This window comes from Suricata suricatta, chromosome 11 (genome assembly GCF_006229205.1).
Source record: "Suricata suricatta isolate VVHF042 chromosome 11, meerkat_22Aug2017_6uvM2_HiC, whole genome shotgun sequence".
In the NCBI taxonomy this organism is placed as follows: domain Eukaryota; kingdom Metazoa; phylum Chordata; class Mammalia; order Carnivora; family Herpestidae; genus Suricata; species Suricata suricatta.
This window is the reverse complement of record NC_043710.1, coordinates 72877333-72947316: the sequence shown is the minus strand read 5'-3', so window position 1 is coordinate 72947316 and position 69984 is coordinate 72877333. Positions and strand designations below refer to the sequence as shown.

Genomic DNA, 69984 nt, shown 5'->3' with positions numbered 1-69984 from the left:
ATTCTTTGTAACTTTCTGTGCCTGGAGACATGGCCTCTTCCTATCACCTTTAGGATCTTTCCACTCAGTAGGCAGGGTGAATTTCCTGACAAGTTTGGGGAAGATTTAGAGGTGTCTGGCTGGTCAATCAGCCAGAATCCTGGGGCTCAGCAAGGTAACCTGAATATCTGCTGCACCTTGGTTTTGATCCAAGTGAGGGTAATCTTACCTTATTACTGTGTGGTTAGGGGAGGAATAGAGGCAGACTGGAGAAGAACAAGATGGGCGAGCCAAAGGGGCTGCGGATTGGATTATTAGAGAAAAAATGCAAGCTGGGTTTTAGGTAATAATGTATCAATATTGGCTCTCATCACTTGTAACAAATGAACACAAGATGTTACTAATAGGAGACGCTGAGTAGGGAGTGAGGGAGACTATACTTTGTGCTCAATTGTTTTTAAACTTAAGACTGCTAAAAAATAAGATAAAGTCTACTAATTTAAAAACAAGAGAAGGGCGCTGCAGAGTCTTCCCAGGGCAGGACTGGGATGGAGGTAGGACAGACAAGGGTTGGATTCATTCATAAATGGATGAGGTCCAAGCAAGCAGAACTGTAAGCACTTAGAAGGCAGGGGCTGTTTTATTGACCTCTATATGTGTACATCATGTTTGTTGTATGAATGAATGAATCACTCTATGAATGAGAGAAACTGACTCGTTTCAGGCAGTTATCCATGGTTAAATGATTGAGAAACACCCAATTGGTAAATTGAGAAACTTTCCCAAAAGATACAAGCCCATTTGTCCTTCTGTCCAGCCCATAGGTTTGGAATACACACTTACATGTGTGCATAGCCCCTCTCTGCAACACACCCCTCACCCCCAACCCATCCCTGGCTTGAAAGCTATAGTGTTTGGGGGTCTCCTCACCCTTCATGCACAGAGCTATGGGATAAATGAATTATTGCCCTGTGCGGCCTGGTGGAGATCCAGACTAAGAAAGAACCCATCCTTGCCAAATTAATTTTACATGTAACAAAATTAATGTGGGCAACATGGCTTCCCAGAAGCCTACCCAGGAAGTTCTCTGCTTCTCTCCTTACTGCTTCTCTCTATCTGGACTTATTAAGCCTTCCCCAAAGCACTTATTGGACTTCATTAAGGACTTGAGGAGGCCTCTGTTTAAACACTCTGACCCATTCTTAATTCTCTCCCACAGCATCTAAGCATGACCCATTTATCTGGTGAGCTAGTTGGCACCTTACTCCTTGGGCAGAGCAGGGAGGGTATGAGGCTAGCCTGAGTTTTCAGAGGGTGCAGAGAGACTGCATAGCTTCATGCCCTGGAAGGTCAGTCTAGAAGGGTACTGAAGGCCTCGGGGAAGCTTTAGATTCAGGGCATCACGAAAGAGCTGGCACTTATGTTCAGTTTTAGGAATAAATAGTAATTTCCATGCAGCAGAGAAGGCAAGAAGGAATTAAAATCAGAGTTTGACTGTTTCAGAGACTGTTAAGAGTTGACCCATCACCCACTGCCCAAATCTGACAGCAAGAGAGAGGTAGTTTTAAGTTGCTGATACAAAGGATCCTGGGCCCACATTAGCTTTAGAGGAAGGGCTGTTCTCAGAACTGCGCGATCCAGTAAGAGTCACCCCTGGACAGTCTGGGGATTTCTGGCTTAGAGCCCACTCTGCCTTGGTAAACGTGGCCCTTCTTTCTCCCTCCTTACCTCCGTCCCTCCTCCTCCTCTTCTTCCTCGTCCTCCTCCTCCTCCTCCTGCTTCTCTCTCTCCTTTCCTTTTTTCCTTTTTCTTCATTTCTTTCTTTCATTCGTTCTTTCTTTCTCTTTTTTTCCTTCCTTCCTTTCCTTCTTTCTTCCTTCTTTCTTTTCTTGTCTTCTTTCTTTACTTCTCTCTTTCTCTTTCTGTTGTTGTTAGAAGTACCAGGAACATGTTCCAGGTATCCAATTTCTCAGCCTGTCTGAGAGGATGAGCAGGATGCGCTCACTCCATGGGAACTCAGAAAGATTTCTCCAAGCCAGGAAACAGCACGTTGTGTCTCATGATCAGAAACCCCGCATAGAAGCCTGCCATACCAGTTGTGCACAGTATTAACGTTATAAATTACACTGGTGCTTCCCAAATTTTAATGTGCATACAGATCACCCGGGGATCTTGTTAAATTGAAGGTTCTGATTCAGAAAAGCCAGGCTGGAGCCTGAGATTCTGCATTTCTAACCAGCTCCCAGAGGTTGCTGATGAGTCTGAGTGGTGGGACCCACTTGTTGAGCAGCAAAGGGAACATCACACCAATGTATAAGGTGGCAAATTCTTAGCCTCATTTATGGAGTCTCTGAAAGAAATGTTCAGTTACCACCTGTCTGCCCATGGCTACTTCTGGGTACCAATTTCTGGGACCTGAAGGCCATGTGTGGTCTGACCAGCTGGTTCAGAACATATACGTACGCCTTCCTCCCTATGCCCAGAGAGTAGGCATCACCTTGTACTAGGTGTCAAGAAGGGTCTTTCAACTGAACTATGCGTGAACAGGCAAGATGAGAAGAGCGAATCCAAATTCATTTTTTTCATGTGAAAGAAAAAGGCATTAACATTCACTAAAATGTAAGCTCCAAGAGGATACGGGTTTTGTCTTTTGGTTATCACTTTGTTCACCGAATCTACCCTAGAACAGACTTTGCCATATGATAGGCACTAAATGTGTGTGTAAATGAGTGAATAATAATAGTTACCATACCCTGCGTGTAGAGTACACATCAGACTCTCCACAGATTAGCTCATCGCTTTCCTCCAAGCAGACAGGAGTGTTTACTTGTTTTTATCCTCCTGGTAGATTGACTGCTTAAATAATTTGCTGAGCTAATACTTAGTGGTAAAGCTTGGGCAAAAGCTTCCTTTATACCTTTTGTGGCCAATTGTCATTCTAAATTTTTTTTTATGTTTTTGTTTTTTATTTATTTTTGAGAGACAGCACGAGCAGGGGAGGGTCAGAGAGAGAGAGAGGGAGATATGGAATCCAAAGCAGGCTCCAGGCTCTGAGCTAGCTGTCAGCACAGAGCCCGACATGGGGCTCGAACTCCTGAACCGTGAGATCATGACCTGATCCAAAGTCGGATGCCCAGCCGACTGAGCCACCCAGGCACCGCCAGAATGACCAGTTGTCATTCTAGCCTGTACTCTGGAGACTTTACAGTGTGCAGGCATTCCAAAAGCTTGTCTCTTTTGGCACAGGAGGTTAACTGGATGAGGGCAGGCAAGGGTACATTGAGGAAATAGTCAAGCAAAGGTTGAACAAGCTTTGTGGCACCACTGAGCCCAGGGATACTCCTCGGGACCATTTTTAAGCATCAACATTCAGTAAGAATGCTCATGCAGCTAGCCAGCTCCTTCTCTGCATTTCACAGGCTCCTTTGTCTACTGGCTTCTGGGTGGTGAGGCCAGGTGGATGCGCTGGCAGAGGAGAGCAGAAACCAAGATAATTCTGTCTTTTCCAGTCTACATTGGGTGGCACTTCTGGCAGTGGTCATCTGCTCTGAGCCCCAGCTTCTGTGACTTCTCACCCTGTGGTCCAACCCCTGACTGGCTTCTGATTCCAGACCCAGAGTTCCAGCACTGCACTCTAACATGGCTACCTTGTTCTGTTGTCCAGCTGGGCTTAGGAATGAAGCTAAACATCATAGGGTTGTCTCTTCTTCTCATGTTTGTCTCCTAAGCTCTGTCATCTTTTCTATAACCAATTCCTTATATTAAATTCCCCTATTGAAAGACTTAAAGCATATCCAAATAATCCAATTTAAAAATGGACAGAAGACATGAACAGACATTTCTCCAAAGAAGACATCCAGATGGCCAACAGACACGTGAGAAGATTCTCAACACCACTCCTTATCAGGGAAATTCAAATCAAAACCATACTGAGATACCACCTCACACCTGCCAGAATGGCAAAAATCAATAACATGAGAAACAACAGGTGTTAGTGAGGATGTGAAGAAAAAAATGAACGCTCCTGAACTGTTGGCGGGAACATAAACTGGTGCAGCCACTCTGGAAAACAGCATGGAATTTCCTCAAAAAGTTAAAAATAGTAGAACTACTATGACCTACTAATTGTACTATGGAATAATTACCCAAAAAATTTCAAAACACGAAATGAAAGGGATACATGCACCCTGATGTTTACAATAGCATTATTTACAACAGACCATATATGGAAGCAGTGCAGTGTCCATCACTAGATGAATGGATGAAGAAAACATGCACGTAGACAATGAAATAATACTCTCCATAAAAAGAATGAAATCTCACCATTGGCCACGGCATGGATGGAGCTAGAGAGTAGAATGCTAAGTGAAATAAGTCAGCCAAAGAAAGACAAATACCACATGTTTCACTCATATGTGGATTTTAAGAAACAAAACAAATAAGCAAAAGGAAAAAAGGAGACACACACACACACACACACACACACACACACACACACACAAAGAAACACTCTTTTTTTAAAAATTTTTTTAAGTTTATTTTTGAGAGAGAGAGAGAACATAAGTAGGGGAAGGGCAGAGAGAGAGAGGAAGACACAGAATCTGAAGCAAGTTCCAAGCTATGAAATGTCAGCACAGAGCCCCACACAGGGCTTGAACCCATGAAACATGAGGTCATGACCTGAGCCAAAGTTGGAAGCTTAACCAACTGAGCCACCCAGGCGCCCCATCAGTCCTTTTTTCCAATGTTTATTTTACTATGAGGTGGGGGGGGGTGCAAGTAGGGGAAGTGCAGAGAGAGAGAGAGAGAGAGAGAGAGAGAGAGAGAGAGAGAGAGAATCCCAAGCTGTCTCCCCACTGTCAGCGCAGAGCCCTCCCTGGAGCTCAAACTCAGGAGCCGAGCCATGAGATCATGGTCTGAGCCAAAATCAAGAGCCAGACTCTCAACCAGCTGAGGCACCCAGGTGCTCTGAAGGACTCTTAACAATAGAGAACAAACTGATGGTTACCAGAGGGGAGGGGACTGGGGGATGGGGGAAATAAGTGAAGGGGATTAAAGAGTCACGTATCATGATGAAAAAAAATAAAATAATATTTTTAAATGAATAGATTTTTTTAAGTAGGTAATTTTAGCTCTGAAACATATAATTTCTACTGAGAGGCACAGTTTCACTCAAATAAAGCATAACAACCAACATTTATAATTGTCTAACATCAGACATAAATTAGTCCATGAGTTTCCTATCACTGGCACAGACCACATCAATGTCAATGACACTCGTGAAGGTGGCTGTAGCAAGGATTCTTTCATCAGATAAGAGGATTGCATCACATGGCCTCAAAAATCCCCCCTATATTTATGATAAATATAAGGTAGACTAAGAGCTCTTTAAGGTGTCTTGCCCACCATAATATTCCCAACACCTAGCACAGTACTTGGTATTTAACAGGTACCTAGTAAACATTTGTTAAATAAATGATTGGTGGTTCTTTGATTTGTGGGCCTATGATTCTGTTATTGGTGTCTGAAGCTTATTATAGCACTTACCGCGGTGTGTTGTAGTTATTTTATCTGTTATCTGAACTCATTTCTGACCTCCCTAAGGACAAGGGCTCCTTTTTAAAAAAAATTTTTATGTTAATTTTTTTGAGAGAGAGACACACACAAAATGTGAGTTGGAGGGGCAGAGAGAGAAGGAGACACAAATCTGAAGCAGGCTCTAAGCTCTGAGCTGTCAGAACAGAGCCCAATGTGGGGCTTGAACTCACGAACTGTGAGATCATGACCCGAGCCAAAGTAACCCGCTTAACTGACTGAGCCACTCAGGTGCCCCTAGGGGCTCCTTTTTTGATCTTTAGTAACCAGGACTGCACAAAACAGAAAGCAAATACTAAGTGGATGCTTGTTGGCAGGAGGAAGGACAATATATGAGCAAATGAATAAATTCTTTAATCCACAATTTTATGACTTATGAACATAACTGTACTCCTTTTGTCAGAGATTCACTTTTCAAAAAGAATCAAGACATCAGTGATAAAGACCCATAACAAAATGGCAGAAGGGATTCTAGGGAGAAAATGGACTATGGGAATAATTGCTAACATTCCAGAGGAAACATTTTGTACCTTAAATCAGTCAGTTTAGAGTAGAAACCTACTAGGTTCACATCCCCTTGCTAAGTGCTAAAGGTGATGATTCAAAGTTTCTAGAACTTATTGTCTAGATTAGTGGTCAGCAGCCATTTTCCGTAAAGGACCAGATAGTAAATATTTTTGGCTTTGCAGGCCAGATGCCCCCAACATAACTACTCTACTCTGCTGTAGAGTAAATGCGGCCAAAGATCATATGTACGCAGATGGGTGTGACCGCTTCCCAATAAAACTTTATTTACGAACATTGCAATTTGAGTTTCACACAATTTAATAGGTAGTGAAATATTATTGTCTTCTGGATTTCTTAAATAAGTGAAGCACAGGGAACTTTTAAGGCAGTGCGACTATTCTGTACCGTACTGTAACCGTGGCTACATGTCATTGCATATTCGTCAAAGCCCACAGTGTGTCCAACACCAAGCGAACCCTAATGTGAACCATGGACTTTAGTGAAGAAAAATGTATTCATATTGGTTTATTAATTTTAACAAATTTGCCACACGAACGCAAGATGTGAACAGGGGAAACTATGTGCCGGACGGGGCGTGGTGGGGTGAGGGAAGTGGATACATGGAACTCTGTGTACTATCTGTTCAGTTATTCTGTGTAAATCCAAAACTGTACTTTATTGTGTGTGGGTATGTTTATGTTCATTTATTTTTGAGAGAGAGACAGACAGACAGAGTGTGAGCAAGGGAGAGACAGAATCCCAAGCAGGTTCCAGGCTCAGAGCTGTCAGCACAGAGCCCAACACAGGGCTCAAATTCACAAACTGTGAGATTGTGATCTGAGCCAAAGTCAGACACTTAAACAAATGAGCCACCCAGGCACCCCCAAAACTTTACTTTAAAAAAGATCTTTTAAAAGGTGTAAAAAAAAATGTATCTCACCCATGAAGCCTGTTTGGAAACCAGTTAGTGAGGCCCCCACTGGCACAGTGGTTTAATTGGGCCCAACAGTGATGGGAACGGCCTTGCAGGTGGTGTGGGGGCCACCACTCTTGTCTTCACCGAGATGAGAGTCAGGGGCACCTTCCGTAGGGTCTTGATCTGACCATTGTCCTCTCACAGACCAGTGACCGAGGCTCTCCCCAGAAATCACAGCACAAGGTCAGAAGTCTTGAGTTCTATAATACTGTGGGACACCTTTCTGCGTTTATTTTAGAGATTAATCCTTAGATAAGGGAAGAAAAAACAGGGGTAGGAAGGGAAAAAGAACTAGAAAAGAGGAAAAAGGGAGAGAGTTATCAGATCAAATTCTGTCGAGCTCACTTTTCTGAATCTTTGTTCAACGTTCTCTATTTCAGAGTCCCAGAGAGGCAGGCAGGCACATGCCTCTGTGTCCTCTCTCTGTGATCAGGCCTCTGATCTGTCTACCTCAGCTGCCCAGTAAAGTAGCCACAAGCCACACAAGGCTACTGAGCACATAAAATACGGCTGGTACAGGGGTTCCTGGCTGGCTCAGTAGGCTAAGCATCTGACTCTTGATTTCCACTCAGGTCATAGTCTCATGGTTCATGGGTTCCACTGGCCATCGGCTCTGTGCTGGCAGTGCAGAGCCTGCCTGGGGTTCTCTCTCTCTCTCTGCCCCTCTCCCACTCATTCTTTCTTTCTCTCTCAAAATAAATCTTAAAAGATCATGGCTGGTACAGTGGGTGAAATGAAATTTTTTCCTTTTATTTACTTTTAATTAATTTTAATTTCATAACTGATCTTTTTTTATTTTTTTTAATGTTTTTTATTTATTTTTGATACAGAGAGACAGAGCATGAGAGGGGGAGGGGCAGAGAGAGAAGGAGACACAGAACCAGAAGCAGGCTCCAGGCTCCGAGCTAGCTGTCAGCACAGAGCCTGATGCGGGGCATGAACCCACGAACGTGAGATCTGACCTGAGCCGAAGCCGGAGGCTTAACCGACTGAGCCACCCAGGTGCCCCCATAACTGATCTTTAATTCAGTTATTGGGAAACATTTAAAAATGTGTGAACAACTTTTGGGCTGTAACTTATACAATCTAAATACAGATCCAGTATTTCCAATGAAAATTTAACATCTAAATTGAGATGTTAAGACTCGGGATGCAAACACTGTTGCATAGTTTATTGATAATCTATATGTTGGTTACATGTTGAAGTGTCATATTTTCACTCTACCAGGATAAAGCATATTATTTGTACTAACTTCATTTTTTCTTTTTTACTCTTTCAATGTGACTATTGGAAACTTACAATTCCGTATGTGGCCTGCATTCTATTTCCATCGGAGGGCACTGCTCTAAAATGATTCGTGTCCTAGTCGGTCTCCAGGGCCCCCATGGCTCCGAGTTTTGCTCCATCATCTCTCGGTGCTAGAAAGTCCCTTCTCAAACTCTGTTTTGCACATGGCAGTTTTCCACTCCTGGTTACCTGTCAGATCAGATTACAACCTCCCGGTTTGTAGCCAGGGCTCCCAGCCACAGGTTGGTCCCACGCAGCCCACGCCTCCCCACAGCCTATGCCTCAGCAATCTCACACCTATTTCCTGCCGTACAGTCTATGCCTGAGCCAGACAAATGTTGTGCTAAGTCCATTTCAGTGTTGTTATGCTTTTGCTCCTTTTCAAGAACCCCTTCCCTTAAATCTCTTCACTTCTGCCTACAGGGTCGACCACTTGGAGGTGGGTCTCAACATCCAGCTCTCCTGGAAATATTTCCCATAGCAATGTCAGCCCTGCCCACTTTCCCTCACTTGCCTAATTCCTTGGACCTTTAAGCCCTGTCCAGCTGCTGTTCTGGTCTATGCCACTGACTTCTGCATCATAATTCTTGTGCAGGTACCCCATGCCCGTGCCCTGTGCCCCAGCTGGCCAGCACCTTCCACAGAACAGCTGCGTGCCTGCTCTTTTAGAGCGCCCAGCACCACCTCCCATTTAGGTTGGTAAATGCTTACGAATGAACAGCCCGTGCTATAATAAGCCCTAATGAAAAGGTGTATCGACAGAGAATAGGGTTTTCATGTATTGATACTTCTTCCTACAGACTTGTTTTATGTGGTGGGAGACCACATCTGGCGTGTCGTCTTTCATGTCATTTGTAGAAGGGACACACCTTCATCAAAGCCTTCCTTTGCCCAAAGCATTTTACAATAAAGGCCCCTCAGTTTTGAAGCAGACATCTGTCCAGGCAGAGAGTTGTTAGCATTCCATCTAAAAAATTACTTAGCATTTCTCCATGTCAAAAACAGCCTTTACAAGTGCTCTCACAAACTCATCAGCTCTCACTGTTGGGGCTTTTTGTAATTTGCTTTTTATACACTCTGAGCTAATACAGCCTTAGAAGAAAAGCTCTTATAAATTTCAGTCCAGAAACATTTTTCCCAACCTCTGAAGCACACACGGTGAAAATCACCTTCAAAAATGGGGCAAAATAAAGACACTTTTAGATAAAAGCTAGCTGAGGGAATTTCCCATACCACAATTTACATTCTATAAAAAATGCTAAAACTTGTTTCTCAGGTGGGGGGAAACACTATCAGATAAAAACTTGATTCTACAGAAAGAAAAGTAGAACATCAGAAACTGTGGGTAAATATAAAATACTGTGGGGGTTTTTTCTCTTCTTGAAATTTCCTTAAAAAGACAATGCTTTAGGGGCACCTCGGTGCGTCAGTTGGTTAAGTGCCCAACCTCTGCTCAGGTCATGATCTCACGGTTCGTGGGTTCAAGCCTCTTGTTGGGCTCTGTGCTAACACCTACCTCAGAGCCTAGACCCTGTCTTCAGATTTTGTGTGTGTGTGTCTCTCTCTGATCCTCCCCTGCTCACGCTGTCTCTCTCTCTCTCTTTCTTAAAAAAAAAAAAAGACAATGGTTTAAAGTGACAATAACATTTTAAGGAGAGTTTTATAATATATGCAACTAAAAGTCATGAGGAGGGTAAGGAGAGTAGGTAAAAGCAGCATGGCCATAAAAATTATTACACTTGTGAAGTAGAAAGTGTCAGGTATGAAGTACAAAACCGGAACATGAAGAGTAAAGAAGGCATAAAGAGAGACATAGAAAGCGTGCACGGGTGCAATAGGGACTTGAACAGCCTTCGATAAGTGAAGGACTCCTATTGCTATGAGTGAGCCGCCACAAAGGGTGGTTTGTCTCAGCAAAAGTAGAGTAAAACCTCGGATTGCGAACAATTTGTTTTGCAAGAGTTCTGCAAGACAGACAAACATTTCTAATAAATGTAAACTTGATAAGTGAGCGGTATCTTGCAATGAGTAGTACCTGACCCTGAATGTCACAGGATCACAACTGAGCCAACGCTTCTTGAAATTTGCTTTTGATATACAAGTGCTTTGGATCACAAGCATGTTTCTGAAATGAATTCTACTGGCAAACTACGGTTTTAAATACTTTACATCATTCACATGTTATAGTTCCTGTTTGCTAAACTCGCATTTTTACTTTAACTTTAACCACCATTACTGTTAAAAAAGTTGATCTAATGATGGGGTAATCCACTCATCTCTGGTGCCCAGTACCTTGTCTGTTATGGAACTTCTCAAATACAAAGCCATTAGATGCTCTTGTTTCATGTTCAAAGAAAACTTGGTGGCCTTGTTTTTATACAAATTAGTCATTCGAGTCATTGGAGAAGAGAGAAAATCCTATAGAAGCCTAGCTCAAATTTGTGCTTGTCATGACAGAAATAAATAGGTAAATCAGATATTTCCAAATGTTTTCTAAAACCAGCCCCAAAGTTCAAAGAAACAATGTGATACTTAAAGAGAAAATAGGAGCTCATGATAAAATTCCTTCCCTGTGGGACAACAGTAAAAAGCCCACAGGCACACTAACAATATTTTGCTTAAGAGTTGGATGAAATATAGTGATGTGAATAATATGATTCATTTCTTGAATTGGAAAGTACCCATATCAGAAGGACGTGCTTGCACTTAACGTACAACACCCAGGCTTCATCACAACAAGTGCCCTCCTTAGTACCCATCCTCCACCTAGCCCACCTCCCACCTACCACCCTCCATCAACCCTCAGTTTGTTCTCTGCCTTTAAGAGTCTCATATGGTTTGTTTCCCTCTCTGTTTTTATCTTATTTTAGTTTTCCTTCCCTTCTCCTATGTTCATCTGATTTGTGTCTTAAGTTCCACATATGGGTGAAATAATATGGTATTTGTCTTTCTCTGAGTGACTTATTTCGTTTAGCATAATACATTCTAGCTATACCCATGTCATTGCAAATGGCAAGATTTCATCCTTTTTGAAGACTGAGTAAAATTCCATTGTATATATACCACATCTTCTTTATCTATTCATCACTTGATGGACACTTGGGCTCTCTCCATAGTTTGTCTGTTGTTGATATTAATAGTTGATAATAATTTAATTTTTTGTATCCTTAGGGTAAACACCTAGTAATACAATTGATGGGTCATAGGTAGTTCCATTTTTACCTTTTTGAGGAACACTCATACTGTTTTCCACAATGGCTGCACCAGTTTGCATTCCCACCAGCAGTGCATGAGGATTCCCCTTTTTTCACATCCTTACCAACATCTGTTTCTTATGTTGTTATTTAGCCATTCTTACAGGTGTGAGGTGATATCTTATCGTAGTTTTGATTTGTATTTCCCTGATGATAAGTGATGTAGAGTATCTTTCCTTTGTCAGTTAGCCATCTGTATATCTTCTTTGGAAAAGTGTTTATGTCTTCTGCCCATTTCTTAACTGGGCTATTTGTTATTTGGGTGTTGAGTTTGATAAGTTCTTTATAGATTTTGGATACTAACCCTTTATCTGATATGTCATTTGCAAATACCTTCTCTTATTCCATACGTTGCCTTTTAGTTTTGTTGATTATTTCCTTTGCTCTGCAGTAGCTTTTTATCTCGATGAAGTCCTAATAGTTCTTTTTTTCTTTTGTTTCTCTAGTAAGTAGCTACAGCCAAAGTCAAAGAGGTTGTTGCCTATGTTTTTCTCTAAGAGTTTGATGGTTCTCTGTCTCATATTTGGCCTTTCATCCATTCTGAATTTATTTTTGTGTATGATGTAAGAAAGTGGTCCAGCTGCATTCTTCCGCATGTTGCTATCTATGGTGGTTCCATACAAATTTTAGGATTGTTTGTTCTAGCTCTGTGAAAAATGCTGGTTGTGTTTGCATTAAATGTGTACATTACTTTGGGTAGTATAGAAATTTTAACACTGTTTTTCCCATCCATGAGCATGGAATGTTTTTCCATTTTTTAAATGTCCTCTTCAATTTCTTTCATAACTATTCAATAGTTTTCATAGGACAGATCTTTTACTTCTTTGGAGTAGGTTTATTGCTAGTTATTTTATGGGTTTTGGTGCAAGTGTAAATGAGATCAATTCCTTGATTTCTCCTTCTGCTGCTTCATTATTGGTGTATGGAAATGCAACCAATTTCTGCATGTTGATTTTATGTCCTGTGATGTTGCTGAATTCATGTACTAATTCTAGCCATTTTTCAGTGGAGTCTTTAGGGTTTTCTACATAGAGTATCATGTCATCTGCAAATAGTGAAACTTTGACTTCTTCCTTGCCAGTTTGGATGCCTTTTCTTTCTTTTTGTTGTCTGATTGCTGAGGTGAAGACTTCCAGTATTATTAAATGTAGTGGTGAGAGTGGACACCCCTGTCTTGTTCCTGACCATAAGGGAAAAGTTCTTAGTTGTTCCCCATTGAGGATGATATTAACTATGGGTCTTTCATATGTGGTCTTTATGATGTTGATGTATGTTCCATCTATATCTACTTTGTTGAGGGTTTTTATCAAGAATGGATGCTATATTTCGTCAAATGCTTTTTCTGCATCTATTGAAAGCATCATATAGTTCTTATCCTTTCTTTTATTAATGTGGTGTATCACATTAATTGATTTACAAATATTGAGCCAGTCCTGAAGCCCAGGAATAAATCCACTTGATTGTGGTGAATAATTCTTTTAATATACTGTTGGACTTGATTTGCTAGTATCTTGTTGAGAATTTTTGCATCCATGTTCATCAGAAATATTGGCCTATAATTCTCCTTTTTAGTGGAGTCTTTGTCTGGTTTTGGAATCAAGGTGATGCTGGCCTTGCAGAATGAGTTTGGAAGTTTCCCTCTGATTCCTATTTTTTTGAACAATTTAAAATAGACATTAACTCTTCTTTAAATGTCTGGTGGAATTCCCCTGGAAAGCCATCTGGCTGTGGTTTGTTAGGAAATTTTTGATTACTGATTTAATTTCCTTGCTGGTAATGGATCTGTTCAATTTTTTTTTCTGTTTCAGTTTTTGTAGTTTGTAAGTTTCTAGGAATTTGTCCATTTCTTCCTGATTTCCTAGTTTGTTGGCATATAAATTTTCATAATATTCTCTTATAACTGCTTGTATTTCTGTGGTGTTGGTTGTGATCTCTACTCTTTAATTTGTGGTTTTATTTATTTGGGTCCTTTCTCTTTTCATTTTGATAAGTCTGGCTAAGGATTTATCAATTTTATTAATTCTTTTGAAAAACTGCTTATTGGTTTTGTTGATCTGTTCTACTGTTTTTTTGTTTGTTTCTATATCCTTTACTTCTGCTCTAATCTTTATTATTTCCCTTATTCTGATAGCTTTAGGTTTTATTTCTATTGATTGTCTAGCTCCTTTTGGTGTAAGGATAGGTTATATGTTTGATACTTTTCTATACTTCCTTCTTCTTAGTACTGCTTTTGCGGCACCACATAGGTTTTGGACTGTTGTGTTTTCATTTCCATTTGTTCCATGTACTTTTTAATTTATTCCTTAATTCCTTGATTAAACCATTCATTCTTTAGTAAGATGTCCTTTAAACTCCATATATTTGTGGTCTTTCCAAATTTTTTCTTGTGGATGACTTCAAGTTTCATAGTGTTGTGGCCTGAAATTATGCATGGCATGATCTCAATCTTTTTGTACTTGTGAGGGCTGATTTGAGACCTATGTGATCTATTCTGGAGAATGTTCCATGTGCACTTGAAAAGGGTGTATATTCTGCTGCGTTAGGATGAAATGTGAATATATCTGTTAAGTCCATCCAGTCCAGTGTGTCATTCAAAGCCACTGTTTCCTTGTTGATTGTCTGCTTACATGATCTGTCCATTGCAGTAAGTGAGGTGTTAAAATCCCCTACTATTATTGTATTATTGTCAGTAAGGTTCTTTGTTTTTGTTACTAATTGATTTATATATTTTGAATTTTCCAAGTTGGGGCCAGAAATATTTATAATTACTAGATCTTCTTAATGGATAGACCCCTTAATTATGATATAATGCCCTTCCTTATCTTTTCTTACAATCTTTGGTTTAAAATCTGGTTTTTCTATTATAAGTATGGCTATTTCAGCTTTCTTATGACATCCATTAGCACAATAGATGGTTCTCCATCCCCTCACTTTGAATCTGCTGGTGTCGTTAGGTCTGAAATGAGTCTCTTGTAGGCAGCATATAGATGGGTCTTGTTTTTTTAACCCTTTCTGATACCTATGTCTTTTGATTGGAGCATTTAGTCCATTTATATTCAGAATGATTATTGAAAGGTATGAATTTAGTGCCATTGTGCTACCTGTAAAGTTGGTGTATCCGGTGACATTCTTTATTCCTTTCTAGTCTGTTTCTTTTGGTACTTTTTCTTCCTTTAATATTTTTTAAGGTTTGTTTATTTATTTATTGAGAGGGAGAGAGCAAGCGCAAGCAGGGGAGGGGCAGAAAGAGAGGGTGAGAGAGAGTCCTAAGCAATCTCTGGCACTGTCAGCACAGAGCCTGATCTGGGGCTCAAACTCACAAACCATTGAGATCATGACATGGGCCAAAATCAAGAGTTGGATGCTTAATTGGCTGAGCCACACAGGCCCCCCTCCACTTTTACTATTTCTTGTAGGGCTGGCTTAGTGGTTGTGAACTCCTTTAGTTATTGCTTGCCTGGGAAACTCTTTATCTCTCCTCCCTTTCTGAATGACAGTCTTGCAGGATAAAGTATTCTTGGCTGCATATTTTTCCTATTCAGCACGTTGAATATCATGCCACTCCCTTCTGGCCTGCCAAGTTTCTGTGGACAGCTCTGGTGCAAACCTGATCTGTCTTCCCTTGTAGGTTAAGGACTTTTCCCCCCTTGCTGCTTTCAGGATACTTTCCTTGTCTGTGTATTTTGTGAATTTGACTATGATATGTCTTATGATGGCCAGCTTTGGTTGAACTTAATGGGAGTTCTCTGTGCCTCTTGGATTTCAATGTCTGTTTTCTTTGCTATATTAGGGAAGTTTTCAGGTTTAATTTGCTCAAATAAACCAGCCCCTTTCTCTGTCTTCTTCTTCTGGGATTCATGATATAAATGTTATTACACTTTAAGGAGTTACTGAGTTCCCTGAGTCTACCTTCATAATCTAATACCCTTATTTCCCTCTTCTTTCCAGCTTCATTATTTTCCATAATTTTATCTTTTATATCATTGATTCATTTCTCTGTTTCTCCATCCTCATTGTCATGGCATCCATTTGGGTTTACATCTCAATTACAGCATTTTTAATTTTGGCCTGACTAGGTCTTAGTTCTTTTATCTCTGCAGTAAGGGATTCTCTAGTGTCTTCTCTGCTTTTTTCAAGACCAGCTAGTATCCTTATCATTGTTCATTTACATTTTAGTTCAAACATCTTACTTACATCTGTATTGATTAAATCCCTGGCTTTGACTTCTTGTTCTTTCTTTTGGGGTGAATTCTTCCATCTTGCCATTTTGAAGGGGGAAAAAAAGAAAGCTAGATCCTAAGTGTGTTTTGGTCTGCTTGTTAAGAAAAGGTTATACAAAACCTTAAAAAGATTAAAAAATAAAAATAACTTTTAAAATAATAAAATCAAAAATAAAAAACTTGATTTTTCTATATAAAAAAAAGGAAGGTAAATCCTGTTTCTCCTAGAGTTTAAGCCCTGCAGTACTCTGTGATTAGTAGGATTCGTGTGTTGCAGGGGTTTGTGCTGGTCTTCAGGTGTTGGGACTTGCTGTCTGATTTTCAGGTTGACTTGCCCTACTGGAGATGCACCTGCAAAGTGCAGGTGGTGGGGGTTGGTGTAAGCTCCTCCCACTTCCACTTGGCGGCGCTCTTTTGCTCACTGAAGTCCGTCAGTGTAGATGGGGGGAGGACGTGTGATGGCATCACCTGTCGTTTCATCTTTGGAGCAGTGAGCTTGTGCCTGCCACTCCTCAGGAAGCCCTCACAGAAGAGCAATTACCTCTACTGTGTCCCCGTCTTCCACCAGATCCCTGCCATCATCCCATCTGAGTCGGAGCTGTCCACCTGCCAGCCAGCACATCACTTTTGTGTTTTTAGAGCAGGCATGGCTGGGTTTCAAAATTCCAAACCCCCAAGGTGCACACCCATGCTGATCCTCTAAGGGAGAGTCTTGCTGCACTATGGCCAGTGCCACACTTGTCCCAAAAAACGTCCATGTGACCACACAGCAGCTTGAAGTTTGTGGTAAAGCACAGCAAAAAGCTGGCACCAAGGCTCACGGTCCTCAGGCCACATCCCCATACCTCTACTGGTGAACAGGGCAGGCCAGTGATGCCCACAGGGTCTTTTGTCTCCTGAGAGGCAGTGCCGCCTCTCCCAAATGCACTCCAAGAAGGGAATCCCTAAGCAATCCACGGGATCTTAAGACCATGCTGCCTGCTTTCGGGTCTCTGCCTTCCTTCCCCACCAGAGCACTGCTAAGTACACTAGATGTGAGGCTGTCGATGACGTGGGCCTCTAAAACTTCAGACTTTGTGCGCTGCTGCTTATAAAAAACCTTGTGATATTTAGCCCCTCTCCTTTTCCCACTCAAGAGTTTTATCGTGGAATCCTTTGTGCATGTTTTCTCTCTCTCTCTCTCTCTCTCCCCCCCCCACTCCTCTTTCTGTGATCAGGGCTTCTTTCCCTCTGCAGCACCCATGTCTCTTTTCTCTCCAAAATCAACTCTCCACAGCTCCTACCTTCCACAAGGTGTTTGCTTTTCTACATATAGACATGCAGTTTTGTTCTCTCAGTCCTCAGATCAATTTCTTGGGTGTTCAAAATGATTTAATATTTATCTAGCTGTATTCAAGGGATGAGGCAAGCTTAAGGTCATCCTATTCCTCTACCATCTTAACTATTCTCCCTATGTGTGTTCTGATATGGCCTCAAAAGGTATTTTGGAATCATTGTCGACAAAGAGGTACTGTTAGGGACTTGAACATATCACTCCATCTATATACCTCAATTTCCTCCCCATGGACTGAGTGTCAGGCTCTATGACCACCAAGTTTCTTTCTAAATCCCCTAAGTGGTTCTAGTTCTCTGACTACTGAACTTGGGCAGCCCTAAGAGAGAAACTGGCTGCTGATCCGTAATCTTTTTGCCTTTGTGCTGTTCAGGAAGGTAGTGATGTATAACAGTTCAGAACAATGTTTCTACATTAGCCTCTCTATGCTTCAGTTTCCTTATATGTTAAATGGAGATGATGTGATAAGAACACCTACCACAAAGTGCTGTTGTGGGTATTAAAAATGATCACTTTGGGGCACCTGGGTGGCCCAGTCGGTTGAGCATCCAACTTTGGTTCAGATCATGATCTACGGTTCATGGGTTTGAGCCCACGTTGGGCTCTGTGCTGACCTCTAGCTCAGAGCCTGGAACTTACTTCGGATTCTGTGTCTCTTTCTCTCTCTACCCCTCCCCTGTTCACACTCTGTCTTTGTCTCTCAAGAATAAATAAATGTAAAAACACAAAAAACAAAAAAAAAGCCCGATCACTTAGCAGAAACTCAATATGTAAAAAGCGCACAATAGATATAAGCTATTATTACTGTTGTTGTTGTTAGTTGTTTACTATTATTATTACCACCTTCCTTCTAACAGAGATCAGTTGGCAATGAGGACAGCGGGTAGGAAGACATAAATTTAGGAAAGGAAGAAAAGTAAAACTCCAATTATATATTTCAACATCTTAGAGAAAAAAACAGGTCTAAAAAAACAGGTATGGTCAGACCTGTTCACAAATGGGAAACTGAGGCAAAGAGCTATGTAAGTACAGACCAGAGGCTATCCAATGAGTCAGTAATAGAACCTGGAACCAAGCCAGAAATGGGTTTTCTGAGGATAGTGTTCAGATCTCAAGCCTTAGGAGATTTCCTAATAAGAAAGTGTTCCATTTTCTCTACTCTAACATCAGCCTGGAGGCATCAGGCAGACAAAGACACAGAGACACATGCCCTGATATAAAGGCTATTGGAACGAAGCAAAATTTTAAGGATATGAGAACTCGTGATGATAAGCTGTCTGAAATAAATTTCTCTTTCCAGAGCTCTCCGTGGGGCTTCAGAGTGCTGAGGCACAATAGAAACCGTAACTCCCCATCCTACTACAGAGACAGAGGTTGTGAACAAGTGCCCTAAGATGACCCATCTGGCCACCCATGGAAACTCTACAACAACCACTAACCACACACACACTCACTGAAGGAAAAAAACGTGCTTTGTCCTCATCTTCACTTACCTTCAAGATACACAGTAAATGCTCACTGGATCCTAATTTGATCAAATTCTTACTGTTTCTTGCCAATATTCCTGTATTAAAATCCCAAGATGTATGTCATTTGAATGTCTATGCTTCTGTTGCCAGATACACTTAAAATCAGAATTTAACCTATAATATAGAAACTTTTGCTGAGAAAACCACCATTTTCTTCATTCTCACTCATGGAGTTTGGACAGAAATGGTCCCACACCCCTAGCTCAAAAGGTGTGTCTGTGACACAGGAATAGATGACAGAGCACTTCATCCTGGTCTCAGTAACTGGCTCAGAACACGAGACTTAGCAGACTGGTATAACTCAGAGCTGAGAGATGAGAGAAGCCACATCCAGTGATGTTGCATGGCCCCCAGAAATCAGCAGTAGTCAAAGCCAGCCTACCACCTATCAGGTATGTGGGCCAATAAATCCTCCTTATTAAAAGGACCCAAGTGAACTTTGTTTTTTCTATATTTGTGGCTTGAACTTGACCAGTGTGTTAGTCTTGTAGGGCTATCATAGCAAAGAATCACAGACTAGGTGGCTTAAACAACCAAATTGTGTTTTCTCCAGTTCTGGAGGCCAGAAGTCCAAGATCACAGTGTCAGCAGATTTGCTTTCTTCTGAGGCCTCGTGGCTTGCAGATGGCTGCCATCTTGCTGTGTCCTCACATGGTCTTTCCTCTGTGTCTGCATCCCTGGTGTCTCTTTTAGTGTGTCCAAATTTCCTCATCTTATGAGGACATCAGTTACAATAGAACTACAATACAATGGAATAATGCCTTCAAAGTTCTAGGATAAAGGTATTTTCACCCTTGAATTCTCTACCCAGACAAACTATCACTTACATTGACGGCAGAATAAAAACACACCTAAGCATTCAAACCTCAGAATTTACTTACTTATTTTTTAAATTTATTTTGAGAGAGAGCATGAGTGGGGAGGGAGTGGAGAGAGAGGGAGACAGAATCCCAAGCAGGCTCCGCACTTGAACTCATGAAACTGTGAGATCATGACCTGAGCTGAAATCAAGAGTCACACGCTTAACCATCTGAGCCATCCAGGTGCCCCTCAGAATTTATTTTTAATAGGCCTTTGGGGGGAAGCTATTGAGGATATTCCCTAGCAAAACAAAATAGTAAACCAAGAACAAGGAAGACATGGGATCCTAAACAAGGAAGCAGTGAGGAAGTCTCAGATAGAGGGACAGTGCAGCAGATAGACAGGTGTCAGAGGATCGAGGCCCAGGAAGGGAAATCTGGGGGAAACAGATGAGGCTCTCTCACAGAATGCCTGTTTGGAGGAAGCATTCAAAAATAAATTAAAGGGGCGCCTGGGTGGCTCACGCAGTTAAGCGTCCGGCTTCGGCTCAGGTCATGATTTCACGGTTCATGGGTTCAAGCCCTGCGTTGGGCTCTGTGCTTACTGCTGCTAACTCAGAGCCTGGAGCCTGCTTCAGATTCTGTATCTCCCTCTCTCTCTGACCCTCTCCTGATCGCACTGTCTCTCTCTGTCTCTCAAAAATAAATAAAAAGCATTGAAAATAATTTTTTAAAAATAAAACTTTAAAAAAAATTAATTAAGGATGTAACAAAAGAGAACAGTGTCAGAAAAAGAAAGGACTTCTAGGAAAAACCCAAAGCTCTACAAGAGAGAAAATATAATCACCACACAAAATCAGACTCTACCCTGAACAGTTAGAATGATCTTCTGCTCTTAAATTACACCCATAGACAAAGTACAGTGTAAGTTACGGTGTCAGGACAGAATGTATACATCATGAATCATGAGATCGTGGAGGCTCCCTTGAGAGAAGTCAGGAGGTGGAAGGCAGGGAGGGAGTCAAAGGGCAGGGTAGAAATGCGAACAGGCCCTGTGATGCAAGAGAGTCAGTCAACAAGTGTCTAGAGCTGAAAGAGACCTAGAATGGTAAGTTTGTGACAACACTTCCAAGGAAACTGATGAGAGAAGTGCAACAGAGAGTGAACTAAATTCAAAGGTTGCAACAAGGAGGGTGGAGGATGGTAAAATCACAGCAGATGAACAGCAGAAATTCAGTAACTGATTTCTAAAATTATCCAAAAGCAGTTTAAGCATTTTATTTAGAGATATGAGGAGGACTACCAAAAGAACCAGTAAAAGGATTACAAGTGACCGTCCTAGGGATGAGGGCAGGAGTTAGGAAAAGAGGAGGCAAGGAACTGTGTCTTTTATGGACAAAATTCTATACTATTTCATTTATTAACCAAGCTTGGTTATTTTATAAATTCATTTAAAATTTTTTAATGTTTATTTTTAAGAGACAAAGAGAGACAGAGTATCAGTGAGGAAAAGGCAGAGAGAGACACACAGAATCCGAAGCAGGCTCCAGTCTCTGAGCTGTCAGCACAGAGCTCGATGTGGGACTTGAACCCACGGACCGTGAGATCATCACCTGAGCTGAAGTAGGATACTTAACTGACTGAGCCACCTGGGCGCCCCTAAATTCATTTTTTTTCATTTAAAGCACTCTAAAGCTTCCTTTGCAATCCCTGCCAAATTGCTCATAGGCCCTTGCTTCATCTACAGATTCAAATTCTCCTGGGCAGCTGCCAGGTCCCAGTGCCAAGAAGTCCTCGGGCACATCCCCCTTTCTTTTCATCCATCTTGCTGTGAACCCCACAAGCAATGAAGCTTCCATGGTTTTCCATAAGTCAAGGGCTTTTAATAGCACTTGATATTTATACGGTACCTCTCATCCAAGGACTGTGGTGCATGTTACAACAGTATCTCGCTGTGTTCCTGTGAAGGCGGGAGGCAGGTGCTATTAACCCCATTATACATATGGGAAAACTGAGGCAAAGGACTCTCATGACCAACCTGCTACGTTGGATCTGTCACTTAGGATTAAGGGGAGAACCACTGAGCCTCAGGACCCTTATAAGGGATTCTGGAAGATTTAACCCCTTTTTTAAAAGTCCTAAGGGGATTCTTTCTGAAGACACTTGTGAGTGGGCCCTAATTATGGGCTTCATTTTTTCCCACTTTTGGCTAAGTGATCTGGGGCCAAGGAAGAGTGAAGCCACGGGGAGAAGGGAGTAAGTTACAGAGAGTGGATGAAGAGGGGCAGAAATGAGAAAGACAGCCCTAGTTAATTGTGGGCAGAGTCCTACCATTCACTAAAGAGATGAGAAAATATTTCTAATGCTCCCTATTAGGTTTTCAGTTCTATGCTTGATGCCAGAGAGAATTCAAGGAAGAACAGAATTAGTGCCCATTGATCAGTAGTTCATCATTTAGTTGGATCCATAAGAAATATGTGCATTAGAATAGACAGAAACAATGTTGCACTGTGAGGTAGAAACGGGAGAGTAAGTGAAATAAGATGTTAGGGGAAAGTAAGGGGAGCAAGAGCTAGAAAGGTTATTTTTCTAACCTGTGCTTTTTCATTCAAGGGAATAAAGTCAAAATAAGCAGATCTGTGGTCTGTACAGAGCATTTGCTGAGGGCTGGAACCCAGCCACCACCCTTCCTCAGACCCATGGAGCCCTGGGGGGGGGGGCGCACCTCTTGTCCCCACTGCGAGGTACTTCCCAAGTCTCCTGGGGTCCCCAGACACAGCCTGTTACATAGGCCTATATGCTCCCCTAGAAAACGATGACTGGTATTGTTACCACTAATAGTGAAGTTATTATTAGCAAATATTTTATTAATTTAACTAATGTTACCAAAATCAGCATACATACTTAAACATTACTACTAGTAGTAGGTTTTTTGGATTCACAGAGAACCCTGTAGGCTTAATGGACTTGTCCATGAACCCTCAGGAAATAGGTATGCAGCTTCCCAGGCAAAATATTTTCTTAATTAACAAAGTTTAAAAGTGCCTAAGAGGCTCTTTGCACAGTTCTCTTTACTCCAGGGGTTTTATGCTCTCACCAGGTCAAGGCGCCCCCTAATGGTCATATGTGGCTACAAAGGGGTCCCTCAAGTTCACCCAGACAGCTGGTCAGCTCTCCTCTGATATTCGCAAGTACTAAAACCCAGAATGGTAGAGATCAGTATGAATTTCTCTCAACTGATCGTTAGAAAAGGAGCCAAAAAAAAGTTTTGAAACACACATGAAAGCTACTCAGTAAGTTCAGTAGAGCGGCTGAGAAGATGAGCCTTTCATGCTTGAATCAGATGAGTGATGGGTATTAAGGAGGGCACTTGTGATGAGCACATAAGTGCTAAATCACTGAATTCTACTCCTAAAATTAATATCGCACTGCTTGTTAACTAAGCAGATTTAAATAAAAATTTGAAGGAAAAAAAAGAAGAGTCTTGGAATTACTAACGGACATTCGACCCCAGAGGTGTGAGACCATCTGACAGGCATGTGCTTCAACCGCCCGTCTGATCTTCAGTTCCCTCCACCACAGCCTCACAGAGGAGCCTGCCAGCCTTCCATAGTCCTACTCAGGCGAGAGTCCAAGTCGATGATGAAAATAAACAAGCTGGGGTGCCTGGGTGGCTCAGTCAGTCGAGCATCTGACTTCAGCTCAGGTCACGATCTCGTGGTTCAGGAGTTCGAGCCCTGTGTCAGGCTCTGTGCTGACAGCTCAGAGCCTGGAGCCTGCTTCGGATTCTGTGTCTCCCTCTCTCTCTGACCTCCCCTGCTCACACTCTGTCTCTCTCTCTCCCTCAAAATAAACATTTAAAAAAATTTTTTTTAAAGAAAAACAAGCTGGCTGATCCTGGAGCAGTACTGGAGAGGACGATCCCATCATCCTTTAAAAAGAGAAAAGAAAAAGACAATATTTACATTATTAATTTCCTATTTAATTAATTATCCAGTTCATTAAAGGCAGATGAATTATACACGTGTAGTTTATGCTCAAAAATCCCAAACAATAAGTAATAAAAGCAAAATTGCTCTTCCTGAAGCTATGTTAAGTATTATATCTCTGGTGTCAATTCTGAAAATGACCGAACAGGATTATTGTTTAACCAGGAAGGACGGTACCTGTGTTTATCTCTGCCTCCTCCTGAAAACTCCCTCCAAAAATGCAATAAAATAATTGAAAAGGATAAAAGAATGGGAGAGGAGATCGCAGAGTAGAAAATGCAGACACATTTGTGGAAGATGGAAAGCAAGCGTACATGTGGAACCTAATTTCATGAGAAGGAAGACAGCTGGAAAGGTTTGTAACTGGCCCTGATCATTCAGCCACTAAGTGGCAGAACTGAAATAAGAAATCAGGCAATATGTTTCCAGAGTCTCTGCTCTTCACTTAAATTCTTCTACCCAAAACTGACCTTATGTGTCATCAGTGGGACCATTCTTTAGGCTCTCAAAGACAAGGAAAGAGGATATTTCCTGTGTTTCTCAGGAGCTGCCCCAGTATTTGTGGTTCTACATAATGTGGCCGCCAGGCATTTAACACCCTTCCCCACAACAATAGTGAATGTGACCAAGGAGCTCAGACTAAAGAGCTACAGAGGGTCATTACCAGCAGCTCGGTCCCATGGAGAGAGTCAGTACCATGACCAGGGGCCATGGTCAGGCTCTAACATTGCACAGGGCATGGTGGAGGGAAGCCCCCACCTTGGCAATGCCCTGGATCGAGGTGCTCATAGACACATCCTCAGAGAGTACGATGAAGAACTTGGTAATCAGTGGCCCCTAGTATGATATGAATGGGTAGCATTTATTGAGCACTTAATCCACATCCGGCACTGTCACGTGACATTTTGTGGCTACCACTTCTCTATTGATAGTGTTTGCACATACTGGGAACCTCTAATCCTCACAGAACCCTGAGTTATGAGGTGATCTTGCCATTATTCTGCTCCCCGTTTTTGAGATAAGGAAACTGAAATACAGAGAAATTAAGTAACCTATCCAAATACACACAACCAGCAAGGGGCAGAGTGAGATCGTCAGTGTTCAGAGATTCCACAGTGCAGCAGCATAACATATGAACAGCATGAGAGGATCAGCAGGGCCTCGGAGAAGAGAAAGCTAAGACCGGACCCCATTGAAACCACCTCCCTGGCTGTGGATTTATGTCACTTCTTTAGTGGGATGGAACTGGAGATGAAAGAAAACTCTACGTAGAACTCAGTTATCACCACCATATATTTGTGTTTACACTAATGATTACATCCACTAAATCTCTCCGAAATCCTCATAAAGTCTTTCCCGTTACTGTGATTAATATCTGAACAGGGTAGAAGGGACCATGAGTCAGGTTTCTGGGGACCAGAGGGCAGACCCAACCATCACATCACCCCATGACATTTGAACAAGTCAAGCAATTGTGTGCCTCCTGTTTCATATGCTGACATACAATCACGGACACACATTAGCATGTATTACATGTGTGTATAACGGTCACAGGCCAGTGAGCAAGGATACACATGCGGGTCAAATGTCCACATCTTCCGTCTATTCACTGTAAGACCTGGGGCAATTTTTTCATTATTTCCAAAGCTCAAGTCTCTCCTCTCTCACAGGGTTACTGTACAAAATGTGTTTGAAATCTCTTTATAAACCCAAAAACTTGATTTAAGTATGTCTATTATTTATGTATATGTATCTAAGTGTAACACATATACTTTGCTCGCCTGCTTGACATTTTTTTAAGGCTTATTTATCTTTTCGAGAAAGAAAGTATGATTGGGAAAGGGGCAGCGAGAGGGGGACAGAAGATCCGGAGCAGACTCCAAGCTGAAAGCAGCAAGACCAATGTGGGGCTCGAACTCATGAACTGTGAGATCACGACCTGAGCCAAACTCAGATGCTCAACTGACCACGCCACCCAGGCACCCAGACATTTTTATCTTATTACCTCTGTACCTGTCCTCGTCTCTCCATGTCTGCTCCTAGAAGCACCTTCATCAGGGAATGATGTTAAGGCTTCACTTTGAAGAATGTTTGCCTTATTTTTGATCCTTAAGAACGGGTGTGCTCTTTTTAAAAGGCATCAGATAATACATTTGACATTTAGCAGCAGTGAAGAGAAAATCTTCCAAATGCCTCCTCTACCAGGACCTGGGGACTGGATAAAGCCACATCTTTATTAAGAGTTGTCCCTGCACACCCCCTCCACCACTGAGTTAAGTGCAGCCCATCCAGGCCCTTTCTGTAGGTGACAAACAGCATGGGGTAAACTTGAGGGCTCGGTCCAAGGTCAGAAGGTTGACAATGCCATAGGAAGAGCCTTGAGAACCTTGGTGCTCTCTTGGGTGCCCTGACCTTGGGCGGGTCAGATCTTCACTGCTCCTGTTTTCCCATCTGAAGAATGAGGAAAAAATAATACCATCCCGACAGGCCCTTGGGCTTGCAGAGAAGTGAGCATAGGCACAGCATAAGAAAGCACTTTGCTACCTGTTCTAAATGATGACATAGTTAGGTCTCGAGAGCCAGGTGTCTGATCCGAGAATCACGGGCTCCACATTCCCAGGGGCTTAGTAGCTCTCTGGTAGTCACTGGGGAGGAAATGTACAGCTTCCTAGATCGCTAAAGGGAAGCGTGTTCTCATAGGCAGGAAGGGATGGCAGCAAGACCAGAGACAAAGAGGGCATTCACCAACAGCCTCTGGTGGTGCTGGGCTGGGAAAGCTGAGACAAATGCAGAGCAGAGCCTCTGGGGGCACTGGGCAATTGGATAACCAGGTTCCTGGCACCATGTCCCAAGTGCTTATACTTCCTCTATCTCTTGCCACATTCATATCACAGCTTCAGAGGCGGGAGGGACGAGAGAGAAGGGAGAAAAGGCCCCTTTGACGATCCATTTCTCTTCCTTGGCTGGACGAGAAACCAAGTCCAGCCAGGAAGCTGCAGCACAGCCAGGAGGCTCCACTGTCCGTCTGTATGAGGTGTGACCAGTCGACAGCCATGGGCCTTGAGTGGGGGATCTTCGAGAAGACAAGATGACCAGGGGATGGTCAATAACCTGGCCCTTCCCACACATGTTCCCACAGGGCTGGTGGGCCCGTCCTGCCCACAGACATCCAGAGCAACCACATCCCCACGCCCTCCTCGGGTCTCTGGGGAGTGAAAACACATCCACCAGGGAAACTTTCCAGGGGTTATCAGGAGTGACCCAGAGAGAGGGGCAAGTGCAGTAAACACAAGCGCCTTTGCAGCTGGGTGCCTGGGCTCTTCCCCAGGGGGCCACTTGGCAAGGTGGGGCCAGAGAGGAAGTGGGAACCCTGGGTCTCTCTGAGTCTAGTATGCCACCGTGCTGGGGGGACTAAAAGGAGCCTGGAAAGGGCGTCAGCCTCTAGAGAAACAAGCGACCCCCTCACCGAGAAGGCTTCAAGGAAGACCAGACGGCTGTAGTTAGATGCCCATACTGTCCTGTGAGGGGGCTACCTGCTAAAAAGGGGAAGGATCTAGAGGCTGCCCAGCAGCTTACAGCAGCTGATCTAGAAGATTCCCTGGCACTGCCACAGGGCTTGCAGGACTCCTTCACCATCGCTGGCCTAGCCCAGCCAAGGGGCACTGTGCCCCTAACCCCCACTGACCAGGCACTGGGTTGATGGGTATGTCTGCGTGTTTCTGAGTAAGAATGGGCAGGATTGTTATTGAATGCAAGTCCCCACAGCCTGGTGCTACACACCTGGCCTAAAAGACTCTGTGCAGCAACCATGCTGTCCAAACCAAACTTGGGGTGTAATTGTCTGACAAGTGTGTATATGAATAAATGGGGAGCATGAGACAGATTCCATGATATGAAGTCTGTGATTAAGAAATTCAAAGGCTTGTGATTTTTCCCACCCACTAAGCATGTTGAAGACAAAAGCTATGGTAACTGGATAGACTCAGAAGATCAGCTACCTCGTTACAAGCTGTGTGACCTCAGACAAATTCCTTAGCTTCTCTGAACCTCAGAATGCTTAGCAGCAAATAAGTAAAATACATATAATAATGAGGCATCTTTCACTGGAATATCGGAGAATGAAACGAGGTCATGTCAGTGAACATGAGTGCAACTATTTTTGCTTCCCCCACCCCCCCAACTCCCTAGCTGCATAACCTTGAACAAGTAATTACTACTCTCTGGGGCTATGCTTCCTTGGGAAGTGAAGGGACAAGATTTCTAAGAGTCTTTCTCAGCTTTGATATTCTCTGCCAGGACCCAACGGAAGGATCGGCTTCTCACCATTACATTAAGCACCTACCTTCCCCTTTCCAAATGTGGCCACAGCCTCCCCATCCTCCGCCTCCACCACCCTCTCTTTTCTCTTATGAAGATCTGCAGTTTCTCTGGAGAGTTAACACAGCTGTATTCATTGCAGCAAGAGCTGTTATGTCCAGGCACCAAGGAGCAATTGGGGAGCTTTGGGCTTGGTACCTTCGTATGGGATCCAAGAAGGCCAACAGTGCTCCTACTTCCTACTCACCTGCCCTGACTAGGAATAACTAGAGGTGGAAACTAGCAGACCTATACTTGCATAACAGATCTGTTATTACCAGCTGGGAGCCCCTGGGATCTTACCCTACTTCTCTGAGCCTGTTTCCTCGAGCAGCTCTGAAGCTGTTGCCTTATGGGAATGTTCTGAGGATTGAATGAAATCATGTCAATAATGTTTCTACAGCGAGTCGCTGTAGCTGTGTGTGTTGTTGTCTATCATAAAGTGTTATTTCTCACTAAGGGTTAAATTTAGTTAGTGATTATAATAGGGAGTAGTCTCAATCTCCTTCATTCACACAGAGGATCCAGAGGCAGCAGTTCATTCAGCTATCAGTTTTCTGCAGCCCTGAGTTTGGATATCAGATAGAAATAAAACCCTAAGCATTATCATCCCATTGGAGCCACTATTCATTAATAACTTTGGCTCCTCTGTGGGAGTGGAAAGCTAAGGCTGGACATTCTCAGTTTTGTCCCCAGAGAGAGGACCCTGGCTCTGCAAATTACTCCAGGCATCCCCCGTGGGACGGACCAGTGGTGGCATCAGACCTCTGTGTCTGGGGGCCAAACTAGTGAATGAGATGCTATTTATATGCCAGTTAAGAATCTCAGCATACATCTGAGTCTATAATGGGCACAAAGGAGTGTTAAAGAAAACATCACCTAATGTGAAATAGGAATCCCTCCCTGGGTTGCAGAGATACGTTCTAGAACCTCAGAGTTCCAGAGCACCAGTGTTGCAAAGTGCTCAGCAGATGAGATACTGAGTTCACTCCTATCACATTTATGCTCAGGAACAGCAAGTGCAGAGAAAACAAGACACAAAATCCTTCCCTCTTTCCATGTGCCCCCATTCCGGCTTCTCGGAAATCTCCACAGTCAGTGAACTCAACTGACAAAGAGAGAGAGAAAGGAAATTTTCCACATTTGTAAAATGCCAGGTCAAGATGATTCAGATCCCCCTTGGTTCTTTATTCTGCACCCAGCCTGCATTGACAGCTTTGTATGAGAACATTTTGAATATATCATCTTACTTTCAGACTGTCAACACTGGGCAGGTGCTGGAGCCTGCCAAGATTACAGACTTGGTTTGGTTTTTCCACGGCTTTTTTGGAGCTGGACTCTTTGTAAGAAAGAATGTAGCTATCTTGCCTCCTCCAAGTCACAAAGCAAACATTTCATCTTGGGCCCACCTTCCCTGGGCCCCCAGAGCATAGCTAGTTCTCTCCTCCTATACCTCATGATACATAAACACTTAGCACATGGTACAGCGAGCATCTGTTTATGGTCTCCTCCACTGGGCTGTGATCTCCTCAAGAACACAGTCCAAGTCTCACTCACCTTTGCTCTCTAAGTGCCTACCTAGCAAAGTGCTGGCTTAGACTAGAGCTTAATGTGTGCTTGTTAATTGCATAAGGAGGTACACTATAAAAAGCATAATAACCAAGTATTTGTCAGGTTCATCAGGTTTCGAGATGACCATCTCAAAAATTCTGTACCACTCATCAAGGCTTCCCTAGGCAAAATTATGGGGTTGGCAAACTTTTCCTATAAAAGGCTGGATAGTAAATACTTCCGACTTTGCAGGCCATGTGGTCTCTTGTTTCAACTACTCAACGCTCCCACCAAAGGGCAAAAGCAGCCGCTGACAATGCATAGACAAAAGGATGTAGTCATTGTTCCAATGAAACTTTATTTATAAAGACAGTAAATCTGCTGGATTTAGCCCACATATTGTAGTCTGTTGCCTCCTGAGACACTGAGTGTTTTCGTTCCTTTCTGCCTTTGTTTTCATTCGGCTCCTCCTCTCCTAGGTATCCAGTGTTCCCTTATGAAAAGATCATTTGTTTATGGAGACCCAATGCCAGACACTGAGTAGGTGCTCAGCAAATGGATGGATACATGCATGGGGCATAAAGATCCCTCAGAAAAACAGTTCTGTTTCTCTCCCTTCCTGTTTCTTCTCCCCACACAGTAGTAGACGCAGTGACCATCCACCCCTCTCATGATGGCAGAGGCTGGGCCTTCCTGCCTGAGAGAACATTTAAAACAGCAATACCTGGGTAAAGGTGGTCTCTGTCTCAGCTTAGAGCCCTCCCTAAGAGGCTGTGCAGACCTAGGAAGTCTGCCAGATCATGCTTAAATCACAAGTCTGCCCCTGAGCTGCTGTGCAGACCTCCCTGAACTTCCATGCAGACCTCCCCGAGCTTCCATTTCAGTAGGGAGAACATCAAATGAGCGCACCCTGCACATACCTGGCTGCCAGGAAAATGCACTCTGTCCTCTTTCCTGGTTCAGATTACCAGCTCCTCTGCCTCCTCCCATGGACTAGCCAACCCCGTCTCCAGCCTCGCCCCTGCCTTGCGTCTTCCCACAGGATGGGCTTGCATGGGTCCGTCCCGCCACCAAGCAAATGCTGAATTCCCCTTGGCCTCTGCTCTCCTCATCTATAGGATATATAGCACCCAACTTCTCTCAAGATGTAATGAGCAAATGCAGAAACTGTTGAAGGGAGTCAAACCAAGCAGTTTGAGTATATTTCGTCTCCCTAATAGAATCTCAGGTTTATTGAGAGTGACCCACAGGGAAAACATTCCACGGTCCTCAGGAAAGCAGAGTGGAGCCTGACTCAGTTCCTCTTTCTCCTCTTTCTTTCTTTTTCTTTCCCTTTTTTCTTCCTTTTTTTTTCTTCTTTCCTTGTTCAGTCAATCTTTGGTGTCCATTCTTGGCCTTCACATGTGCCAACTCTAGGGAAAACTAAGGCAGTGGCTATGGGTTGGAAAGAGGAGGACACACTGGAGCCATATGGAAAGGTTGGGCTAGCAGGATCTGAAGACTGATGGGGGTGAGGGAAGGGAGCAGGCCAGGTTGGTTCCAGCATTCTGGCCTGGGCACCTGGGGAGATGGTGGTGGCATTCTCCCAGGCAGGGGCCTCAGGGTGGGAGCCGGGAGGGAGACAGAGTTTCCACATCTCCCTGAGGAATCATAGGAAGCTTGGCTAGGACTGGAGACCAGGAGAGAGGCAAGATGGAGATCCCCTGTAGAGAGGTGATGTGGAGCCCTAGAGGGTTCATCCAGGGCTCATGAGCAGGATGAGAGAAGAAAGGAACCTAGGTAAGAGCCCCAGAGAAATAAGAGGAAGGAAAGTGTGAGAAGGAGGCTGAGAGAGAACAGCTAGAAAGTCTCAGGTGAAGCAGCAAAGGGGAAAGTGAGAAGAGCTGAGCAGGAGAACATTTCCAGAAGTGAGGAATCCCAGTGTCCAGCACAGCAGAAGAGACAGGAACTGGGCCTGGGGAGGCACCTGCTGCACGAGGAGCCCAGAGCAGCCCTGGGGCTGGCAGGGAAATCCAGACTGCAAGAAGCAGAGGAGTGAGTGCCACTCTCTTCAGTCTCTCTGTGCCCTCTGGGTACTGGGCCAGTCTGCGAACCAGCAGAGACAGAAAGGACACTCCACGTCGACAGAGCATCTTGATCAACGGCCCTGAGGAATCTTGGAAAATCAGGACTCAGAGTTTCTTGCTTGGGTCTTGGAACATGGGTAACATTTGGAGACCAAATTTCAGATGAGGTTGCTAAATGGCTGATGACAATTGCCTACGAAAGTGGAGCTAATCTCTTTGATACTGCCGAGGTTTATGCTGCTGGAAAAGCTGAAGTGATTCTGGGAAGCATTATCAAAAAGAAAGGCTGGAGGAGTTCCAGCCTGGTCATAACAACCAAACTCTACTGAGGTGGAAAAGCTGAAACGGAAAGAGGGCTGTCAAGAAAACATTGAAGGACTGAAGGGCTCCCTCCAGAGACTGCAGCTCAAGTATGTGGATGTAGTCTTTGCAAATCGACCGGACAGCAACACCCCCACGGAAGAAATTGTTCGAGCCATGACACACGTGATAAACCAAGGAATGGCAATGTACTGGGGGACCTCATGGTGGAGTGCAATAGAGATCATGGAAGCCTATTCTGTAGCAAGGCAGTTCAATATGATCCCACCAGTCTGTGAACAAACTGAGTACCATCTTTTTCAGAGAGAGAAAGTGGAGGTTCAGCCACCAGAGCTCTACCATAAAATAGGAGTTGGAGCGATGACATGGTCTCCCCTTGCCTGTGGAATCATCTCAGGAAAATATGGAAATGGAGTGCCTGAAAGTTCTAGGGCTTCGCTGAAGCTGTCTTCACTGCTGAGCTGTACACTGCTTCTTCTTCACATGTCTGTTAGACATCTCCCATGGGCATTAGTCGTGCCTAGTGGAATCTACTGTCACCCCCTAGAACCTGCCCTTCTTTCTTGGTTAACAGTGCCTCCACCCTCCATCTGGCGATCCCAGTCAGAAGCCAAGGGTTATGTCAGACTGCCTGCTCTCCTCCCTCACTCTTGTCCGGTGGGGCACCCCTGCCTTCAGACCACATCCTGACTCTCTATGCCCCATCCCCTATACAGCCCTTGTTCACACTGTCATTCTTAACCTATTTTGCTGCAGTAACCACCTGTCTCCACTCTCTGACTTTTCCCCTTCTGCCAACTACTTATCACTGTGACCAACTATCTTGCTAAAAGACGAATCTGGGTGCCTGGATGGCTCAGTCGGTTAAGCATCTGACTTTCGATTTCTATTCATGTCATAATCTCACAGTTTGCGAGTTTGAGCCCTCCATGGCCCTATCAGTGCAGAGCCCACTTGGGTTTCTGTCTCCCCTCCTTTGCTTGCTCTTTATCTCTCTCTCAAAATAAGTAAAACTTTTTAAAAATAATAAAAAAATAAAAGACTAATCTGACCATATCAAAAAATATCTATCTATCTATCTATCTATCTATCTATCTATCATCTATCTATCATCACAACACTAGTAGACACAGTAGATCAACCAGAAATCATGGTTTCTGCTCCTTAATAACTGTAACAGGCATTTGTGTGAAGGCTTAGACATATTATCCCATTGACTTCCTATAGCAACTTTGCCAAGCAGGAATCATCATGTCCTCCGACCAGTGAAGAAATGAGGCCCAGGCAGATTAAGTCATGTGACCACAACCACATAGTGGGCACAGGGCAGAAATGGGGCTTCACCACCTGTCTGAGTCCAAAGCCTTTGATCTCTCCATTTCTCCACCATCTGATGCTTACATGCACATGCAACTCAGAAGCATAAAAAAATGGCATGTGTGGATCTATGCTGGTAGAGGTCCTGCTCCACACCACATCCCAGTGAACAGGACAGGGAGATACTAGGAGGAGGGCTGCAGGCTGTGCTGTTTTCCAGACAAGACAGAGAACCAGGGCCACTTGACCCACCACTGCCCCGGCAGCCCCCCCCCCCCTCCCGCAGGTAGACAGCCATTCAGGGGCTGAGTTCCTCCCATGGTCAGTCTCAGCCATGATGTGTAAAAATGTGCCCAGAACGATGTCATCTCCTTGAGAGGGAAGCCCCCCAGCCTCCCCCTGTTGTTGCTGGAGGGCAACCTTGTGATGTCAGCAAGGTTGTTGTCTCAGAAAGCCAAAGCCAAGAATAAAAACTCTCTATTTTTGTGGAGCCACAGGCCAACACAGAACCTGCAGGCTTCTGTGGTTAAAAACAATGGGCATCTGGGACCAGCGTCCCATGAACTGTGTATGCCAGGCACTGAGAAACAGAGTCCCCATTTTTTTTCATGAAGCTAGTGGTTATTCTCTGGAAATATTATTTGCAGATTTGGCAAGACCGTTAGGAAGGGCAGCTTAAGTCTAGTTAGTGGTGTGGTTTGGGGCCACTCAGGGGCCTGATTAGGAGTAAGGGTCTGCCTCTTGCCACAGAGATGGTTCAAATCTCCTTCAGAACAAGGGAGGTGGACAAGCAGGCAAATAATTCAGCCCAATGGGGTGAGTCTCTGGTGCTATGGAGCTTGGGGGTCTGCAGAAGAGAAAATAATTAACTCTACCTTGGGGAACAAAGAGGGGCATCTGAGAGAAGAAGGTGTCTGAGCTGTACTGTACAGAATTAGTACGTGTTTGCCAGCCAGAGAAGGGAGGAGGCGTTCCAGGCTACTAGTGCTGGAATGCAGACCCAGGCAAAATTCTGCACCACCTTGTGTGCCATGCTGACGAGCAGCTTCTTACCCGTGAGTACTTCACCCACAAGCATTTATTGAGCACCACTGTGTGCTAGCGCTGTTCCACGCATGAGGGACATGGCAGGGGAAAAAGCCAATAAAATTCCTGCTCTCCTAGCCCTTAGTCAAAAGAAAGACCATGAATAATCACCTGTATACTATCAGAGCGTGAGTGCCTTGGTGGGGTTCATTCTGGCCAAAGTCTTATATGCAGCATTACAGATCAGAACCCCCATTTCACCTGGGAATAAAGTGAAACTTCTCAGGAACCAAGAACAATAATACTAACCAAACTCATCAAATCTTGACTGATAAATCAGAATGTCACTATGTGGTTGGGGAGTGGAGGTGGGGGGGAGGTCAGGCCTTCTCTCCTGTCTCCATGGGAAGTGGTAGCATACAGGGTGATGAAAGCCAAACAGAGCTGGGTTTGAAACCATGCTCTCTGGCAGGCCAGCTGTGAGATCCTAGCAAGGCACTTCATCTCTCTATGTTTCAGTTTCTACCACCGGAAAATGGGGACATCAGCAGTCACCACCTCCTGTGACGGTGATGAGCACTGTATGAGATCACAGAGAGCACCCAGTCCCGAGCCTGGCTCACAGCTCTGCTCATCCAATGGCAGCTGTGAGAGAACCGGAGGAAGGGGCTGTAGGACCACCTCCGTACCTAGTCGTTATGGAGCTGTGATGGTCTGATACATTTCCACTAAAGATGAAGAACTGATACTTAGACAGACTTAGCACACTTTTCTCCAGCACAGTGAACACATACTGCCCAACCCTAAAACTGGGGTTCTCCTTTTACTAGATGCCAGGTATCGGCCCTGGCCCTCACTCATCAAGGCTTCATAACTAGCCAGTAGTTGGCCCAAGTTTGTTTGGTATAGTGTCTGGCTGGCTGGCTTCTCAGAGACCTGAATACCTTCAGGAAGGGTTTGTACCCCTGTCCCCAGTTCTCCTTAGTCCCCACCACTTTATATTATATTATACCATGACACATTTTCTTTTTTAAAAAACTTTTTAATGTTTACTTTTTGAGAGGGAGAGACAGCACTAGTGTGGGAGAAAGCAGAGAGAGAGAGGGAGACACAGAAATCAAAGCAGGGTCCAGGCTATGAGCGGTCAGCACAGAGCTAGCCCAACATGGGACTCGAACTCACCAACCGTGAGATCATGACCTGAGCCGAAGTTGGACACTTAACTCACTGAGCCACCCAGGAACCCCCCCAAAACATATTTTCTGTCTTAAAATTACCTGCCTACCTCTAAAGTCATGTGACTTTGCATCCCACCCACCCCCTACCTCAGACTATCAGGTGAAAGACCAATCATCTTTACTATGGACTACATACCAACTATACGTTCCCCAGGGGATGTCTTGGTCACCTTGGGGAGCACTGGGGATTTCCCAGATGCTTGCAATGGCAAACATATCCACCAAGCATCTCTTAGGGTGAGGTGATTTTTTTTCCATAAATTTAAGTGCACCCATTAGGTATTTATTTCCTGTTCCCGGACCATGGCTCTATCTGGCCAGGGGAGTGTCCTCTCCTGCCCCATACTTCCGGAAACAACATGGGGAAATGTCTTCACAGGGTTTACCTTTATAGCTGGGTCCTGAATCCGTGCTGGCACTGTGGTGAAGCTGTTGACCCAGAGCCCCGTTCCCAGTGGCAAGAAGCAGAATGTGGTGTGCTCAGGACCACAGGACCCACTGGTAGGCATGAGGGCAGGAATGACTTGTTCTGCCTGGCAAGAGTCACAGAAAACTATAAAGAGGAGATGTATAGTTTTCCCGCAGCTGTTATAACAAATCGCCGCAAACTTGGTGGCTTAAAAGACCAGAATTTTATTCTCACACTGTTCTGGAGGCCAGAAGCCCTAAGCAACTGTGTTGGCAGGGCCCACATTATGAGCTCTAGGGGAAAAGCTGTCTCCTACCTCTTCCAGCTTCTGGTGGCTATTGGCATTCCTTGACTTGTGAACACTTTACTCCAGTCTCTGTCCCCATCTCAACATTGCCTTCTCCTCTATGCGTATGTCTCTCAAAACTCCTTCTGCCTCCCTTATAAGGATACATGAGATTGTATTCAGGACCCACCCATGTAAACCAGGAGAAACTCTTCCTATGAAGTATCCAACATAGGGGCACCTGGGTGGTTCAGTCGGTTAGGTGGTTGACTTTGGTTCAGGTCATGATCTCACAGTGTGTGAGTTTGAGCCCCACACTGGGCTCTCTTCTGTCAGCACAGAGCCTGCTTTGGATCATCTGTCTCCCCCTCTCTCTCTGCCCCTCCCCTGCTCATGCTCTCTCTCTAAAGAGAAGGAAGGAAGGAAGGAAGGAAGGAAGGAAGGAAGGAAGGAAGGAAGGAAGGAAGGAAGGAAGGAAAAAAGGAAGGAAGGAAGGAAGGAAGGAAGGAAGGAAGGAAGAAAAGAAAGAATGAAGAAAGAAAGAAAGAAAGAAAGAAAGAAAGAAAGAAAGAAAGAACAGACTCCAACATAATCATATCTTTTTTCATATAAGGTAATATTCACAAGTCCTGGGATTAAGAAGTGAACATATCTTTGGGGGCCCACTGGCTTAGCCTATCACAGGAGGTAACATTTGGGCCTCTTTAAGGGTGAATAGGAGTTTACTTCACAGCAAAGGGTGAAGAACATATTCCAAGGACCAGAGGCAGGAAAGCCCTGGCCCTAGCCTGGGAGTCCATCAGCTGGTGCCCTGGAAGGTCTTGCTGATGGAGAGGTGAGGTGCTGGTGGCAGGTCAAGACCAGGCTATGAAGGGGGGCTCATGTACAATGTTCAGGGCCTGTGTTGTATCCTACATGCAATGAAAAACCATTACACATTTTTTGGGGGGAGAGAGAGAGCAAGTGGGGGGGGAGGAGAGAGAGAGAGAGAGAGGGAGACATAACTCCAAGCCGGCTCCATGCCATCAGCACAGAGCCTGAAAAGATGCTCAAACCCATGAATGTCGAGATCATGACTTGACCCAAAGTCAAGAGTTGGAGGCTCAACCAACTGAGTCTGTCATCCCAAACCAACAGACATTTTAAAGTAGCTCAAGACACAGTCAAAACTTTGTTCCCAAGAGCACACTCTACACACTGTATGTTAGCTAACTTGACAATAAATTATATTTTTTAAAAATAAACAACTTTGTTCCAAAAAGGTAACATTCCTTTAATTCCAAGAGCATTTTCTTTGCCACAGGTTATGGTGCGGCACTGATGCTCTTGAGAGGTGATGGAAAAGGCTGCTGTGCTCACAGATGTGGGAGGTTACCCCACCACCACTCCACCCTCAAAAGGTTTATTTCCAAGGCTGTGTGATTTCTCTCTTTTTCGAAGGATAGACTATTGACAATTGTTTAGTACTCCTAATACCCCCCTTTTAAAGCACAGTGATATAATGCAGAGCTCTAGCCAACAGAGCTAAGAGCTTCTACATGAGATCCCAGGACAAATGAGCCTGGAGACAGGGTGCGCAGAGAACCATTCACAATGGACACAGTGTCCACCAGCTCTGGTAGACCAGCCTGCTCGGGTTTGTTGGATGTTTCTATCTGTTGTCCGTGAGAAAGTGTAGGACCTTCCCATCCTTTGGCTTTCTATTTCCCTGGTAGCTAATGGAGTAACACATCACAGAACTGAGACTCAAACAAGAAAGGACATTGGAGATTTTTCTCCTGAAAGCACTTACAAAGATCCACTCATATGGTGGCCCCATGAAGAACAGAGGCTGACACTCTAAGTTCATCCACTGTGCATTTATTTTCCGTTCTGAGTCATGGCCCTCTCACACACTGCTCTTTGTCCTAACCAGCACCGCTAGAAGAAAATGGTGGGAATGTCACTATCAGTTTTGCAAACTTATTTCCATTTGACAACTAGGAAAGAGAAAGCCCAAAGAGGCTGAACAGCCTGCCCAAATTTGCATGGCTTTAATCTTAGATCCAGAAGGTATGTTCAGGATTTTTATCCAACCTTGGGGAGAGTGGAAGTTCCTTCCTTCAGCACCAGGCCTTGATCTTATCACACAGTTGACTCTCCTATCACTCCAAAGGAAGGCAGGACTGGCCGAGTGAGGACTCCATCTCTATCATCTTACTCCTGGGATCATGCTGTCTCCCACATGCAAAACTGCTTCCCAGTGTCCCTGATCACAACCCTTAGAATTCTAGTTCATACACCATTTCACTCCTCTTTTCTGCTCCAAAGTCCCCTCTCCTGTCTCTGGCAGCTGTCAGTCAGACCTTCCACAGATCCTTAGCTCTGTGTTGTCTGCAGACCATCTCCAAGGGGCTCCCCAAGTCCTTCCATTCAGCCCCTGCCGTCTCCCTTCCTCAGGCCCTGTGTTAGGAGAGACACAATGTGGACATGTCAGGAATAAAAGCTTGTGCTGTGAAGCAAACAAGTCCCCTTGCCCCAATGCATTAATGCACTAAGATGCCAGAAGGTCACCTTTCCTTGACACTGGCCTCACGGCCACACTCACCCACCCATCCAGTCCATATGTATTCATGGGGTTTGTACACAGTAAAGCCCTGTCTTGGTCACTGACTCAGGCATTAGAAAAACACGTACTCATTTACTCACCCAATCATACAAATATTCGTTGAACACCCACCACCAGAATGGCTACTAGCTCTCACTTAGAGGGCCAACACCAGCTGATTGACCGCTTGTTCTGTGAAGGACTACGAGGCCTTGTCTGGGGTTGGTGGGGAAGATGCTGAGATCGATCACAGATGTCCACCATGAACGCAGACAAGGAGGCCTCCTCTACGTGCCAGGCAGTGGATAGGCTACTGGCAGTTTGGTGGTGAATAAGTCATGTTTCCTGCTCTCAATTCTGTAGTGAATGATTTCATTCTCTAGAATTGCAACTGAGGCAGGTGGATGGACAGAGGGCTTCTCAGTTCTAGTACTCTTTTTTCTTTCTTGTGCATTTGGGAAATGAAACAAAAACAACTACCTGGTCTGTCATCTTTCCAAGAGAAGATTCAGATTGTGTTCAGTTTACCAGGAAACTCAGGGCATGCATCTTTAGAAAGCACTACCACCTCCTTCCCTGTTTGTGGCACTGAATTTTTGGCTCTGTTCCATTGCAGATGCTGTTCCCTGTGCTTCTGGCCCTTCAGGGCACTATGGGAACTGTGTACCGTGTGGTCATTTCTTCACTGGGTCTGCTCAGCGGCCCCTTCTGTGACACAGGCAGTGGAAACTACACCTCTCCTTTCAGGAATAACACCCTGGAGTGAGTAGCATTTGTGGCCTTGCGTCAGGGCCCAACGTCTAAAGATGTTACAGCCGATGACCCCAAAGAGTATGTGCTCTCAGTAATGGCTGCCCAACAATGTGGCCAGTGTCTTGTTTGTCTCTTCACAGCTGCTCCCAAAGCAACAATAGCTAGGTGGTGGTTGGCCAAGGGGAGAAGCCCTTGTGTGCTGATGCTATTCACTACAATAGCTTGACTTCATTAGTCCTAATTACTAAATTCAATTGCGTATGTGCTGAGGACCTGCCTAGTACTGCCTAGGCACTATGGTGAGAGAAAGGACTCCAAGGGAAATATAAGACAACTTGCCTACTTGCAAGGAGTTCACAGTCTAATTGGGGAGACAATTACCACACTTGGGGTTGCACAAGTATTGTGACATGGCTGGGCCCTGTGATGCACATTTATTTTCCTAAAGGAATGCAGAAAGCCTGCACCAACTATTGACCCTGCTTCTCCTCTCATTTCCTGCTTTCTCCCTGGCAGATCTCATCTGCTTTCAGAACCATCCATCTGTACATGTAAATAATTCCACTATGTTTATCTCTAGCCTAGATCTTTCTTCTGCATTCTTTTTTTTTTTAATGTTCTTTATTTTTGAGAGAGAAAGACAGAGTGCAAGCAGGGGAGGAGCAGAGAGAGAGGGAGACACAGAATCTGAAGAAAGCTCCAGGCTCTGAGATGCTTAGGTACAGAGCCTGATGCGGGGTTCAAACTCACAAACTGTGAGATCATGACCTGAGCTGAAGTCGGGCACATGACCAACTGAGCCACCCAGATGCCCCTCTTCTCCCTTCTTATCCCTTCTTGAAATTTCCTCTTGAATGTCTCAGCATTTCGGTGCTAATATGTCCCAAACCCTTAATGTTGCCCCCACAAATCTTTCTCAGTCACCACAGCCCATTAGATGGCACCTAGAACTTACGAGTCATCTTATTCTTCTCCTTTCTTACTTTCCCCGTTCAGTCCACCACCAAGTCCTGTTAATCCTTCCTTGGCAGTAGATTTTTGAACTGGCCACTGCTCTTCACCTAGTCTGCCATTACCCCCTTCCAAGTCCTATCCAGCACCTTTTGCCTCCAACAAGCATCTTACCTCCATTTTTCCTTTCAGTCCTTTGTCGTACATTTGTCAAAGGGGCTTTGTCAAATGTAAAGGTACTGATAAGGCCATGACATTTTTATATTTAAGAAACTTGCAATCTCGTTGGGAACCCCATGAAAATGGATTTAGGTATGGGTAAAGGTAGAGAGAGATACAGAGACATAATACATAGCCCCATAAAATATGACTTGAAAACATATTCCATTTTTCTTTGTCCAGCACATACTCTGATTCCAAATTTCTCTTATGATTTTTGCTTACATGCTATTCTTACAGTTCACTGCTCTCCTCTCTGCTGCTCTTTAAGGCCAAGTGACTTATGAGGTCTCCTCCAGTTACTCTAGACCTCTCAGATCTCCTTTCCATGATAATGATTATGATGTAACTAAAACAGATCACCTACTGCACAGCAGACGCTGACCTAACACCTGTGTCATCCTCCCAATTGTGCTGTGGTGTTGATGCTCTCAACCCCATTTCCGGCATAAGGAATCTAATACACAGAATCATTTAGGAAACTTACCTCAGTGAGGAAACTTCTTAGTGAGGGGGCTGGAATTAGGACCTAGGTCTGTGGGACTTTGAAGCCCAAGTTTTCAACCACTCCTCATTGCCCCTGAGATCCACACACCAGTTAAAATCGAGTCTCACACAATTGCCCACTTCTCCGCATGCTCTATGTCTGTACCTACAATGCCTTACTGAGGTATAAAGCTATTCGAGGGAAATTTGGTGTGTTCAACCCTTTGACAAATGGGTAGTAATAACTCTGCTGTCTTTATGAAGATGAGAACAATGAAGACGCATAAGCTTTATAAGCCCCTGTATTAGACGCATGCTTCTACAGGCTGGTAGGTAACAGCTCCCTCCCTTTCCTGTCTTTAGAGGCCAGGCCAACATTCTCCTCCTCCTGCAGGGACAACTCCTTATTCAACCAGCCCACCTGGGCCACATGCCTGGAGCCTGAGCATATCGTCCTCTGGAATGTAGTCTTGCTTTCCATCCTTCTGGGCATTGGTGTGATGGAAGCTGTGCTTTGCCTCAGCCAAGCTGCCAGTGGACTCTGTGACATCTTCTGTGGTACATGCATCAGGAAAGGCCAGGTGGGTGCTTCTAGAACCCAGGAATTTTCAAGTCATTTTCAGGCCAGGACCTAGGAAATGTCTTTTGAAATACAGAACTTCATTTGACACTTTGGGCTTAATTTTCTTCCAGGTGAACATAACTGGCTTCTGACCTAAGAAATCACAACTTGTTGACGCAGGCTGAAGAAGGACTGGATTTGGTGAATATCAATCCCCAGAGTTTTGAGAAGCTGAGGAAAAAAACCCAATTTTTTTTTTACCAGAGTAGATTTTTGTAAAAAGAAAACAGTTTTGAAAACTTCATCTTGTTAGAATCAAGATTGTCATTTCCCTCAATTGATCTCTAAGAATGATATAAGCTATCCTAAGGGTGTACAATAATAGAGTAATAATAAATGATAATGTAATAGTAGGTGTTTAATATATTTGTTACTATATCCCAGGTTCTGTGTTAAGCACTTTATCTATATTATTTCAGTTAATTCTATAAAACAAATGGCATGATAATGCATCTTAAGAAAAGGAAACTCGGGCTCAGAGAGGTACAGAAACTTGTCCAAAGTCAATGTATCTAAGTTTTGAATTTGAGCCTGATTTCAACATTTATATTCTTGACCACTCTCCAGTGGTTCTCAGAGTTTATTGTTTAGACATTCGTGCCATGGATTGTAATAGGTGTTATTCATTCACAAAATAAGGGGTGTGGATGATCCTGTTGTCAAATTAAATTGAGATACCTTGGGTTAAACAGAGTTTAATAAGTTTCTTCACTACAGGACTTGTCAAAACCTTTACAGAGCCAGTATATATTGCTAATCTCCAGGAAGAGCATAGGAAGTCTGCAGTTACCAGTCTTCTTTGACCACAGCCTTTTTCTCCTGGAACAATTTTTATGGTGCTAATATCCTATGGAGCACACTTTGAGAAATACCGCATCACTCAGGGATGAGGTAGAACCTACCTCACTTAACCCATGAGAATCCAAGAGACTTTTCCAAACCATCAGAGAAGCAGAAAAATATAGGATGAACCAGGTAAAGGACTACTCACCTGTGTTTAAAAAGAAAAGGAAAGGAAAGGAAAAGAAAAGAAAAGGACAGAAAGGAAAAAGAAAAAGTTTTGCTAAAATATCTGGAATCAGAAATTTTCTTTTCTGGTTTCTTTACTGTCATTGCAATAGACACCTTTGAGAACTCAATTTACTGAACAAGCTATGGCAGTTACCAAAAAGGCATCAGACAGGGTCTCTGCTTTATAAGCCTGTAGACTAATGGATCCTGCACAGTTGATTGCTTTTGCAGTAGATATCCACCACACCTGCTAGCTCAAATGGCACCTGCTCTGGGAAACTCATACGCACACCCATGCCGGGGCAGGTGAGCAGGGCACAGGCCAGATCATCGCCCCATCCCCTGGACACACTGCCTTGTGCAGAAACAACCTGCTCAACTGAACAGGGAGGTCCTGCCACCGTCACAACTAATACAGGCTCCTTCTCCAGTGTCCCCTTCACTGGCACACTGACACAAATCCAGACACACAGCCTCTAGAGGACAGATGTACCAAGTGCCCAGTGATGAGCCCAGCAATGTGCTAGCACCAGATGGCTCCCTCACCCCCTGGCAGCACCATGAGCTTGTCACCCTGGGAGAAAGCTGGGCTTAGAGACGTGAAGTCTCTAGGACAGTCGGTCCACCAGATAGAATGTCTCTATATGTTCCCAAGTACTACTTCCCTGGGAAGGGGAGAAAAGCCAAAGGAATGACTTTTATTAGCTTTTCCTCACTGAGACACCCTCTGTGTAAACGGATGGATTTGTAGCAAGGGAGGAGAAAAGTGTTTCACCTCTGGCAAAAGTCCCACTTGTGGCTCTTCCTTTGGTGAGTAAAAGGTACTCCCTTTTAAAGACACCAAGGTTCAAACATTCGCTGGCCAATAAAATGGGCGGAGGGGGCACTGAGCCGTCCTCGGGCGGGGCAGCTCATAAAGTCAGGAAGGCTCTGCTAATGCACTTTGCAAAGAACTTTGGAAGGCGGAAGAGCGCCACTGACATTTTAAATGTGGGGCCAAGCATAAAATGGTCATGATTAATCCACTAAAAAAAAAAAAAGTGTTTATTGCCAAACAGAAAGTAACTCTGAAATCAAGTAGATTTTCAGGGCTGACCTACATCTAGTCTTCTGCTACTCCACAATTATTTCCTGAGTCCCCACAATGTGCCAAAGCAAAGGTGCGTGAGGAGAGGAGGGATGGAATGGCTCTCAGTTCTGGAAGGAAGGGTCTAGGCAGTGGGAACATCTCAATGCACAGCAGCCCAGACAAGCCACAGAAATGGGGGAGACCACAATTTCCACTTCAATCTCTGTCTTTGAACACATCTCAGCTCTTAATATTCCTTACTGTCTCAAGAGAAACCAATGTTTTCCAGACCACTGTGGACTGACATTTCTCAGACTCACCTTCTGGACATTTAACATGGTTTTTTCCTTCAGGACACAGCAGTGCTTTTAGAATACAATATACATGTTATTGAGAACAAGAAAATAGCTCTCTAAGTGAGTTCAGAAATTCATCCCACTTAACTAATTATGCTTTGCCTATAGTGTAAAAATTTTTACATTTTCCAGACTCAGCAAGGAAAACTTATAAATATATGTGAAAAAATTGAGTTTCCATTTTACAAAAACCATCTAACAGACTCATCTGTCTGTCACCTCTGGGGAAATGCTCTTGCGTCCTAACACTGACTTGAGAGAAACTTCATGGGTCAAGGCTCACAGACAAACCAATATACAGTATTTCTCCCAAGTCGAATGGGCAGAAATAATTTTAGCACAGGGAGATGCACTGCAGGGTGTGTGTTGAAGAGGGAGGTGAGTGGCTATGAAGCTAACCTAAGTAGCCTGAGAAAATTTGGGAAAGGTTGTGTCACTTGGAAACAAGAAGGCTAAATACCAAGAGGATCGTACATGGACACTGTATTTTAAAGTTATTTCTCAGAGAGGTAGGAATTAACAATTGTGAATCTGCTATGTGTGCATCCTAGGGTTGGGTGATGGGTGGTGGGTGGTGAGAGGCAGGTTTCTCCCTGTGAAAAGAAGTTACAGATAAGCAAGGTGGGGAAGGCTAGAATGGCCCATGTTGTACTGGATTAGAGTCAAGGACATCAGTATAAAGTCATTTTTGGCTTAATATAGATACAGATGGGTAGGTACAAAAATACAGATGTGTATAAGTGTACAGGTTATTATGTAAACATGCCTCCTGACTGTGCCTGCTAAGAAAGTTAGAAGCAATGGACTTCCAATAGAAATGAGCACACCCACTGTTCATTTTTATGACTTACTTTAAATAATATAGGATTTAAATTTTTAAATTGTATTAGAGTCATTAAGTTTTTAAGAAAAGAAAAGAAAAGTTTTTAAGAAAGAAAAGCATCTTAAGAAAGAAAGTGGACTTTGACTAAGAGGCTTTGAGCTTTCCAGCCTACCCAAGCAACAGTCTAGAAAACCCAAATCAACCATAATTGGAGGCAGACTCAACTAGTTCATCCCGTGTGTGAACATCATGGCCACAGCCAAGAGACACAGAGCTCATTATGTAGGCTCCTTGATTCAGCCTTTTTCTCCAAGGCAACGGGCTGAGAAGGGGTCTAAAGAAATTAGTTTAGGTCAGAGAGATAATGACCATGCCCCCTGGCCACCAAGAACCCAGTAGTTCATCCCTAAAGTCACTGAATAGTGCAGTGCAACAATATAGTTGGACAGATTCCTTTGTATTGGATGCGTTCCTACCCTCCCTCCACATGCCTCACAGGCCTGCCATGCCCTTTTACCCTGTATGCAGACAATGCTGAGAAGAGTCAACAACCCCCTGGTTGGAGCAGGTGGCCCCTCCCTTCCCTAGAAGTACCCCCATTGCCCCACCCGCCTTGTCCACACTGGGATCCCTCCACCCAGGCTTGATGCAGAATAGCCCTTATTTTGCTCTGGTTCCCCAACGCCTAGCACATGACAGACTCTCAATGAATGTTTAATGAATGGATAAATGAAAGAAAAAATGAATGTTCCAAACCTGCAAAGGGGGTTGGGAAATGCAATTATACTAAGTAGTTTATACAGAGTGAATGCACAACTCTAAAAGTTGGCTGCCAGGGCGCCCTGGTGGCTCAGTTGGTTAAGTGTCCAACTTTGATTTTGGCTCAGGTCATGATCTTATGGTTTTTGGGTTCTAGTCCCTGAGTCAGATCATGTGCTGATAGTGGGGAGACTGCTTGGGATTCTCCTTCTGCCCTACCCTCACTTATGCTGTCTCCTCTCTCTCTCAAAATAAATAAATAAACTTTAAAATAAATAAATAAAAATGGACTTCCTTCTTTTTCTCTCCCTCTCTTCTATCACCCTGGCCCAAATGTGGACATTGCCAAAAGGAAACAAAGCCAGCCAATCTGAGCAGTTTCATTTTGCAACTGTAGTTAAAATATACTTCATCATTTGCCACCTTCCTCCAGCTGAGAGAAGTTCTTAGTGGGGGGGGGGGGCATGCTGTTCTAGATGCAACATTGTGTTATTGCGATTTTTTTTATTTAAAAATTTTATTTATTTTTTTTACTTTATAAAGTTTCATATTTTTTAACATATGCAAGTATTTTCCATCATTTACAATACAGTAGTTGCAATGACACTCAAAACAGAAAAGCAAAGTAAAAAATCAAAACACCAACTTCTGTTTCATGTAATTAGACTTATACAGAAATTAGAAGGTTAAGTAACAACTAGTTAATCACCTAATTTCACAGCTATCTGAAGTGACAATCGTTTATAACATTGTGTTATTGCGATTTTTAATTAAAATATTTGGGGAAGACAGTGCCTGGGTCACTCAGTCCATTGAGCAATTGACTCTTGGTTTCAGCTTAGGTCATGTTTCCAGGGTCATAGGATTGAGCCCTGTGTCTGGCCCCACACTGAGTGTGGAGCCTGCTAAAGATTCTTTCTCCCTCTGTCCCTCTCCCCTACTCACACACACTCTCTCAAATAAAAATATTTATTTATTTATGTTTTCATCTAGAGCTTCTGAAACTCTTGGCATTTCCTAAGTGATAAGAGCAATCTAGGTGTCTTCTGTTATTCATAACAAGCTGCTTTCAATTGTTTTTGTTTGTTTGGTTTTGGTTTTTGTTTTTTACTTTATATATAGAAAAAATGCAAGCAGGGGAGAGGGGCAAAGGGAGAGAGAGAATCTTAAGCAGCTCCAAGCCTAGCTCAGAGCCCTATTGGGGGCTTGATCCCACAACCCTGGGATCATGACCGGAGTTGAAATCAAGAGTTGGACACTCAGGGGGGCCTGAGTGGCTCAGTTGGTTAAGCGTAAAACTTCAGCTCAGGTCACGCTCTCATGGCTCATGAGTTTGAGACCTGTATCAGGCTATGTGGTTACAGCTCAGAGCCTGGAGCCTGCTTCGGATTCTGTGTCTCCCTCTCTGCCCCTCCCCTGCTTGCGCCCTGTCTCTCTCTCTCTCAAAAATAGATAAACATTTAAAAAAAAAGTCCACTTACAACTAACTGAGCCACCCAGGTGCCCCATAACAAACCTCTTTCAAACCACACTTGAGTTTATGTCAATAATGGGACTTTTGGAAAGCCCCAAAGATGGGCACTGAGTGCCAGGAAAAACCACGGGATTAGAGGGTTGGACCTTTCAGCCCCTCCACTCCAATCCCTGCCTCCAGGGACTGAGTTCACTAACCAATGGTCAATGATTTAATGAATTGCACTTGTGTGTGAAGCCTCCATAAAAACCCAAAAGGACAGGGCTGAGAGAGCTTCTGCACTGATGAACAAACGCATCAAGGTCTTGCGTAGTGGAAGCTCCATGCCCCTTCCCACATGCCTGGCTCCGCAAATCTCTTCCATCTGGCAGTTGCTGTGTTATTTCCTTGATTAGGTAATCTAGCAGGTAAACTGGGCTCCTGAGTTCTGTGGGCCAATTTAGCAAATTAATTAAACGAGAGAAAGCGATGTGGCAACCTCTGCTTTGTAGCCAGTCTCTGAAATGCACAGGAGACACCGGGTTTGCAATTGGCATCTGAAGTCAGAGTGGGAGGGAAAGGCAGTCTTGTGCGACTGGGCTCTTAACCAGTGGGACCTTGGCTTTCTCTAAGTCACAGTGTCAGATTTGAGTTAAAATTCTAGTACACCCAGGTGGTGTTGCCGAAATGCCTGATGTGGGAAAAACCACCACACAGTTGTTACTAGGATACAGAAGCAGTCAGAGTATTGTATGTAGTATAAAGGAAAATAATAGATTTTTTTTCCTCTTTATAGCACAACACACAAAAAAATCCTATAATGATAATGTCTGCGATGTTTGCAAAGGCCTGATCATTTGCAAAGCCTTTTTCCTACATGAGCCCGTCTGACCTGAAAACAGTTGCGTCACATTGTCCAGGGACAACAGTGATCACCATTTTACTGGGGAGGAAATGGAGGTTCAGAGGTGGCTGCCCACGATGAAGCAGATAATGAGGCCCAAAGCTGAACTTCTGACTTCAAGTCCAGCGGTTCCTGCCACGGAATCTCGCTGTTCGTAACCTCACTGAAGAGATAAGGGCAGTGGGAGAGAGAAGCGTCAGTGCAGAGGAACGGGCTGTGTGGTGGGCGGGAGGCAGAAGGGAGGCCTTGGGAAGCGAAGAGCTTGTGCCATCTCAGCCCAAGGGCACAGCAGGCGCACAGGGAGGAGGCAGGACTTCTCAGCGCCCCGGAGAAGTACGCTGAAGAGGCCTGATGACAGGGACAGAGGCTTCACGCCATGCACACCTGGGGGTAAAAAAGCTCAGCTGTTTGTGAACTTGTGATGTACAGACTTACTCACAAAAACAAAGCTGCCAGCTCCTGTGTGGTTCAGCCAAACATTCAACTTTTGATCTCAGCTCAGGTCTTGATCTCAGGGTCGTGGGTTCAAGCCCCACATTGGGCTCTGTGCTGGGTGTGAAGCCTACTTAGAACAAAGTGGAACTCTGGAGCCAAAGTGCCTTTGACCAGCATATGGTATTAACAGTCATTTTGCCCTTTAACATGTTGTTGGGGCACATTGCAATGCTCAGATAGCTTTATTTATTTATTTACTTTTGTCTTTTAAGTTTTTATTTTAATGCATTAGTTAATTTAGAGTAGTTACATGAGTTTCAGGTGTACGGTATAGTGATTCAACACTTCCATACATCACCCTGTGCTCATGAGGACAAGTGTCCTCCTTAATCCCCAACCTCCATTTCACCCATCCTCCATCCATCCTTCCCTCTGGTCACCATCAGTTTGTTCTCTGTAATTAAGAGTCTGTTTCTTGGGACACCTGGGTGGCTCAGTTGGTTGAGCATCCAACCACGGCTCAGGCAACTGCAAATGTGTAACAACCAGGAAAATATAGAAAAAGGGGTGAAGGAAATGGAAAGGTTTTCTGAGTACACCCACAGCCTGGAGGGCAGCACGAACTCCAAATACGCCATAAACTAATGTAACTAGAAATTAAGTGGGAGTTATTTATCCACTCATTCCAGAAACATTTGTGGAACATCTACTATGTGCCAAGAATGGTTCTAGATACTGAGGATAGATTAGTGAATAAAATAAAGTCCCTGCTCTCACGGAGCTTTGTAAGAAAGGAGAAATAGATGAAAAACAATATATTTATCAGGTGCTGATAAGGGTTCAGAAGAAAAACAACCAGGGCAACCGCACTGGGGAGTAATGGTGTGGGCAGGGTAATGGAACACTAGTATTTATACTCCATGGTCAGGAGGCTTTGGTCAGAGACCTACCAGAAGTGAAAGAGTGATGCTTTAAGATCTACAGATTTAAACACGTAGGTGCCAATGAAACCTTTTTGAAATTTTAAAAATGTAATTCATTTCTGTTTAAAATTTTAAATATTTTTGCTTATTTAACATGGGTTGGGGCAGAGGACTTAGGCTGCAAGACACAGAGGGACTAGTAGGTTCAAGTCCCCTGGGGAAAGTCATCACATTAGAAAAGACTTGCACAACAGTCAGGTCATGTGGACGCCGGAGCCGCTGGGTTTTCTCAGACAAATGCAGCAATTCTCAAGGAGCACGTTTCCTTTTTTAATAGTTAATTGTCAAATTGGTTTCCATATAACACCCAGTGCTCTTCCTCACAAGTGCCCTCCTCCATGACCATCACCTCCCTTCCCCCTCCCCCGCCCCCTTCAGCCTTTGGTTCATTTTCAGTATTCAGTAGTCTCTCATGATTTGTGTCCCTCTCTCTCCCCAACTCTCTTTCCCCCTTCCCCTCCCTATGGTCCCCTGTTATGTTTCTCCTGTTAGACCTATGAGTGCAAACATATGGTATCTGTCCTTCTCTGCCTGACTTATTTCGCTTAGCAGGACACCCTCGAGGTCCATCCACTTTGCTACAAATGGCCAGATTTCATTCTTTCTCATTGCCATGTAGTACTCCATTGTGTATATATTTGATCCATTCATCAGGTGATGGACATTTAGGCTCTTCCCGTGATTTGGCTATTGTAGAAGGGGCCGCTATGAACATTGTAAACTGGTGCAACCACTCTGGAAAACAACGTGGAGGTTCCTCAAAAAACTATCAATAGAACTTCCCTATGACCAAGCAATAGCACTGCTAGGGATTTACCCAAGGGATACAGAAGGGCTGATGCATAGGAGCACATGTACCCCAATGTTCATAAGGAGCACATTTCCTACATGCCTCACTACTGCTTCAGCCAACTGCCAATGGAGCACAAACAGGTCCATTTTGGCAAAAGATGCATGATGATGTAGTCATCACTAATGGATGGTGAGTGTGTTTGGTTTTAAAGCCTAAAGTCAGCTCATATTTCTATTAAGTTGAAAGGATCCAGGAAATACAAACTCCAACAATTTTTGTCATTTTGTTCTTAAAATCCACCTCATTGGTGAGCTGTGGGTGTTGGGAATTCATTTCCTTCTCTTTTAGTTCTTCACAGAAAACGGGTATCTGCTTTGCCTTACAGAGGCTAGTGATAAATCTCAAATGCCGTCATTTTCCAGCCCTTCTGATGAATCACATGTACCCTACACTTAGCCCACAGGGAACATTCCTTCCAATTTCGAGAGTGCATTTGTCATGCAACTTGCTGGCACCAGCCTGACACAGAAACTCTCATAATTCAAATCCAGTGGCATTGTGTGACAAAGTGGAAACAAAGCAAGCAAAACTCAGAGGAAACACAAAACCAGTCCAGCCATCAGCCCTCATGGCCTGACTCACAGCCTCTGTGCCCAGGGGAGCATGGCTTGGCCTCTGCTGACACTCCCAGAAGCCAAATCAAGCACTCTGGGTTGGACTGTTCTGGAAGGAACATGAGAACCAATCCCTTAATTACTTAGTACCCCAGGAGTCCATCCCCTGTGTTGTAGAACTTGAGCTCTGGGACCACTGCCTCCTTCTCTACTTCATAGGAAGGCTGTTAGGATAAAATAAGATAAAATGGAACCTACTGTGTGCCGGGAACATAATAAGCTTTGAATCAATGTTAGCTAGTGATGTGATTTCTGCCCCTCATTATCTCTTGCCTAGACTACTGCTATTGCAGTGCTCTCTTAACTGGCTTCCTGCCTCCAATCCCCACCCTTAATCCCCCCTATACTCTGTTGCCAAAGTCATCTTTCAACACACAAATCTGATTCTAAAATCCTCCAGTGATTCCTCTGACAAGATGTCCAGATTCATGCACATGACGTATCAAAGCCTTCATCATCTACCATCTCTGCACTTCTGCTATGCATAGATATGGCTGTATGCCCAGCCTAGAAGGCACTCTCTCACCTTGACCACCTGCAAAACTCCAACTCATTCCTTCAGATTCAACTGACACATCATTCAACTCCCACCCCCCGCCATTCCACTCATAGTCAAACATCTATTTCTTTTCTTCCTACAGCAGACTCAGTGTTGGCTTTTATGGCGGCACTTACTGCCTTGTGCTGTCATTGTGTGCCTGGCATTCTTCCCCTCTAAGCAGTGTAGTTTAGCAAGACCACAGGAGTGAGACCAGGTTCAAAGACTAGAAAGAATGGCAACTCTGACTCAAGAGGGGTGCTTTTACTCTGATTTTCCAGCACTTCACCCAGCTGGCAGTGCAAAGAACACACAATGCCATCCTCTGCTTTGTGACACCAAGGACCTCAGACGTTATTCTGAAGAGAGCATAGTTGTAAGAAGGGGGAGTGAAGTGATCAGTTTTCAAGAAATGATTGAAAGGAGCAAGACCAGAGGCAGGAGATGAGTGAGAGAAGTAAGAGGTGGCAGTTTCCCAGACTAGAGAAGATGACAGCTCGAGCCAGACCAGGGGCAGTGGACTGGAGAGAACTGGAGAGATTTGGGAGAACTTAGGGTTACAGAACACAGTGACTGATTGGAAGCAGAAGTGAGAAGGAGTTGACTGGAGATACTATTAATTGAAGTAACCCAGAAAGTAGAAGTCTGTAAGAAGAGACACATTTAGTACACACACACACACACACACACACACACACACACAATCAAGGTACATAATAATGCAAATGGTCAGCAGCACTCCCTGATTCTCACACGGAGTGCCCAAAATTCAGCAAAGTTAGCAGACTGCAGGGAGGAAGGAATCTGCTAGGTCAAAAAAGCCTGAAAGTGAGGGTTTGCTGCCTTTCATGCAATTTTAGGGCCAGGAAAAGAGCCATGTAAGATTCTGCCACTGGTCCTCATGTCTGGATATTGGGTTCACAATATCCTGTTACACCAGTTTTGCAAGCCATTTATTTACTTACACAAATGCAAGATTTGAAGGTACTAGACTTGACCCTGATTTGCCATACATAAATTAATATAATAGGTGCTCAAAACGTGCTTTTTTGAACAAAAAAAATCAATGGCCTATATAAACACATATAATACTAACTTTATAATGTCGTAAAACCTTGATGAGATAACTACTTAAAGCCAGATTATCTTTTATAAACATAAAAATCCTGTTAGCATTTATTGGAAAATTAAGTAACCATGTTTAGCCTTACCCAAAGGGACTAAACTACTTTATCATATTCATTCAATTTTAATATCAATTCATTGATATTAAATTCAATTCACTGAAAATAGATTCATTCAATGTCAATATCAATTCACTCAGCTTTATCAATTCACTCAGTCATTCAATGTGTACATTAATTACATACTTTATATAAGACATATCAAACCAATGACTTATCAGAGACATATATAATCAAAGGATCAAATGCTGTGAATAAACAATAAATAAAAACAGGATGAGGGAATGCAGATTGACAGATGAAGACAATTTTGTATATCAGGGAAGCTTTCTCTGAGAAAAATATTTGAACAAACACTTAAATGAATTGAGGTGTTATGCACGCATCTGGAGATGCAAAGAGAGAACAGCAAATGCAACAACCCTAAAATGGTAACAGCTATGGTCACATTTTCCGATGTCTTGGAATGACTAGACCTTGTTGGGAAGCTAGACATTTTGAACTTTATATTATTGAGTGTTGAATCTTGTACTATAAAAAAGTGTTGGATTTTTTTTTTCTGGTAAGGTAGACAAGTTACCTGGAATTCAGCTTGATCCTTTTGAGCCTTATGTTTAGGTATTGTTAATGTAGGTCTAACATAGTCTTCACTTTATGGCTAGGTTAGCCCTATAAATACATCAGTAACCCTTTGAGGTCTTTCCTGAATGCCCCAGGATTTGAATAGTACTATGCCCTCAGCTGATTAGAACACAAACACCTTCCGGCTTTCCAGGTATCAGCGCTGGCAATTTTTTAATGTCTAGGATCTGGTCATTCTCTGCTTGGCTTCTTGGAACTTTACCCTATGCATGCACAGTTTGGTACTCAGGAACAGGCTCGAAGCAACTCCTAAAAAGATTTCTTTCCCTGTGTGGCTCCCCTCCCCTCTTCATTTCTCCTTTTTGCCAAGTTTAGCCACCTTAGCACCTCCAAACTTGAATTCTCCTCAGCTCAGGGAGGTCACCATGTTCTGCTTGGATTCTGCCCACAGACCCGAAAGCACTTCCAGGCAGCAAGCTGGGGAGACTCTTGGGCTTTTCGTGTGTGCTTTTAATTTTCTGATTTGTGGTTTTAAAAGTCTAATTTAGGGGCACCTGAGTGGCTCAGTCGGTTAAGTGTCCAACTTTGGCTCAGGTCATGATCCTGTGGTTCGCGGGTTGGAGCTCCATATTGGGCTCTGTGCTGGCGGCTCAGAGCCTGGAGCCTGCTTAATCTGTGTCTCCCTCTCTCTCTGCCCCTCCCCTGCTCACACTCTGTCTCTCTCTCTCTCTCTCTCTCTCTCTCTCTCTATCTCTATCTCTGTTTCTCTCTCAAAAAATAAACAAATATTAAAGTAAAATAAAAAAGAAAAAGAAAAAGAAATGAAAGTCGAGTCTGGCTGTTATATAAATAGAATGAAAGATGGCAAGCCTGGCGACATGAGACCAGTTGGGAAACTATTAAGTAGTCCAGGGAAGGGTAGGGTAGAGCAACGGAGGAAATGAGAACAGGTTAGATCTGGATACATTTTGAACATAGAGCCCAGAGAGTTTGCAGGGGAATTATGTGTAGAAGGGAAAGGAAAAGAAAAATCAAGGTTTGTTTTTTTTGTTTTTATTTTTTGCCATGAGCAGCAAGGTGAGTTATGGTACTCTTTACAGAGATAGAGAACACTGAGGAAGAAACAGCCTCAGGAACTGGGAAGAAGATGAAAGTCTGGTTTCAGGGGTGTCAAGTCTCAGTTTCCTACTGGCAGTCCCGGGGCAATGATACATAGGCAGTTGGTTATATACCTGGAAAGTAGCATAAAGGTCAGGACTGAAGACATAAATCTGGAATAAAAAATGAACTTAAAGTGGCGCCCGGGTGGCGCAGTTAGTTGAGCCTCTGATTTCGGCTTAGGTCATGATCTCACAGTTCGTGGGTTTGAGCCCAGAGTCAGGCTCTGTGCTGACAACTAGCTCAAGCCTGGAGCTGCCTTCTTATTCTGTGTCTCCCTCTCTTTGCCCCTCCCCTGCTCATGCTGTCTCTCTTTCTCTGAAAAATAACTAAAACATTAAAGAATTAAAAAAAAAAAAGAATGAACTTAAAGTCAGAACTAGGTGAGATCACCTACAAAGTGAGTATAGCTACAGAAGAGGTTCAAAGCCTGAGGCTTAGGAGACTTCAACACTTAGAAGGCAAGAAGCCAGCAGTGCAAAGTTAATTTTCCTCCCCATCGTCAGAATATAACTTCTCAGTGGCATCTAAGATGTGAGGTTTCCAGTAAGAATCTAAGGCACATCTCACAGCGCAGACCTGAAGAGACATCCTCTGCCGAATCACCCCAGAAAGTCCAACCCTGGATGACCCATGCGTGTCTGAGACCCATCTGATTTGGAGTTTCTAAGTACAGCATAATATAGTGACAAATGTGCAGAATAAGCATTAGACACATGAGTTCCCAGCCGGACAATGGCTTTAATTAACTGAACTCAAGAAAATATCAACCCTCCCTTAGTTTCCACACCTATAAAATGACGAGATTGAGCTAAGTGGTCCTTAAAGCCTCTTCCAGCTTCTCATTTTAAAAATCCTAGAAGGGGAGCACCTGGGTGGCTCAGTTGGTTAAGCATCTGGTTTCGGCTCAGGTCATGATCTCACAGTTAATGGGTTCGAGCCCCGCGTCGAGCTCTGTGCTGACAGCTAGCTCAGAACCTGGAGCTTGCTTCAGATTCTGTATCTCCCTCTCTCTCTGACCCTCCCCTGCTTGCTCTGTCTCTCAAAAATAAATTTTTTAAAAAATCCTAGAAGGGTGCCTGGGTGACTCAGTCGATTGAACGTCTGACACCAGGCTCAGATCATAATCTCACAGTTCCTTAGTTCTGGTCCCAGACCAGGCTCTATGCTGACAACTTGTAGCCTGGAGCCTGCTTCGAATTCTGTGTCTTCCTCTCACTCTGTCCCTCCTCCACTTACACTCTGTCTCTCTCTCTTTCAAAAATAAATAAACATTTTTTTAAATTCTCTTAATTTTTTAGAGCAAAATTTCTTAACACCAGGTTAGAGATTATTTGTAATTCCATCCCCCACTGAAGATATGCCCCCTAGATCTCTCCAAACGTTCTGGAACAAGCAGCACCTCTTCGTATATCTAACTGCTCCTGCACCCCATGCCTCCTTTCCAGAAACATGGCTATCAAAAGAAGACCCACCAAAAAGAGAGAATTCTCATCAAAGCTCTCGGGTTTCCAAGATTTAGGGCATCTGTCAGAGTACAGTCCACGCCATACCAACTACCACAGCTGTTATTTGACTCTAGCTAATTAAAAAATATTTTTAATGTTTATTTATATTTGAGAGAGAAAAGAGCAAGAGACCAAGGGTGAGGCAGAGAGAGACAGAGACAGAATCTGAAGTAGGCTCCAGCATCTGAGATGTCAACACAGAGCCCGATGTGGGGCTTGAACTCATGAGCAATGAGATCATGACCTGAGCTGAAGTCAGACACTTAACCGACTGAGCCACCCAGGTGTCCCATGACTAGGGATAATTTAATGGAAAAAATGGTTAGCTGGATTTGGAAGAGCTGAAAAGGCAAAAAGAAAAGTCTAAACTGTCTCTACAGTAACAAGTGCAAGAGGTAGCTCCCGCTCCTAGGCCTGGAGAAACGAAGGGAAGCGTTTGGAACAAGAAATACCAGAAGCTTGGAGGAGAGGCCTGACAGGGCTGGGCTCCAGCCCTCGGAGGGGGAGGCACTAGCCAACTAGAGCTGGTGGCCCAGGTCAGGCAAGGAAGAGTGTTGGCATGAGGCTGATTCTGCAAGTGTCGGGGAAGCTGCAGGTTGGATTCAGCAGCAGGTGAGTATTGGACTAACTTGGCGCCGCCAGGGTGAAGCAGCAGCCTTGTTGGGGTCATGCTGACAGGCAGCAGAAGCAAGAACAGGGCTACAGCCTGTACATTTTTCCGCTTCTAGCCTTCCTCTAGCACCCCCTGCTGGTGCCATCCTGGAGCAGCTGGCAGAAGAGAAGGGGTTTGCACAGCCTCCGCCCCAGAGCCAAGTACAAGAGATCCCCCTCATCCGTGTCATAAAGTTCCGACACGCCCAGCGGACGCCTTAAATGGCAGATAGTACCAAACTCTATATATACTGTTTTTTCCTGTACGTACATACCAATGATAAAGCCTAACCTCTAAATTAGGTACAGGGGCGCCTGGGTGGCTCAGTCGGTTAAGCAGCCGGCTTCGGCTCAGGTCATGATCTCATGGTTCATGGGTTCGAGCCCCGCGTCGGGCTCTGTGCTGACAGCTAGCTCAGAGCCTGGAGCCTGTTTCGGGAGTCTGTCTGCCTCTCTCTCTGACCCTCCCCTGCTCATGCTGTCCCTCTCTGTCTCTCAAAAATAAAAAATAAATAAATAAAAATACATTTAAATTAGGCACAGTAAGCGATTTACAATAACTGATAACAAAATAGAACAGTTATAGCAATACATGTAGCAGAAGTTATATGTGTTCATTCTCTTTCTCAAAAGAACTACTGCACTGTACTCACCTTCTGATTATGATGTGAGGTGATAAAATGGCTGTGTGAGGAGAGGAAAGTGAGGTGAATGACACAGGCCTTGTGACCTAGCATTAAGCATCTATTGACCTCCTGACGATATGTCCGGAGGAGGACCACTGAACATGGCTGACCTGGGGTAACTGAAACTGTGAACATCAAAACTGCAGAAAAGGGGGGGCTCCCGTAGAGAAGAGCGGATTTAATGCTGGAAGACAATAGTTTAATAACTGACACACTCCATTATTTTGAAATTACTAAGAATAATACTGGGATTGTCATCTCTAATACACAGTATTTTTTGAATTCTTTATTGAGCAACCAAAAGCTGTCTGTATTTATTTTTAATGGATCCCAGCTCTTTCACTTAAAGGTATGCTTTTTAAGCCTGGTAAATAAATGCTCTTCCAGTACCCAGAAGGCACCTTCATATCACATTCCATTACACACTCAATTATTATGTCACCTCAACAACTAAGGTCTGAGTGGCTACCATACACCTCCTGTTACTCTAGGCACTGTCTTCTTAGCTGTGTGATGAGAGTCACCGGAAGTGGAGTTACGATGCTGGACAATGAAGAGTATTTTCTCCAGAAAACATAAATAAAACGTAGATATGCGAGGGCATGTTGGTTAGTCTTCAAACCCTCTCCTGACACTATTCACAAATCCTTTCCCCACATGGCCTCTTGTCTCTCACATTCACTATTCCATTGGTCTTCGAACCTACTTGTGGAAAGAGAGAGAGAGATGAATATACCCACGGCACTGAGGGAAGAAAAGCAAGATTTGGAGAGGTGGTCAGTTTACATACAGTTTTGCAATTAAGTGAGCCATTATTTACACCCAAGTCTTCTGATTTGAAAGCTAGGACTCTGCCCACCACACTAGGATGTCCTTTGCATAAATTAGTCTATATGTTGGCTGGTGGTGTAGACCTTCTGGGGAAGACTCAGAAACTACTCTATACACTCCCCCAGGCAGGACCAGATCCACAGCCCCACATCAGTTCCCAACCAGCCCAGACACCTGCCTTGACTGGCCAAAGGTAGCACCTCACTTCATCTGAAATCCTGCAAGATGGAAATTCTGGGCGGCCTGATAACTCAAAGCAAACTAAGGACAACGGAGAACCCCACCAATGGTTCGTGATAAGGGAGATCTGAGAACTGCCAGAAATGAAGGCCTGGAACCCCCAAGGCTCTTTCCATGAATGACAACGTTGCTCATGCTCAGCCAGTGGGAACACTAAGAACAAGAACAACAACAAAAAAATAGGGACACTTGAGTACTCAGTTGGTTAGACTCTTGATGTCCGCTCAGGTCATGATCTCACAGTTTGTGCATCGAGTTCTGCACTGACAGGGCAGAGCCTGCTTGGATTCTTTCTCTACTTCTCTCACTCTCTCTCAGTCTCAAAATAAATAAGTAAATAAACAAACATTAAGTGTATATATATGTATATGTGTGTATATGTGTATATATTATAATATAATATGTGTGTGAGTATAAATATATACACATATACATATATATATTGTGTGTATAGTATATATATATATATATATATATATATATATATATATATATATATATATACTCTGACCTGAGGGCCTATCTTGGGGGAATAAGTAGAGACACACGGCTTCTAAGAGACACATGAAAGCCTCACAGGTGTCGCCTCAGAGGCACAGACCTGTTCCCAGACCTGGTTCCTGTGGCCCAAATGCTTAGCTCAGCTTCACGGGCCCTTCAGAACTTTCACTGGAGCAGTGAATTCTAATTTCTTTAAAATCCAGAATTTTATTGTTCTGCATTTGGTTTCCACTATACACCCCAACCCACACACAAGGCTCTAGAGCCAGGAGCTGCCATGGGCTGACCATGATACACCCTGGCATGCAAAAGAGGAAGAGCAGAGGGCACATTCCTCTCCCTTCGCCACCTTGTCCCTCCTGAACACCCCACATAAACATTCATGGCACCTCACAGCTGCATACCCAATTAATAGAAGAGGCATCGATGAAGAAAAGCAGAGCCGGTAAGGAAAGCCAGATGAGCCCCATGTTCATCAGTGAAACCACACATTTACAGAGCTCCCATTTTACACAGGGCACTAAGGTGGTGAGGACACAGAGTGGTGTAACTTGTCTTTGATGTTCACGGATGATTTAATTGCCCTCTATCCCCAATAACAGACAGATAGATCAATGGGAACTAGCAAAGCTCCTTGGAAAATAGGGCATGGCCTTTTATCTCAGAAATTTCAAAGACCGTTTGCAAACACTCATTAGACCCAAGCTCATTCCAGAGACAGTGAGGGGGAGACCCAATATTAGCCGCAGACTGAACTCTAGCTCTAGCTCTTCCAGCCCAACCTCACGCAATCCCCTTTCCAGTAGGGTATGATCAATGCACTGTTTTGCTGTGTCCATGTACTTCTTTCATTCAGCCCTCGGTCAACTGGCCGGGTGCAATCTCTATGAGGAAGCCGCTATGTTGCTGCAGAGTATAGGGTGATCACCGGGAGAGCAGATACAGCAAGAGAGAATGGCAGGGACTGAGGCGAGTCTCTGGCTTCCATCCCCCAAATCTAAAGAATTATCTGTCTCGCCAGACTCCATATTCTATTTATCACAGTAAGCAGATTATGTTGAGCACCAACTATACTCTCCTATCTCATTATCCTGGCCAAGTGCTTACCTCTGGAATCAGAAAGATGCAGGTGTTGATCCGTTTTTGTTACATAATAGCTATGTGACCTGAACTAGATTGATTACTCTTGGAGCCTCAGTGTTCTCATCTGTAAAATGGGAATGATATTGATATCAATCTCACAGAGTTGTGGGGACTACATGAGGAAACTTAGGTGAAGCACTTAACATATGCCCAGCACAGATGAGATCCTCAATAAATATTAGCCAATAGGAAAGTTCACCACAATCCCCTGAAGTAACTATTAGATGCTTCGTCTCTTTTTACAGATGAGGAAATGAATATTCAGAGATAAAGCGTTTACCGAGGTCACTAACTATAAGAGACAAAACCCAGACTCAATCAGAGTGTAACTGACCCAGATTCTGTGCTGGTAACTACCATCGTGTATGGAATGGGCCACAGAGCCACAACCTGGGGGCTCATGGCTGCCCTCCCACCCCAGCCACACTCCTGTTATCCTGGCAGGAGAGCTCAAGAAGCACTCTGGGACGAGCAGAGATGGGGCGGAGGGCATAACACTGGAGACTTGGGTGGCCCGGACATGCAGCTCCATTGAAACAGTGACAACAAAGGAAATGCCTTGGTCCAAGATCTTATTATTATCATCACTTTTATTAAAATGGGGAAATTGAGGGTCACCTGGATGGCTCAGTAGGTTAAGCATCCAACTTCAGCTCAGGTCATGATCTGATGGTTGGTGGGTTCAAGCCCCACATCAGGCTCTGTGCTGACACCTCAAAGCCTGGAGACTACTTCAGATTCTTTGTCTCCACTCCCCGCCCCCACCTCTCTCTGCACCTCCCTCATTTACACTCTGTCTTTCTCTCTCTCTCTCTCTCAAAAATAAATAAACATTAAAATTTTTTAAAAATTGGAGCACCTGGGTGGCTCAGTCGGTTGAACGTCCAACTTCAGCTCAGGTCATGATCTCACAGTTCATGGTTCAAGCCCCGCGTCGGGCTCTGTGCTGACAGCTCAGAGCCTGGAGCCTGTTTCCCATTCTGTGTGTCCCTCTCTCTCTCTGCCCCTCCCCTGCTCATGATATGTTTCTCTCTGTCTCTCAAAAATAAATAATAGATGTTAAAAAAATAAAAATAAATTAAAATTTAAAAAATTTTTTAAAATAAACATTAAAAACATGGGGAAATTGAGGCTCAAAGGCATTAGGAGACCCACATTAAGCCACATAATGAGTAAGTAACAGTCTTTCTGACTCTTTGCTTCATGACATGGCTACAACCCTATAGCCTTCACGTACTGTTGGTTCTTTTCTGGGTCTATATGCAAAATGTGTCTTTGCTTCAACTGAAGGAGAAAAAGAAGCAAATCAACCTTCACTGAGCACCTCCTGTGTGTCCAGTTCCTCACTAAATGCCTTGTGTACATTCATTTAATCATGACAACCCAGAGAGTCAAGCTTAATTTTACAGAGAAGAAAATGGAAATTCAACCTCTAATTCCGGTAAATCTACCAAAGTCACCACCTAGTAAGAAGCAGGGAACTTGACACTCCAGCTTTGCCTACCCTACTTCCCACATCATGCTACCTCTGGGGAAAGCTTGAGAGAACCTGTTTTTTCATGGGCATGGCAAGCTCCAGACATCCTGTAACCATTTGGGTTTTTTCTTTAAGAACTGGGGCAAGATCAGCTCAGACCGCTGAGGGGGGAATTGTATTCAAAACCTATATTACACCCAGTATGAAGCTGTCCTCAAAACTCATCAGAAAAACAGATAAAACCTGCCACCTAACCCAAGCCTCTTGGACACTTCAAGAGGCATGAAGAGGAGCCAGGGCTGGAATCACAGCCTGGAGGTCCATAAATTCCGTGGAGGACTCAAGATTGTATCTTCCTACCCTCACTTGGCAAGTAACAGCACATAATAATGGTTCTTACTACAGAAAGCCATAAACTCAGAGGATTCAGCTTAATTTAATTCCAAATCTAAAGCTATTTTTCTTCAGTGATTACAACTATTAGTTTGCTCCAAGATGACTGACTGTTCTTCTTTCCTGCAAGTACAGTTTGGACCATCACGCTGATTGCAGCCTGTGCTAAATGTCATGTTCTGCTGCAAGATGGGGGCTGGAGGGGCTGGGTGGGGGGTCACAAAACAAGTCCCTTCTCCCAGGGTCCCAAATCCCAGGAACTCCAGGACCCAACAAGATCCTAGCGCTGGCCCCTAACAAGTCACTTTGGTTTCCACCTTGGGAAATAGATCCTTTGATGACTCACAAATGTCTGGGTTTTCTCTGTGGTCTGGGAAAAGCTGGAGCCCATGCTGGGTTCATCAGTACATATTAACAATAACGAGCATTTTTCTCTCCTTCTTTCACACTTGGGGAAACGCTTTGGATTAAACAGATTATTCACAATACATAAACCTACCAGTGTCAAGTCAGGCCATGTTGAGGAAATGCCAAAAGAGGGTGGATGAAAGAGAGATTCAAATCACTTTTAGGATGTCTGTAGATTTCCAAAGCATTAAAGGTTTGCTGTGTGGCCAGCCTGGAGGCTGTATGTACTGTCTCTTATCTGAATGGGGATCTGAGATGCAACCAAATAGCTCAGATTAAGAGAGCTGTTTCCCAGTGTGTTCGAAGAAGAAAAATACCATTAGTCATGATAATGATGTGTACTTACATGAGGCCTTTCATCTGTGCCTCTCAAAGTATTTTAACCACCATTAATTATAACTCCCAACACACCTCTGAGGTAGGTAAAAAACTATAATACCCATTCCACAGGTGAATAAAGGACTACCAGGGAGGAGGAGTGAATTATCTGGGCCCACACATAAACCAGTGGCTGAGCAAGCAATTCCGCCCTCCAGGTCAAGGTCACCGCTGCCCTGTTCTTGTTGGCTCTTCTCTCTGAAGGACTGAGCTCTGGGAGAGGGTCAAAGATGCTATTGTGATGCCATATCTAGGGGCCCATGGATTGATTCCTCTTAGCCCAGGCTGTTAAAAAAGAAAAGCAGGCTATTTATAGAAAGCATAAGGGAAGAACAATCTCATGCTTTGGTCATTGTTTCTTAGGATAAATGTGGTCAGTGATCCATAGGATGCTCAGGACACACCTTAGGCTATGACTCATGTGCCCTGGGCCCTGACCAAGATGCTTCCTTCAATAGTCACAGAGTCAGGTCTCAAGGTAAGTGTGAACCACAGACATTCTGCACAGCAGTACTTCCTAATGTCCAAGGCTCTATCTTGTCCAAGTGTCTCCCCCATTGACCCTCATCTTCCGATTACCACTGTTCACACCACAGGCGCACGTAGCTAGGATGTCTAACCTAGTCTCAGGGACTCAAGAAAGCTCTTCAAAGAAAGAACGTGAGAATTCTGGCAGAGGGATAGAGAAGAGAGGTGTTTCAGTCAGAGGTAACAGTAGCGTGAGGTTGAGCGGTGAGAGAGAGCACAAGTGTGAGGAACACAAGGTGTCCTTTGTGGATGATACGCAGCATTTGTAAAGGAAGAGGGAGTGGTAAAAGCAAAATAAGGAATTTTACAGAAGAACATCATTAGATGAATGGTGTTGTGGAAAAACACAATCAAGTCTGTATTTTGGGAGTATTTTGTATTCCAGAAGCCCAAGAGAAGCCCCAGGTGTGGGTGGAGAGAGGCTGAGTTCAGCTGAGACGTGCATGGGAAGTTTCCCTAATGTTCTCTTTAAAACCCCATTTTAGGTTTTTATTACCATAGCACCCAGCCTCCAAGAACCAACATCTGCATTAATTATGTACTACTTTAGAATACATTACTCCAGAACTTAGCAGCTCAAAACTATGAGCATTTATTACCTCACAGTTTGTCATTGTCAGGAATCTGGAAGCAGTTGAGCTGGGTCTTTCTGGGAGTTTTCTCAGAAGATATTAGTCAAATTAATTGACAGCCAACGCTAGTGTCATCTCTAGGATTGGCTGGGGCTGAAGATTCTTCAAGCTCACACTCATGGTTATTGGTACACCTCAGATCTTCACTGCCTGTTGGCTGGTTTCAGTTCCTTCCACATGGGCCTCCCCATAGGGTAGCTCACAACATGGCATGTGACTTTGCCTAGAGTGAGAGATTAAAGAGAGAGAGGGGGAAGACACCCAAAATAGAAGCCCAAGTCTTTTATAACTTAATCTTAGTGGTGACATACCATCACTTTTGCCACATACTATTGATCACACAGACCATGGTGTGTACAAACCAGTAGGCAGGGGTCACTGGAGCCATCTTGGAAGCTGGCTACCACAATTGGGAAAAATTGATTCATCCAGTTTTGTCTCCTTTCTTCCTCCTTTGTTAGTTTCTAGCTCCACAAACACTGAGCATGCCTTCTACTGTCACAAGAAGTGTGCTAGACACTGAGTACAGGGACTACCAGACCCTGCCCTTCCACAGGTGTTTGTCTTGTCTAGTCAGTGGAAATGAAAGATACAAGTCAGGAGAAGATGGAGAAAATTTACATCTACACTTAAGGCCTACAGAGCATTTCATGTCCACAGTAATCCAACAAAGTAGACACCAATGTCCAGTTTTATAATAAAAAAATCTAAGACTCAGCATATTTAGGAATATTGCCCAAATTCCCTTAACTAGTAAATACCAGGAATGGAATTTTAATTTAGGCTTCCGTGTTACGGAGGGAGGCATAGCTCAACTATTAGGAAAGAGCTCAACCATTCAATTCCATCAACTATAAACTTAAAAGATGCAGAGAAGGTATGCTGATGATCCATCTCAGGTCTTTTGGCCCATATTATTCTTTCACCTTCTGCTGCAAGGATTAGTATCACAATACTCAAGAGCAGAAACTTTGTAAGAAGAAATAAATAATAGAAAAGTGGAAAGTTCTTTGGGTTTTCTTTTTTAAACTTTTAGAAAATTTTACATAGACACAAAATCAAGAGAAATCCTCATGTGCCCATCCTCAAGCCTCAACAGTTCAACAGTTTGCTTGTTTCCAGACTTGAGGACTGCCGTCTCCCGTGACTGCTGCTGTATTTTGAGAGGTGTTCAGAGAAAGAGGCTGGAGTGGCCTCACTCATCCGCTGGCTGTCAGGTTTATTACTTTGTCTCTCATGGAGGGCATTTTTTACTTCATCTTGACCTCATATTCTGGGGTTTCTCTTGTACATATGACAACTTGACATGTTCTTGCTATGAAAGCAATGTGATGCAGGAGAAAGAACACTGAACCCAGAGCCAGAGTCTGGACACCATTTACCAGCCACATGATTGGGACAACCACTCTGAACCTCAATTTCCTCATCTCAAAATAAAGGTAGTAATGCTACCTTCACAGTGTTGTGGGAATTAAATTTCTAAAAGTGTTTAAGTCTATCCAGGCTGCTATAACAAAAGTACCACAGACTGCCTTAAACAACAAACACTTATTTCTCATAGTGTTGGAGGCTGGTTAAGTCCAAGATCAAGGTATCAGCAGATTCAGTGTCTGGTGAAAGCCTTCTTCCTGGTTCATAGACAGCTGTCTTTGTGCTGTGTCTTCACATGGCAGAAAAGGTGGGAGAGCTCTCTGAGGTCCCCTTTACAAGGGTATTAATCCCATTCATGAGGGTTCCACCTTTATGACCTAATCACCTCCCACAGGCCCCACCTCTTCATACCTTGAAGTACAGGATACATTGACAGGTAGGATTTCAACATATAAATTTGGAGGAGAACACAAACTCTCAGTCTATAACAGTAAGTAAAAGCATACATGACCTCTGGACTATCAAAAACACTCAGCAAATATTATTTAAATCTAATGATAAGAGTTTTAGAAGTAAGAGCAGACACCCATCTCCACACACCATTTCCCTTTCAACACAGTTGGGCGAAATGTTGAGACAAAAGAAGTAGCTAATGATGGAGTGGCAGATAGGAGTGGCAGTTACTACAAAGCCATGAAGCAGATCCTGACCCTTCAGCTCAAACCCTTCAACCTGGCCTTGACTTCCCACCATCTACTGAAGACTTCCTAACACTTGAGTCCCTTCAGTCACTGACTGGCTCAGCTCCCATCTTGACTGCCATCTTGACTCGGATGTTGTAACATCCGAGATTTAATAACCCTGGGAATGGACCTGGCCTGAAAACCCACTGAGCCTGCCTCCTTGTTCCCAGAATCCTTTGCTTTGACTGTAGCCATAGGTACCACACCCACCTACTCTACCCCACTACGTCTCCCTCTGTTTCCCACAATACATGCAGCCCATGAGGAGAGCTGAACCACAGACACAAGGACAGTATGACATGAGAAACACAGTAACCAGCCTTTTAGTGGGCCTTCCTGCCCCTGCACTAAGCAAAGCCCTTTTTCTGGGTCAGGCAGGGGCCTCTCCTAACAGTACAGGTGGCACTACCAGAGGAAGTTGCCTGGTTGGGTGTGTTTAGTCTTGATTCCTTAGTCTTGAAGTACCACAACTGGCTTGTATGGAAGACACATCAGTTATAGGAACTGAAAAGCCATATTTTCTTAGCACATCTCATTGCAGCATGAAAATGTTGACCCGTCCTCATCTAAAGGGTTGTTATTCAATTAACAGCTGTCTCTCCTACTATACCTTGTCAGTTTTACTCACCACTGTTTTCGCAGAACCTCACACATAGTGACAATTAATTATTTTTTTAAGAATGGATATATACATGAAATGAAAGAATGAAAGAGCTTAGGTGGATAGAATTTATCTTGACCTAAATCAAAGACTCGCTTCACGGGAGGAGACTCGAGGAGGAGAGACGGGAATCTGAGGAAGTTCGAAGGCGCAAGGTAGGACGCGGAGGGAGTCTCCACACGATGTCTGGAGGGGTGACCAGAGAGAGGAGGCGAGGGTGAGGAGAGGACTGAAGGTCTGAAATAGTTGTCATGGGGAGCCGGACTGAATGCCCACCAGAGACTCATCGAGGAATTGCTGGCAACAGCTGGCTCTAGGATTCGACCATGGTAGCATGGTTGGCATCAGAGGGCAACAGAACCAACAACCAAGAAAGGGAATGGGCGAGGAGGAAGCCCAGTGCAGAGAAGAGTTATGGGGGAGCAGACTTGCACATGGACCTGGCCATCTCGGGCCAACGAGAATTAACCAGGTTCCTACAATGCACTGGACCTTTGCATTGAGTACAAATTAAAACAGGCGAGCCCCTAATTGGGAGGAGCTAGAAAATGCATCAAATGTGAGGGAGTCATGAACACTTAAGTAGAACCACAGGAAATATACTGTGAAAGACCAAAGGTGCTTTCTCTTCTAGATCTCTCCTCCTTTTTTCAAACTAAAAATCACAGGTCAGGGATGCCTGGGTGGCTCAGTCAGTTAAAACTCTGAGTTCAGCTCTGGTCATGATCTCACAGTTTGTGAGTTAGAGCCCCTCATTGGGCTCTCTGCCATCAGTGCAGAACCTGCTTCAGATCCTCCCCCCTTCTCTCTCTCTCTGCCCCCCAACACTCTCTCTCCCAAAAATAAACATTAAAGATAATAAAAAACCAAAAATCACAGTTCAGCTCCTTGTCTCTATGCCCAGAATTCTTTGTCTGAAAGTCTAATCTACACTAGGCAGCCTTTTCTTTTTAATTTTTGTTTTAATGTTTTTATTTTAGAGAAAGAAGAGAGCATGTGAGCAGAGAAAAGGGGGTAGAGGGAGGGAGAGAATCTTAAGTATGGAGCTGAGCATGGAGTCTGCCAGGGGGCTCGATCACTAGGATCATGACCTGAGCCCAAATCAGGAGTCGACCAATGCTTAACGGACTGAGCCAGGCAGGGGCCCCTACACTCTGCAGTCTTGGAACGCCACCTGCTGGGTATTCAAGGCATTCAACATTTAGCTTCCAGAGGAAAGAGCTCTAGATTGTAAGAAAGGAGAAAAACACGTTCAGCAATATTTATTGCCCAAAACATTGTAACAGGCACCAGGAGTATGAATATATGTCCTCAAGTTTCTTCCAATATAATAAAATTACCTGTTTATTAGAACGTACATTAATTTGTGAATTGAAAACCTATATAAATGAAAGCAAATTTAATGAGAACTTTGATCTGATGGCTGAATTATAGTTTCTCATAGAAGAAAAGAGAACATAGCATCCATTGTTAAATAAAAAATATAAAATCCAGTCCATCTATGTAGAGACTTTTTTTCTCCTGAGCCTACTCAACTTCTATACCTTCCCCAATTTTACTCTGAGGAACCACTACAAAACACTACAAAACCCACATTTTCAAAGGTGCCAACAGGTGAGGCAACTATGGGCGGCGAAAGAGAACCAGACTGAAGTCAACAGTCCTGAACCTGAGCTGAAAAAAGGCTATGTGAACTTGGGCAAATCTTTTTTAGGTCTCTGAGCCTCATTTCCTCACTAGTCAAATGGAAATAAAAATGCCTATTTCTCAGGATGGTTATAAGAATTAAATAAAATAGGGGCACCTGGGTGGTTCAGTCATTTAAGCGTCAGACTCTCGATTTAGGCTCAGGTCATGATCTTGCAGTTGTGGGATTGAGCCCCACATCAGGTTCCGTGCTGAGTATGCTTCTTGGGCTTCTGTCTCTCTCCCTCTCTCTTTCTACCTCTCCCCTGTCTCTCTCTCTCTCTCTCTTTCAAAATAAGTAAGTAAACATTAAAAAAATTTTAGGGGCACCTGGGTGGCTCAGTCGGGTAAGCATCTGACTTTGGCTCAGGTCATGATGTCATGGGTTCGAGTTTGCTTCAGATTCTGTGTCTCCCTCGCTCTCTCTGCCACTCCCCCACTTCTCTCTCTCTCTCTCTCTCTCTCAAAAATAAGCATTAAATTAAAAAAAATTTTTTAATTAAAAAATAAAGTGGGAAACGCTTGTCAAGGTACTGGTCAAGTTTTAGTTAATGCTATTACTAGTTAATAAAAGGGTATCTTTCTTAAGGAAAAACTGCACCCCTTTGTCCTTGGTGAGTCATTACTGACCCAGGTATGTGAGGGAAAGACAAAGTGAAGGCAGAGGACTTATCAAAGATGGTTTTTTATTTCACAAATAATCAAAACTACATAGAAAAGTTTCCTGTGTCTGTGGCAAACAGACTTCACCTTTTATAATCACATCAAAAAATAGGAAATGCCTAAGAATAAATATGATCAAAAGTTGCACAAGATGTTGATGAGGAAAATTATAAAACTTATTGAGAAACATTAAAGACAATTAAATTAAGAGATATACCATGTTTGTGTATTGGAAGACTCCGTACGTAAAGGAGTCAATTCTTCCAAATCAATTACAGAATCAGTGCAATTTCAGTCAATTTTCCGACAGATTTTTAGTACTGTTTGACAAGTTGACTCTCACGTTTATATGAAGACGCAAAGGGCAGAGAACAGCCAAGATCCACTGAAGGATTATAAAAATGGAGGAGTGGCACTATCAAATAGAAAGATTTTTTTTACAAAAATATTATATTTAAAATGATACATGGATCCAAACCAATAAATAGACCAATAAAATAAAGTCCAGAAGGAGAACTTTGTATTACATGAGCACTTGAGAGAGGTGGGCAAAGGGCAGTTTTTTAATAAATGCTAGTGGGGACAATTTGCTACCCATATAAGTTAAACAGAAATCAATTCCAGGTGTATTCAAGTTTTTAATGTAAAGGATACACACACACACACACACACTGAACCAGCATTTTGCCAAAAGAAAAGAAGAAAAACATATAAATACCCACTGAACTTCATCACAGGGAAATACTAATTACAACAATGATGTAACACTACACGCCCACCAATTGGCAAAAATTTTTAAAGTTGATATTATTAAGTGTTGGTGAGGATGTCGAACAACTAAACTTCTCATATACTGCTCTTGGGAACGTAAGTGATGCAGCTGATTTGGAAAACTGTCTGGGGTTATCTGCTACATTTGAATATATTTTATTTTTATTTCTAGATACATACCTTAGAAACATATATGGGGGCACCTGGGGAACTCAGTCGGTTAAGTGTCTGACTGTTGATCTCAGCTCATGATCTCTTGGTTCATGAGTTTGAGCCCCGTGTCAGGCCTTGCACTGATAATGCAGAACCTGCTTGGGATTCTCTCTCTCTCTC

At 43.7% G+C, this 69984-nt stretch overlaps 3 long non-coding RNA genes and 1 pseudogene across 4 annotated transcripts; 1 reads left to right on the top strand and 3 right to left on the bottom strand.

Moving 5' to 3' along the window:
- The first annotated feature begins 30945 nt into the window (after nucleotides 1–30945).
- Nucleotides 30946–32454, top strand: LOC115272626 (annotated as a pseudogene).
- Nucleotides 32455–35154: 2700 nt separating this feature from the next.
- LOC115306672 lies at nucleotides 35155–40885 on the bottom strand. 2 transcript variants are annotated; one of them, XR_003915395.1, is made up of 4 exons: nucleotides 40776–40885; nucleotides 37833–38482; nucleotides 35732–35878; nucleotides 35155–35182 (listed from the first exon to the last, which is right to left on the bottom strand). It is a non-coding gene; the product is annotated as an uncharacterized LOC115306672 (long non-coding RNA). The 2 variants fall into 2 exon arrangements; XR_003915396.1 differs by having other exon boundaries at nucleotides 35732–35843.
- Nucleotides 40886–41386: 501 nt separating this feature from the next.
- On the bottom strand, nucleotides 41387–64224 carry LOC115306673. Its single transcript, XR_003915397.1, has 3 exons — nucleotides 64068–64224; nucleotides 63724–63979; nucleotides 41387–41829 (listed from the first exon to the last, which is right to left on the bottom strand). It is a non-coding gene; the product is annotated as an uncharacterized LOC115306673 (long non-coding RNA).
- On the bottom strand, nucleotides 57497–60000 carry LOC115306674. Its single transcript, XR_003915398.1, has 2 exons — nucleotides 59905–60000; nucleotides 57497–57927 (listed from the first exon to the last, which is right to left on the bottom strand). It is a non-coding gene; the product is annotated as an uncharacterized LOC115306674 (long non-coding RNA).
- Nucleotides 64225–69984: the final 5760 nt, after the last annotated feature.